The 72,089-nt window shown below is 39.4% G+C and overlaps 1 protein-coding gene across 1 annotated transcript; it reads right to left on the reverse strand.

The window, feature by feature from the left end:
* Window positions 1-37,257: 37,257 nt before the first annotated feature.
* Window positions 37,258-39,209, reverse strand: TWIST1 (twist family bHLH transcription factor 1). Its single transcript, XM_061413660.1, has 2 exons — window positions 38,465-39,209; window positions 37,258-37,937 (listed from the first exon to the last, which is right to left on the reverse strand). Exon 1 carries the CDS (start codon window positions 39,110-39,112, stop codon window positions 38,507-38,509), a length of 606 nt encoding a protein of 201 aa, XP_061269644.1. The 5' UTR covers window positions 39,113-39,209; the 3' UTR covers window positions 37,258-37,937; window positions 38,465-38,506.
* Between the last annotated feature and the right edge of the window lie 32,880 nt (window positions 39,210-72,089).

Genomic DNA, 72,089 nt, shown 5'->3' on the forward strand with positions numbered 1-72,089 from the left:
CTGAAAGCAGGAGGAGAAAGTGACGATAGAGGATGAGACAATTGGATGGCATCACTGACTGGATGAACACGAGTAAGCTCCGGGAGTTGGTGATGGACAGGGAAGCCTGGTGTGCTGCAGTCCATGGGGTTGCAAAGAGTTGGACACAACTGAGTGACTGGACTGAACCACAACAAGACAATCAAGAGGGGAAAATTAATGATATAATCAACCCCCATACCCTCCAGTGTGCTATGCACAAAATGGAGAATAATTATAGCGTGAGTTTCTCCCACAGGAGTGAGAATTCTGAGGCCCGTTTCAGGCTCCTCGGCCAGGGGTAATGCACCGGGAAGAGTGCTCGGCTTTGAAGATCCCCGGGCTTAATTTCAGGAGCACCACATGCCTGTGGACAATAGAGACTTCCTCACGGAAACTCACCAGCAAGACCCAAAGAATAAAGTAGAAGTTTGACAGCACCTAGGAAAGGCCTACCTGTTGGTCTTGGAGAGTCTCCAGTAAAGGATGGGGCGGGCGGCTCGGAACGCAGACGCTGAAGGAAGCCATATTTGGTAGCTGAATCCACACGCATGCGTGGAAGCCGGAGGCCGCGCTGGCAGCGTCAGGTGCGCCCTCCCTCTCTCTTATTAGCGCCAAGCCCTGGTCCTGCTCAATAGCCTATAGACCCTGGTGCTGGTACACCCGAGGCCAAACAATTAACAAGGCAGGGAGAGAGACTAACCCAGCAGCAAACAGGTTTCACAAGGTCTTCCTGAGCTCACAGCTGCCTCTCCACAGGGCCCCGCTCACCACAAGGCAAACACCCAGCTACTTCCATCCACAAGTGGTCAGACAACAGTCCTGCCCTCCAGGAAGCCTGTATTAGCATCTAGTCTAGTCTCCATTCACCAGGAGCAGACACCAGACCCAGGAAAACCACAACCCCACAGCCTGAGAACCCAGTTTGCACACCAGCAGGCTAGTTCCTACCCTGGGACCAGCTGGGTCCCATCCCTGCCCACTAGTAGGCTGACACAAGCCCCAGGACATCTCAGACTGAGTCAGGAACTGCACTCCCCACCCAGCCCTCCAACCCACCAGCAATTTGACACCAGCTCTGGGATCCCTGGGCCATGTAGCCAGGCTCTAGGACCCAGCCTGGCCTGTCAGTTGTTCAGTTCTAACCTCAGAACCTGGATTCACCCACCAGTGTGGGAGCAAAAGCCCTAGAGTCTTCTGGGACCCTGACTATGCCCCCCAGTGGGCCAGCACTAGGCTCAGGGTTCCCTGGGGTCTGCATCAGCCACCTCACGACCAGGCCCTGCTAATCAGCACCAGCAGCATCTGCACAAGGCAAGGCCTGGGAACCAACTGGGCTGGGGGCCAACTAAACCTATCAGATCACCCACTTACTCAGCCTGCCACAACAGAAGGACCCACACAGTCCTCTTAAGGGGAACCCCAAGAGCATATAACTTGGGTGATGTGAGGGGAGTGCACTGCAGGGACGAACAGGACTTTTCCTACAGAGGGCCACTTATATAAGGCGGAGTAACATAACTAACCTACCACATAGGTAAAAATACACATAGCAATTTAGACAAAAAGAGGAGGAAGAGGAACATGCTTCAGATGAAGGAACAAGATAAAACCCCAGAAGAACTAAGTGAAGGGAAGATAGGCAATCTGCCCAAGAAAGCAGTTGTAAAGATGATGAAAGAACTCAGGAGAGAAGGATGGATGTACAGAGTAAGTAGTTAGAAGCTTTGAAATAAAGAGTTAGAAAATGCAAAGAACAACCAAATAGAAAAGCAGAATACCTGAAATGAAAAACATTAGAAGAAATCAACAGTACACTAAATGATACAGAGGAAAGGATCAGTAAGCTGGAAGATAGAGGAGTGGAAATCACTGCTGCTGAAAAAAAAGAAATGAAGATAAATGAGGACAGTTTAAAAGACTTCTGAGATAACATCAACCACAGTCCTATTCCTATTCCTATTATAGGAGTTCCACAAGAGATTAGAAAAAAACAAGGGCAGAAAACGTATTTGAAAACACAATAGCTGAAAACTTCCCTAATCTGAGAAAGAAAACAGTCACCCAAGTCTAGGAAGCATAAAGAGTCCCACACAGAGTGAACCAAAAAGGAACACACCAAGATATACTGTAATTGAAATGACAACAATTAAAGATAAAGAGAGAAATTAAAAGCAGCAAAGAAAAAGCCACAAATAACATTCAAGTTAGCTCCCACAAGGTTATCAGCTGATTTTTCAGCAGAAACTCTGCAGGCCAGAAGGGAATGACCAGATACTTAAATGTGATGAAAAGGAAAGCCTACAACCAAGAATCTTCTACCTAGCAAGGCTCTTGTGATATCTTATAGTTTTCAAAATAATATATAAATTTAGCTCAATAGCTATACTTCTTTTAATTTTATTTTTTGTTTGGGGGTTTGTTTTTGCTTAAATTTGATGCCAAGGTTTTTGTTTTACTTTGATGTTTTTTAATGGTTGCTCAATAGTTTACAATATGCATCTTTAACATATTTCAGTCTATCATCAAGTAACATTATACCACATCAAGTAAAAAAGTAAAAGCTTTGCAGCTTTGTACTTCTATTATGCCCTCCCATTGTAAATAGCATGTTGTTGATTGAATTTTGTGTCTTTCTTTAAAGAGTATTGAACTTCATTTTGTTTGGGACTTAAATTATTTGCAGGTCAGCTTGATTATTTCAAAGCTTAGTTTTAGGTTATATTAGGGTAGGTCTCGGAGGAGGCAATGGCATCCCACTCCAGTAATCTTGCCTGGAAAATCCCACGGACGGACGAGCCTGGAAGGCTGCAGTCCATGGGGTCCCTAGGAGTCGGACACGACTGAGCGACTTCACCTTCACTTTTCGCTTTCATGCATTGGAGAGGGAAATGGCAACCCACTCCAGTGTTCTTACCTGGAGAATCCCAGGGACAGGGGAGCCTGGTGGGCTGCCGTCTCTGGGGTCGCACAGAGTCGCACACGACTGAAGCGACTTAGCAGCAGCAGGGCAGGTCTAGAGTACCCTTTGGGGCTTCCCTGGTAGCTCAGCTGGTAAAGAATCTACCTGCTTTGCAGGAGATCCCAGTTCAATTCCTGGGTTGGGAAGATCACCTGGAGAAGGGATAGGCTACCAACTCCAGTATTCTCAGGCTTCCCTGGTTCCTCAGACAGTAAAGAATCTGCCTACAATGTCGGAAACCTGGGTTTGATCCCTAGATTGGGAAGATCCCCTGGAGGAGGGCATGAAAATCCACTCCATTATTCTTGCCTGGAGAATCCCCATGGATAGAGGTGCCTGGCAGGCTATGGCGTCACAAAGAGTTAGACACAACTGAGGGACTAAGCACAGCACAGTCCAGAATATCTTTTACTCTGCATCTAGCTTAGCTTTACTATTAAGTCAGTGTATTTTAATATCTTCTGATGTCTCAGGTGTTCAACAAGGTCTCTGGCTAGTTGGAACTCAAATATCCCCCATTCCCACGTGAGTTCTAGGGATGTTCAGCTTAGAGCTCCCTGTAGTTTTGAGCATGACCTCATGAAGTTTCATCCTATACGTGCATGGTTTAGTAATCAGTCACAGACTCCAGACACCTCGATGCAGACTGTTATGCTTCTTTTGGATTTAGCCACAGCCTCTCTGCTATTTTTGTATTTTCAGTTGCCTTGGTGCCCCAGAACTCTGATTCTCATTCCTCCACTAAGCAAGACTTCCCCTGGGTTCCTCCTTCCTTCCAGGAAATTTTTTCAGGTAGAAAGACAGTACCGTCTAAGGTTCGTTTTGTTTCCCTTCTCTTAAAGATCACCTTCCTATAGTGTCTGCCGTCCAACACCTGAGGTTTCATATATTTTGTCCCGTTTTCTAGTTATTTATAGCAGTAAGGCACAACTGGGGCTGATTACTTTTTCATGGTAAAAACTGAAGTCCCTGAATTTCCCATTTTCTGTCATCCACAGTGTAAGGGAGTGGTGTAAATTCCAGTATTTTACTACTGCCTAGCTATGTGACTTTGACCACTTCATTTAAATTCACTGAACTTCCTTTTCCTTATCTGAAAAAATGGACAGGAAAATACCAAAACTTCTAGTTCCTTATGCTTGTTAAGTTAAATATGCTAACAAACATATCTGGAAGAGGCATCTAAATGTCAATTTCCATTCTTCTTCCAACAAAACTGACTACTGAACAAGACCATTTCATTACGCATCAGAAATATAAAAAGAAAAATGTTGTCATACCTGTAATGTAAAATGTTCCTTTATGCTACTGTGTCTTCAAAACACATGCCACATACTAATTAAAACCTGGATCCTGAACTCATACTTCTTTCTGTTCCCTGGAGAGGTAGACACTTTATGAACAGACCAAGGCAGGTGCTCAGTTCTCCCAGGTATGAACTTCAGCTCTTATTATTAATAGCTGTACCCATCGTCACCACTGTCACCTCACTCTTCATACTTTAAGTTACTAGCCATTCTATCTGGTTATCTTCCCTGACTACAGAACCCCCGGGGCACTTTCCTCGTTTGACCATTCTTCCTACCTAGTAATTCACCTGTTACATTATTTCCATCTAAAGTGAAACCTAAGCAGACAGCTCCATATGCTTATACTTACGCAGAATCAGTTTTGTGGAGGCACACTTGGCTTCTTTATTATAATAATCATAGTATGAGTGAAAGTAATAGAAGATGTGAAATAAAAGCACTGTATTTGCACTTTCTCAAAACAGATCATCCTTGGCATTAAGTTAAAGAATGCACAAAACCTCTTAAGGGGAAACAGAGCCACATCTTTAACAATCAATTTAAAATACTTACAATATTCTACACAGAGTTTCTGAGGATCTATTATGTGCTAGTGGTTATTAGGTTCTAGAGGAACCAAGATATACAAGATACAATCCCTCAAGATTAGGAAAGGTCAAAACAATAATACATGGAAAGTGTCATAACTTGTATAGATAATTAAGAGGGAAAAAGATAAAATCAGAAAACAGAACATACACTGTTACCCTCTTACATTATTTCATAAAGGCACAGGTAGATTTATTTCATACTTTGCATGATATCCTTTCCCAATCAAATTTTAAAATATAGGCAAAAATTCAAGGCTCCCTCTGACATTACAATTTTTATTATATATATTTTTTATCCACAAAAAAGATACTGGTAGAGGGACTGAGTTACCTTTGATTATTAGGTACACAATAGATTTGAACCCATCATTATTTTAGGATGCTTTTAAACAGGTTAAGTTGTTCTTGCCATCTAGTCTTGTTATCACAAGTCACACAATATGAGATATGAAGCAATTAAATGGCAGCAATATTGAGGCAACTTTGAGCAGTGCTGCTCAAAGGATAAAATAGCACCCTGCAAATCATCACCAAAGTTAAATACCAGAAGTAAGAGTCATCTCTAAAGAGGCTTTAAAACCCTCATTAAGACAGTATCCCATTTTAATTCTTCTTTTAAAAAGGCTTCTTCAGTCATATAATTATATCAAGCAATACTTAAAACAATATATTATTCAATTTTGTAACATTTATACATGTAATATCTAGGGTTGTAATATCACAAAAAGGGAAAACAAGAATAGAGTGCTATAGGAGTAATGTTTCCATATCTCAGCAAAATTTAGTACAAGTTTGATTTTGAGGAGATAAGATGTACAAAGTAAGCCTTAAGCAACCATTCAGAAAATAATAAAATGTAATGAAAAAGTTTAATTAAATTGGTACATTAGAAAATAATGCAAAAGAAAGCAGTGAAGGAAGAATAGTAGAACAAAAGAGACAAGAGACATAGAAACAAAAAGTCAATCAGCAGATATAAATCCCACTATATGAATAATAGCATTACATCTGACTGGGTTAAGCAACTCAACCAAAAGACAGAAATTGTCAGACTTAGATTGTTAAAAATTCCCAACTCAAGCACATACTGTCTATAGGATACACAAATTAAGTTCAAAGATACAAATAAATTGAAAGTGAAAGGATATATTATGCAAACAGTAACCATGGGAGAACTGAAGTGGCTATATGTGAGGCAAAATAAACTTTAAGACAAAAGATGTTATTAGAGATAAAAGAAATTTTATAATCACAAGAGGGTAAAATCACTAGGAAAGTGAAACAATTATAAACAAATACGCATCTAGTAAGATTGTACCAAAATACATAAAATAAGACTTGGCAGAAATGAAGGGAGAAACAGAAAACTCAACAATAACAGAGACTTCAACTTTCCCCCATTTTTAATAATGGATAGAACTAGGCAGAACAAGAACAAAAAAGACTTGAACAAAAACTAGAACCAAATTACCATTGAATCTACATACCCTTGGATTCTGCATCATGGATTAAACCGACTATGGATCCAAAACACATTTTTTTAACTCCATAAAGTTCCAGAATGCAAACTTTGGATTTTCCATGCACTGGAAACAAATTACATAGTATTTACACTGCAATTACAACTATTTACATAACATTCACATTGTATTAGGTAACATAAGTAATCTAGAGATGATTTAAAATATATGGGAGGGTTTCCTTTTCTCCACATCCTCTCCAGCATTTATGGTTTGTAGATTTTTTGATGATGGCGACCCAAATATCATATATTAATGCATATATGTGAAATCTAGAAAAATGGTACAGATGAATCTATTTCAAATAGGAACAGAGGTACAGAAGTAGAGAACGGAGATGTGGACACAAAGTAAGGGGAGAAGGGGAGGGTGGGGTAGACTGGGAGATATGATGGACATAGATACACTGCCGTGGGTAAAAGAGATAGCTAGTGGGAAGGTGCTGTATAACACAGGGGAACTCAGCTGGGTGCTGGGTGCTGACCTAGAGGGGTGGGATGAGGCGGTGGGAGGGAGGTCCAAGAAGGCAATCTGTGAGGCTATTTTTTTTATCCTGACATGAAAAATCAGATAATCAGGAGAAAACTGTAGACCAATATTTCTTATGAATATGTATATAAAGTCCTCAACAAGATACTGGCCATCTAGCAACATAAAATACATATATATATATATATATATACATACACACACATTATAACAACATGGGGTTTATCCCAGAAATGCAAAATTAGTTTAGTATCTGAAAATCAATTCATGTAATATACCATGTCAACAGAATCGAAAACAAAAACCACATTATCATCTCAATAGTCTCTGAAAAAATATTTGACAAAATCCAACACCCTTTCATGATAATATCACTCAGAGACTCTTCTGAACCTGATAAAAAGGCATCTACAAAAAAGTCCACAGCTAATGGTAAAAAGACAGGTTGCTTTCCCTCTAAGATCAGGGATAGGACAATGATGTTAACACTCACCACTTCTATTCAAAATTATACTGAAGGCTCCAGGAAAACTAGGTACTATAAATAAATAAAAGGCATCCAGATCTTATCTATAGAAAATTCTAAGGAGTTTAAAACAACAAACATACAGACAAAAAAAAAACTAATACATGACTTCAACAAGGTTTCAGGGTAAATATACAAAAATCAATAGTGTTTCTATTACACTCTCAGCGAACAATCTGAAAGTGGAATGGAGAAAAATTCAATTTACAGAAGCATCAAAAATAATAAAATGGGACCTCCCTGGTGGTCCAGTGGTTAAAAAAAAAAAAAAATCCACCTGCCAGTGCAGGGGACATACATTCCATCCCGGCCCAGGAAGATTCCACTTGCCTCAAAGCAACTAAGCCATGCACCACAACTACTGAGCCCACGGTCTAGAGCCTGGGATTCACAGCTACTGAAGTCTGCATGCCATGGAGCACATGCTCTGCAACAAGAGGAGCCATTGCAATGGGAAGCCGACACACCACAATTAGGGTGTTGGCATTGCTCACCACAGCTAGAGGAAAGCCTGCCTGCAGCATCAAAGACTCAGTGCAGCCAGAAATACATAAGTAAATAAATATTATAAAACATGTTTTTTAATAATAAAATAACTAGGGATGGGCTACAAGGGCTTCTCTTGTAGCTCAATCAGTAAAGAGTCTGCAATGCAGGACACTTGGGTTCGACCCCTGGGTCAGGAAGATCCCCTGGAGAAGGAAATGGCTAACCCACTCCAGTATTCTTGCCTGGAGAATCCCATGGACAGAGGAGCCTGGCAGGCTACAGTCCATGAGGTTGCAAAGAGTTGGACACGATTGAGAGATTTTCACTTCACTTCAAAATAATTAGGAATAAATTAAATAAAAGAAGTCAAAACTTATTCTGAAAACTAGGAAACATTGTTGAAAGAAATTTAAAATATTTACATAAATGTGCGGTTGTCCATGTTCATGTATTGGATGCTGTGCTATGCTATGCTAAGTCATGTCAGTTGTGTCTGACTCTGTGCGACCCCATAGACGGCAGCCCACCAGGCTCCCCAATCCCTGGGATTCTCCAGGCAAGAACACTGGAGTGGGGTGCCATTGCCTTCTCCGTGTATTGGATGACTTAATAGTTAACATGACAATAGTCCCTGAATTGATATATAGATTCTATGCCCTCCCTATTAGAAATTGACAAGTTGATTCTAAAATTTACCTGGAAATTCAAGGGATTCAGACTAGATAAAACTATCTTGGGAAAAAAAAATCAAAGTAGGAGGATTCACATATCTCAATTTCAAAATTTACTACAAAGTAACATTAATCAAGGCAGTGTGGTACTGTCATAAGGATAGACATAGATCAAATGAATAGAACTGAGAGTCCAGAAATAAATCCATGTGTCTAAGGTCAACTGATTTTTAGCAAGGATGCTAAGACCATTTAGAGAGGAAATAATGGTTGTTTTGACAAACAGTACTAGGACAACCTGATAGCCACAAGGAAAACAATGAGATTGGGCCCTTAAAACATGACACATATAAAATTTAACTCAAAAGAGGTCAAAAATTAACTAAAAGCTAAAAATATCAAACCCTTAGAAGAAAACACAGGAATAAATCTTCATGATCTGGAATTTAGCAATGAATTCTTATATATGATGCTAAAAACTTGAGCAACAAAAGGAAAAAGAGATAAATTAGACTTCATCAAAATTCAAAATTATTGAGCCTCAAGGGCACTAGCAAGAAAGGAAAAGATAACCAACAGAATGGGAGAAAGTATCTGCAAAACATATATGTGACTTGTGTCTACAATATACAAAGAACCCATACAACTCAATAACAGAAAGACAAATCACCTAATTTTAAAACAGGCAAAAAATAAAATGGGCAAAGGATCTGAATATAAAGTTCTCCAAAGATGATATACTTCAATGGCCAGTAAGCACATAAAAAGATGTTTGACATCATTTGCCATCAGGGAAATGCAAATCAAAACCATGAGATTCCTCTTTATGCCCACTAGAATGGTTGGAATCATAAAGTCATATAATAACAAGTATTGGCAAGAATGTGGGAAAATGAACCTCATGAACTGCAGATGGGAATGTAAAATGGTGAGACCGTTTTGGAAAACAAGAACAGTTCTTCAAATAAGTAAACATAGAGTTATTTATTATATAACTCATCAATCTACTCCTAGTAACACCCCCAAAAGAAATGAACACACACACACATATTTACAAACCAAGACTTGTATGTGAATCTCTATAGTAGCATCACTTAAAATAGCTACAAAGTGGAAAGAACCCAAACATCTGTCAGCAATAAGTGGATAAATACAATGTGGCATATCCATACAAAGGGATGTTATTTGACCATAAAAATGACTGAAATACTATTATGTGCTACATTGATGAACATTGGTAACGTTGATAGACACTGAAAATGTTACTTTAAATGAAAGAAGCCAATCCCAGAAAAATACCTATGACATCATTCCACTTACACGAAATGTCCAGCCAGATTGTTAGTTGCTTGCTGCTAAGTCGCTTCAGTCGTGTCCGACTCTGTGCAACCACATAGACGGCAGCCCACCAGGCTCCCCCGTCCCTGGGATTCTCCAGGCAAGCACATTGGAGTGGGTTGCCATTTCCTTCTCCAATGCATGAAAGTGAAAAATGAAAGTGAAGTCGCTTAGTCGTGTCCGACTCTTAGCGACCCCATGAACTGCATGGCAGTGGGGTGCATAGGGTGATGGTATTTAAATGATAGTTTATTTTTGAAATGATGAAAATATTCTAAAATTGGCTATGATAGTCCTTGCATATATATGTATGAATATATTAAAACTCTTTGATGTGTGTACTTTAGATGTTGAACTGTATGGTGTATGAACTATAGCTCAAAAAAGCTGTAAAAATTCTACTTTTCAACATACTGGTTGTAGAATTGAACAACATTTAGAAAATGTGAAAGAACCTATGGCCAAATATTTTTCCCTTTGAAGCCTTGAGTGAATAATACCTCTGTTCTGATTTATTTACATGTAATTCATCAACATGGTTTCTAAGGAGGCATTCGATGTCGGGGGGTACTGAAGAACTTTTCAGTAGGTGAACCTTGGTTGGATGCTTTTCTTTTTTCTCTCTGAACCATGATGTTGTGCTTGACGACATTAGTTTTAACTTAGTTCTGGAAAGGTTCACTTCCAGTTTCAAACTCAGATCTCAGGAATTGTGAGGGAGTCCTACATTTTGTAAAAATGCGGAACATGCTATTTCCTCTGATTGGAATGATGAAGCAAGATTACATGTGACACTGATGAGTAAGATAGCAAGTTCAAATGCCTGGAGTTTTTAGCCCTATGTAAAGTAATACACCGGAGAAGGTGATGGCACTCCACTCCAGTACTCTTGCCTGGAAAATCCCATGAACAGAGGAGCCTGGTGGGCTGCAGTCCATGGGGTCGCTAAGAGTCGGACACGACTGAGCGAATTCACTTTCACTTTTCACTTTCCTGCATTGGAGAAGGAAATGGCAACCCACTCCAGTGTTCTTGCCTGGAGAATCCCAGGGACGGGGGAGCCTGGTGGGCTGCCGTCTATGGGGTCGCACAGAGTTGGACACGACTGAGGCGACTTAGCAGCAGCAGCAAAGTAATACACAGTGCCCAAAACATGCTTTGCACTAGTTCTTTTTCCTGTGGTTGGGGCAGTGATGGAAGGTGAGAAGGGCTGCCACATGGGTATGTCCTAGAAGAGGCAAGAGGGATAGTTACCGTGTGTGCTTCTGCTGGATTACCCTCACTCAGGGACTCTCTGCTGGCCCCCTTATATGCCTTATGTCTGGGGGAGAGTAATAAAATGCATTCTGGAGAAAAGTGATTTTGGTACTCCATGGGAAAGAGAAAAAATGTGATATGTTATAAATCTCAGGTTTAATTGCAGAAACAAAGTGAAGCAGAGACACTGACTCCAGGGTATTTAGGAGCTACCAGAGGCCACAGATCCACAAGACTGACAGCACTTGGTCATGTAAGATGGAATAACTCCTCGATGCTCCACCATCCAGCCTGTGCTGCATGCTCCTCCAGACATTTCTTGGAGTAACAAGCATGGTATGACCCTGAAGACATCAACTGATGCACTGCTGCTGCTGCTGCTGCTGCTGCTGCTGCATCGCTTCAGTCGTGTCTGACTCGGTGAGACCCCATAGATGGCAGCCCATTAGGCTCCTCTGTCCCTGGGATTCTCCAGGCAAGAACACTGGAGTGGGTTGCCAGTTCCTGCTCCAATGCATGAAAGTGAAAAGTGAAAGTGAAGTCGTTCAGTCGTGCCCGACTCTTAGCAACCCCATGGACTGCAGACTACCAGGCTCCTCCGTCCATGGGATTTTCCAGGTAAGAGTACTGGAGTGGGATGCCATTGCCTTCTCCGCAACTGATGCACTACTTGCCCTCAACCTGAAAAGTTCACTAGGTTTTTCTTGTTTCTGATTGTGTTTGAATGCATATAAGAGGCAGGAGTATTGTCAAAAGAAGTAGTATGGCTGTGTAAAGGAGAAGAGGGTGGGAGAGGATGAGATGATTGGATGACATCACCAACTCAGTGAACATGAACTTGGGCAAACTCTGGGAAATGGTGAGAGATATGGAAGCCTGGCATGCTTCAGTCCATGGGGTTGCAGAGTTGGACACAACTTTGTCACTGAACAACAATGACAACAATATGGCTTGTATATATTTCATATCCTTTGATTTTTCTATAGCCCTGTGTCTATACTCAATGGCAATAATTTCAAAACTCTTTGCAAAAACTTGCCTCAGTGTTTCATTTTTAAATCAAATCAGGAGCTGACTTGTTAGTGGCTGTGTGGTCAGTAACCAAGAAAATAGGGGGTTTATTCTGTTACCCTTAAAACCTTAAGTAGTCAGCAGGTGTTTTTTGTTTTGTTTTGTTTTTATTTTTGTTGTTGTTTTAAATATTGGAAAATAACCAACCACATAAAAGACTTGTAGTATAATGCTTGGTCCTAGATCTCAGATTGGTGACCTAGCCTAGCTCCTCCACGGACCCACAGACCCATAGATCCTCTGACCCATTGTATTTTACAGTACAGTCCTTCTCATTGCAGAGTTAGTCATCCTTTCCTCCCCTGCTCCTGAGTGACAGAAAGTAAATCAGATTTATTGAGGGAAGGTGAGGAGGTTAGGAAGAGAACCACTCATCCCAGTGACCTAGTGCTATTCAATATTTAGGAGTGGAGGTCCAGCCTGTCTTCCTCACTGCATGTGTGTGTTAGTTGCTCCATCATGTCCAACTCTTTCGACCCCATGGACTATAGCCCGCTAGGCTCTTCTGTCCATGGGATTTCCCAAATAAGAATACTGGAGTGCATTGCCAATTCCCTTCTCCAGATGATCTTCCCAACCCAGGGATCGAACCTGGGTCTCCTGTATTGCAGATTCTTTACCATCTGAGCCACAAGGGAAGCCTCTCACCCTCACTACACACATACAATCTTATATGTACTTTTGTGTCTGTGAGCATGGCTGAGAAAGGATTTGAAGTGTGGCAAAAGCTAATAAAAAATTCAGATTTGGGGTAGCAAGTTTGCACTGCTAACCTTGCTGCAGCCATGCTGGCAGTACAAATCTCAGTGATTCTCAGCTTCAAATATGCACAGAACTGGAAGGAGAAAAGTTCAGAGACATGGATTTTCTTCCTTTCCTCAAAAGCTAAGAGTATTTTTGTGTTTTCTGTGATGATAATAATAACCACAATAATAACAAGATGGAATAGTGATTAGGCAGTATGATATCACAGACACTGGTTCAAGTCCTTTACATGGATTTTCCTATTCAACTTGCACACTTCTTGAGACACATATCATTATTACACACATAACAAACATGAAAACTGAATGTGGAGCTTGAGTACCTTGCAAAATGTCATCTTGTGGAGCAGCCTCAAGGGAGATTTGAATCAAAGGAACAGACTTGGAGGTCTCACCAACAAGTGACAGAGAACAGGGGATCAGAGGCAAGTGAACAAGACATATGGCTGCGTATTAGTTCAAATCAGCAATCACTTACTGAACGCCTCCTAATACACAGTAATTGTATACATGCACCCTGAACTTGTTCTACCCCATATTAAACTCCAGTCCCTAGAATTGCAGACTGGAATTGCAGATAGATAGAAATGATATTAAAATGACTAGCAGGTTGTAATAAAGTTACAAAAAGACAAGTCTCCCTGCTGACGTATTGGCATAGTAGAATTGCTGCCCCAAATTAGATCCATCATATGATTTAAACAGTTCCTCTATAGACTGGGAAGGGGACATGAAGAAACATTAATATTTAAAATATTAAATAAAAACAATTCTAGAGACTTGAGAATAGACACAGCTTTAACAACATGGTCACCAAGCTCAAAGCTGCCAAATTGCCTTTGGGGATAGAGACATTAACTACAACCCTGGATGGATCACAAAACAGACTGTTTTCTTCTTCTTCTACCTCCTCTGTAATAAACTGTCCAAGATGCATCATGTGAAAAGACTTTATTTGGATTTTGAGGCCATTTGCTGACACTGAGAATCTGACATGGACTGACTCATGGGCCATGTGAATTTTTCTTCATTGTTGTGATTAATAAGGTTAGCTGAAGTCTAGTTATGAGAAAATCAGTTGAGAAAAGATCGATGATTTCTTTCTCTTCAGAAGATACCACCCAGCTTTTAATTACACATGCTGTATTTACATCAACAGGCCAATATTTTGTTGGGCTCTAATGAAAAGGAAAGTAGAATTTTGACAAATTTTTCATCCTTTTCAAAAAAGCAAAATATTTTAAAGTATGATTGGCTGTAATTAGCCATGAGTCCCCAGCTCTGTTAGAATGACTATTTTGACTAGAGACAAAGTTGGGTGGAGGTGAGGTCATGGGGCTTTGAATCTGTCCAACTTAAATTCAAATCCTGGTTTGGTCAGTTAGTGGCTGTGAAATCCTGGGTAAGTTACTCAACTTCTCTGAACTTTATAACCTTATTTGTAAAATAGAGTTATATATATATCACGCTGTGAATTACTCTAAGGATTAATGTAAACATGCCTGGTATATGGTCTAACTCTATTATCTGGCTCAGTTATCAACAACGTTATCAACAACGGATCAGTTATCTGATGAACTGCGTACAGGGATGTCTGCTAATCAAGGTGATCTTTGACCTGACTGAGACTGGTAGCTACCAGAGTTTTTGAAATCCTTTATAAAGAACTGCTTTAGCTAAACTCTGGACTTCTGGGAGACCCAGATATTTTGTGTTGCTCATGCAATATACAAAATACGAGATGTAATAGAGAGTAACTTGGACCCCTAAATTCCTAGCCCCAATTATCTCACAACAACCTTGCTACATATTTATGGAATATTTACTTAGCTTGCACTCTATAGCTAACACTAGGATTACACAGTGGATCAAAACATACAATGCTTTATCCACATAAAATGTACATATGGGGATTTAGTGGGGATGAGAGGGTCAGAGCCACCAAGCTGGAGAGGCAAGAAACAAAAGCTATAAGGAAATAGAAGGCAAAGCTATAGAGGAGGCTATGGATTGGTTATTTGTGTGGATTTATGTAAGAAAGAGCAGATGTTTGATGTAGCTCTCCCCATATACAATGAAAAAGATGTTTTTTAGATTATTTCAATTTTTATCATGTCTTTACTGGTTACTTCTGATTTTACTTCAGTGTTTGCTTCGTTTATATAATCCCAAAGTCCTGCCAATATATCTCCTAGGAATCCCCACCTGCAATTGTCAGCATTGCAAATTGAATACATTTTAAGTTTTCTGCAATGTGGGTTGGAGTTAATGGAAGATATTTCTTCTTCAAGGTATCTGAGGCAGAATTTTTCAATAGCCTTCAAAAAAAGGGGGGCTCTGTGATGGGCTGATTTGTATCCTCGCAAAATTTACATGTTGAAGTCCTAACCCCTAGTACCTTAGTATGTGATGCCGTTTGTATACTGAATTTTTACAAGTTAAATGAAGTCATTAGGGTGAACCTTAATCCAATATAACCAGTGTCCTTATAAGAAGAAAAGACTAGAAATAACCTAAGTGTCCACTGATGGATGAATGAATAAAGTAAATGTGATCTATATAAGTACAGAGTGCCAGGTTGGTATGTAGGTAGATATATACTAGAAAATTATTCAGCCGTAAAGAAGAATGGAATCTTGCTATTTGCAACAACATGGATAAACTCCAAAGCCATTATACTAAGTGAAGTAAATCAGAGAGAGAAAGAAAATATGCATTCCATTTGTGCATGGAATTATTTAAAAGAAACCCATCCCCAAAACCAAGTCCATAAATACAAATACCAGACTGGTGGTTGCCAGAGATGGGGAGATGGCATGTGGGAGAAATCAGTGAAGGGGATCAAAAGGTATAAAGTTCCAGTTATAAAATAAATGTCATTAGGATATAATATACAGGATGGTGACTATTGTTTATAAAACTGTATGCCATATTTGAAAGTTGCTACAAATTTATCTTGAAAAGTCATCATCACAAGAAAAATTACTTGTAACTATGTAAGCTGAAGGATGTTCACTATACGTGGCATGGTGATCATTTGCTGTGTATACAGATATACAAACATTGTGTGTGCGCTTGAAACAAATATAATGTTAATGCCAACTATACCTCAAATATAAATGAGTAAATAAATCAGAAGAGGAGATGAGGACATAGAAACACCCAGAAGAGAGCCTATGTGAAGACACAGGGAGAGGATGGCCATTGACACGGCAAGGGGCGATTCCGCAAAAGAAACCAACTCTACCCCAACCGGATCTTGTACTTCTATCCTCCGGGATTGTGAGAAGATACCTTTTTGTTGTTAATCCCACTCTGTGGTCCTTGTTTTGGAAGCCTTAGGTAAGTAATATAAGCTTTACAATAATATGAAAGCCAGTGAGTCCATTTGCCTTCTCAGTCATTTACTTTTCAGGCCATTTGACTTTAGCTCATAATAAGGATATAGAATTATAAATGTTGCTTAAAATTTATGAAAAGTCTCAGTCATCCACCCTCTAGGACAAATCATGTGGTTTCCTACTCCAATTCCTCCCCCTTTCCCCCCATTTGGTAGAAAGGTAAGGTATCCTCTACATTTCTTCTTTATAAAAGAGGAAAATCATTCAGGAAAAAAAATGGCATTTATGATTTTTGAGGTCTTACTGGAATGCAATATAAAAATTACATTCTGTTTTTGGGAGGAAGAGATAAATCGGAACTGTAAAAACTATCCTAGTGGAAACTGGGGGGAAAAATCTATGTGCAGTAATTATTTCTTAATTCTCATTTCTCTCTTCTGTACTATTCACAAAAACAAACAAAAAGACGCAGGGAGGGTACCTGGTTACTAAACAATATCTGTCAGCAGGAAATGACTAGGGATGGTATTGGCTAGTTCTTTTTCATTGATACCTCGGAGTTTAACAGAAAGTTCAGAATGCTGGACCAGTAGACCAGAAAATTCCTTACAAGCCCATTTCCAACGTCCTCTGCCTCTTGGTAAATCCACAAAGTTCAATGGTATCCCCAAGTTTCCTCAATTCATCTGTCAGTTAGCCATTCCCTGCTAGTGACCCCGTATTCTTTGGCAGATGAAAGATCTGCAAGTCCTTTTTGCCAAAAAGATTAATCCTGTCAAAATGCTTGCAAAGAAGTAATGAGAATGAAACGCTGCTCATACACAGCCTGTGCCACACACATCCATGCAGTTCTCAGAACGGCATGTGTGTAAAGTGCTTTATATATCTAAGTTTTTCTTAACCATAAACTCATATCAGCCTCAAGACAACTGTTTCATTAAGTTACTGTCCACGTCTTGCCGATTTCTGAGAGGGTGTGAGAGAGGGGGAGACCAACGGTAGAGATGTCAACTGACTCAACAAGAGTACTCAAAATTCAGGTATCCTGTTCCCCGTATACTGCATTCAACTACATTAAAGTACAGAAGAGCTATGCTTATGCACACACATTTGACCTTCTTGGACAATGTGAATGTATTGGAAATTTTTAAAAAACCGGATAGTTTGAAACTACTGATCAATAGAGTGGAAAGAATTACTGTGGATATAGATGTAAGCGTTGCCTTGGGGTCTGTGGTATCTGGGACACAGGTGTGCTTTGTTATGTCAGGGGGATTCAGGGCAATTAATGCTTTCTTTCTCCCGTTGCCTATTTAGCACATAGCAAGTCTGGCCTGTGCCAGAATCCTCATGTGATCCTTGATTGCATTACAAAATATGATCAAAAGACTCCACCTCAATGGGCATGATTGTGCTGCTTGCTAAACTCAATGGCAATTTATTTAAATATGATACTCTGCAGGAGAACTCCTTCAAAGAAAAGGCACAACAGGCAGTTTATCATTTCCATGCGAGGCATTTCAAGTTATTGCCTCTTGAAAGCATTGGGGAAACAAGGATAATGCTGGTGGAAGAGTTAAAATGTGATATGATCATAAGCCCTACTCTCTATGAACAATGCTAGTTATGTCCTAGAGTTAATAGCTTGGTGGTCCCTTCTTAACACAAATCAGCCTTCCAAACAGAGGAAAGAGATGGGTGTGGGTGGTAAGGAAATTAGGAGCATAGATTCTAGACAATAATGCATCTGAGATAATCGAGTGATGCAAGCACATTGCTATCCAGTGTGTGGCAGAGTGCCTCTAATTCACTAAAAAGCTAAGTCAGGCAAATATAAATTAAAGCATGTGCAGGACTGGATTGTAAAAAATAAGAGCAATTAGCATTGCAGTATGTGCACATCTGCAATAATCCTGTTTGATGCATCTTCTATTAATTAACTTTATTGGAAGAAAAAAATCAGGTCAACAGAAGGAAATGCACAGCTTTTGGCCACTACAAAGCATTTCCAAACATTGACTGAGTTTGCCATGTAAATGTGTCAAATGTCCTCCTTTAAATCTAGAATAGAAAAGCAAAATGCCTCTCATTTGTAAAGCTGTGATTTTTTTTTTAAGCCTACAAAGTTTAATTTTCAGATATGTTCATGTACTCATTTTTCTCCCCGGTGATGTGCTTCCTGTGTTTATGAGGCAAATTATGTTTAAAAAGTTTAAATAGTTTGAATAACTTAATTTATTTACATATGAACTGCAACCCAATGAAGTCTAAGATCTGGAATGTGTAATATGAAAAATTATAATTATGCTCTTGAATCTGGAAATGCTTTATTGCATAATCTTAATTCAACAATGCTTTAAAGATTTCTATATTCAAATACAGAAAATAAGATTTTAGATCTAAACAAATATATAAAGATTTAATCAACATATTTTTAGGATGCAACAGTTCTTTCCCAAGTATAAAAATCATTTAATTCCTGGTTTTATAGGCTATTAAATATTTCTCAATAAATATTTGCAATTTTACCAGCATTCTCTGAAATTAGTAGGAAAGAAAACCAAATTACATTTTCAGTAAATTGAATTGTACATTAAGAAATGGATATTTCTTAAACATATTACTGATTATATCTCACTCTTATAGTCAATCTGCTTTTAAAACAGGTTGCTCTCTAAAATAAAAATTCTATTTGGGAGGGAATTTTTATATCAAAAACCCAAAATTCTCTTCTTTAGTAAAACTGGAAGTATTCTATGATTTCTAATTTATGTAAATTCATCTTTGTTTTTCTGATTCCAAATGGGCTTGCTTACAATAACTGATAACATTTGGTTTTTACTACCTTTCTTTTTCATTCAAAGAAAGCAAATAACACAGCTATATATGAACAAATATAGTAATTAATTATCATTGTTTAATTCTTTTGACAAAACTCCAGTTTAAAGAAATACTTTTAAAAGTGTACTATTACTATTATATGACTATGTACTTGAATAATGCCATCAAGGGTATATCTATAATTCAAGAACTTCCTGTCTTTCTATATTTATAGATTTTAAAAATTTGCAGCATTGTATTTAATCCAGTAAGACATTTTGCTCTAAATTAAGATTAATTGTAATAATAAATTTTGCATTTAATCATTTCTTTTAAAATAAACCACTTTATTGAAACCACCCTTATTAAAAATTCAAAATGCTTTCTTCATTAAAAAATAAGTTTTATAATGGAAACAAGCATTTGAGGAAAAGTGTTATGCAATTTAATTAAATGTAATACAATAGAATAACAAAGCAGATGAAATGTTTCATCAATAGAAATTTGCTCTCTTGACTGATTTATGAATTTCAGTTTTTAGATGATTATTATGAGATAATGTTAGAAAAAACTATAAAAATATATCCACTACAATCACTGAACTTTTGCCTTCTGTGTTATGTACATAAAGGAGACATTTTTTTCCCTGAGACTAGTCGGTATGAATATCCTGAATCTCTGGCCTCTGAAGTGAGATCAGAAAGACAGATGGGTTTCAAAGTATTACTGCCCCATACACCATAAGCAAGTGAATATTGCTTCTAGAAACTGAGAATGTCATTTTTGTCAAGTTCATATGGTTGAATGAATCTGTACCACAGACTGGAATCTATACTGTCATTTTACAATTTGTGACTTTTGTCTATGTATTAAGGTTAGATAAGAACTGATGTTTACAAAGACTCTTATTTCGTATTTAAGGAAATGGGATTAGTGTCTCAGAATTGTACTAACCATGTGCGCCCTCTACAATATCATCTTGCCAATATTTTCTTTGTAAATTGTTACACATATATGGACTGGGTACTACCTGCCACTCTTCAGAGGGAGGTCCTGGAGCCCCTTGGACACAGAGCCAGATCAGAGCTTCTGCATTAACTCTCCATTCCCTGGCTCCTTCTGGGTTCCAGCACACTCATAATGTTTCTTTAACATTGGGTTTTTTTGTGGTTTAATATTTCTAAAAGCAGTAAATTATTTCCAGTGTACGTAAAAAAAAGACAAATTTCTCTGTGGTTCATGACCACAAAACAAAACAAGAAACAGAAATACTTCAGAGCATGAATCCTAAGAAAAGTTTCAAGTTTTAAACTCTTACTTTGATGCCATATGTGAAAAAGGAAATTTTGATAAAGAACTATGAATTAGTATGTTACAGAAGCCTTGAAACCAATATACATTCCTGTATCTATCATTTTCATTACCAATAATAAGAATGGTAATTGTTAGGTAAACACACACACTCATTGTCCTTCACAGGCATATAGTGTAGCTATGAGCTGTGGAATATGATTAATATTGACTAGTAAAGATATCTTATGATTTAAGATAGACTCAATCTTCTCAATTTAAAGGATTTATAACAAATACTTTTTGAAACAAGAAAGTAGCAAAGTAAAACTAGTGGCAAATATCTTTTTAAAGCAATGATTTGTTACTCATTTATCACTGCTTTTATATTTGCTTCCAGAGCTCATTATTATTTTTCTTTTTAATTATAGTTGTTTGAACTTCAGAAAGAGTTTTAGGATTTTAAAATAATGTTTCACTTCACAATTTTTAAGTTATAGTTTTAGAAAATATATTTTACTTGATCTTATAGCATTTAAAATTTGGCATCTGACAGAAAATCTCTTGACAACCTAATTGACAATGGTAATTTAAAATTGTATTTTATGAAGCCTCATTAGAGACATTATAATAGATCATAGAATGACAGAATGATAATGCTTGTGATCATGCTCCCAAATTTTAGAGAATCATACACTCAGGAAAATTCACTTAATTGGCAAAACAGCACAGCTAATAACTGGTGGAGCTTAGATTTAGACTTGTTCTTTTTTCCCTTTATATTCGAAACTAATTTAACAAGTGGAACTTTTATTTGGGGCAAAATTAATAATGCAAGAAGCTCTCATAATCTCAAAACAAAGATACATACGCCAATGAAAAAGACAGCACTATATCATCACCCTATATAAGAAAGAGGAGAGGAAAAAATCATGCTTAGATTATATGATAAAGCAGGAAAATTTTAAGCATCTTGCATTGTTTCATATTACTAAACCTTCACCTTCTTTCTCAGATTTGGAGCAGCAGCAGCATAGAGAGAGCACTAAGCAATAGAGACTGTGTGGAAGAGAGAGATCAATAATGACAAAATGCAGTTCATAGACTCTCAAACTCAGGCCAAGTAAGATAATCAAGTTTGTTACTTTTTTTTCCATCATTGCTCCTGATTGTTTATGCATATTTCTTCTGGTGCAGATCAAAACTAAGCTGAGAACCTAGATGGTATGTACAGATAAAGAAAATGGGCATACCACTTAGAGATTTTTACCCCTGATTTGGTAAAATCAATGTCATATATGGAACAGCTTTTATCAAACTTTTTAAATTACATATTTAGATCTGAGAATTTCTCAGCTTAGAAAGATAGGAAGACACAGACCCACGATTTTTGTAATATATATAACTAACTACCAGTAAGCTGGACTAATGACAGGTTATAGAATATTGGATACTAGAATTGCTCTAGAACTTCACTCTGGCTTTTTTGTGACAATCCTTTACTATGAAAAATAGATTTCATTTTAGAAACTCAAATTGAGTATTAAAAAAAACATAATTTTTTGTTTAATAAATATATAATTTATTAAATGTTTTGTTTCAAATGTATAATTATTCTCAGATGAAAAGTACAGTCTCATTTATTATGAAGTCCTCTCTTAAAATATATACTTATTCCTTCCATTAGCTCTCCTTACTGGAATAAAACAGAAGTTTCTTTACTTGCAAAAGCGGAGCTGGATTTCCTGCCCAAACCTGACAGTGAGTTTTTAAATTAAAATTAAATTATAATATGGTGTCCCAAGAGGATATTAAAACATTAATGTTAAGTAGAATGTCACAGTTAGAATTGTCAAACACTGAGTTAACAGTAAATCATACAGCGATGCCAAAGAGTAATAACCCAGACTTCAGGACTCTTCAGACTAATAACTATGATGTTGAGACAAATGACTATGTTTGGAGATAATGAGGCCAAAGGAAAATTCAGGAAAGAAAAGAAAATTAGTTATAAATAAGATATAAATGAAAAATGCTTTTAAGTTTTAAAATGTACACATGGCTTAGTTTAAAAATATATATCTATGTATATTCATTCTTATATATATATATATATTTGTTTATAATACATAAAACATTATACCTATACTTCATGGCTGAGATCAACATATGCTCTGTTACTTAAAAGGAACAGAACTTAAAGATCACACTTCCATCTTCTATGTGTGAGGGATATTTTTCTTTTCTTTCATTTTTTTTACTCACTAATTTGACTATAAATTGAGTGACCTTTCTGGGGAAGACAGGCCTACACACTTCTTTGTCTTCAACATTTCCAAAGCTGCTATTCTATTCTCCTCTCTTGCATTGGAGTCTTTTCTAATAAGCAGAAGGGTGCCATTTCTTAGAGATGTTTATTCTGAAAGGAGAAGGAGCAGATAGGTGGGATGTCGAAGAAACACAGCCATGCTATTGGTCTGGTAGATGTTACTACCGTTTCCAGCAGTAACAAAGACTCCACTGTGTGCCCTCGCGTAGGTCACATAACCTGCTGTGTCACAATTGCTCCACCTGCAAATTAGATAATCGCCTTTGCCACCCATCTTCCTCTCAGGGCTGTTTTGAGAACGTCATAACTGGTCATTTGTTTGATCTATCCAAGAAACACTCAGTGCCCTTGGACCTCTGAATATGCATACCTAAGTGCAAGCTCAGATACGAAACTACATCCAACGGGAATGTTTCCTTACTGAAAGAGACAAAGGGCAGGCAATTGAAGAATGCCAGACCCAAATGACATCTCGAAGGCCTTTGAGATTCTCAGATGAAAGGCGTTATATAAAAATAAAGTATTGTTATTACCTAGGCAGAGAAAAATGCTTGCATTTTTCTATTAGCATTCAAGAGCCAAAATATAGTGGTGCCCTTTGCTCCCCTTTGATATTTCCTTTGCATTTAGTTTGATGACAGTATAGATAAATCCTCTATTTGGTGCCATTGGACCTGGGTTACATTTCAGTATGTGGAAAATGACGAAATGAAAGAGAGAAGCCTTTGAAAGAAAGTGAAAATAAATGTAATAGCCAAAAGCCAAATAATAGTCAAAGTATATTTAAAGTCTATTAAAGAGCAGCAGTCAGGGTATCAAATGCACACTCTCTCATCCTCTGTGGTCAGCCTACTATGAGGACCACCTGCCTTAAATTACACAAATTCACCACATCCCTGGAGTGAAGTGGGGAAGGCAGGAGAAAAATGGGGGTGGAGAAGCAGCTTTCTTCATTCATACTCATCGTAGCAAATGTGAATATTTTTAGAATGCCTCTTTTCAATTCACAGCCAATTATACTTCAGTCTCTAAACTGTCCCTCTTGGGTTTGGAATATGTGTGCATATATTGCATATATGCAATCAGTAGGTAACCTGGAGTTTCAGTTTTTCAGGAGATACTGATTGACATGTATTGTTTAGTTATCAGTGATTATGCAGTTTTAAGAGGCAACAGGGCACAGGAATATGGGGAAATGGAACCCAGTTGGCAGGAGCAGGAGAAGATACCCTTCTCGGTAGACTGCCCCAGTTTGGTTAAGAAGCACATGTGGAGAGTCGGAGTTGGGAATCTTTCAGAGAAATCAAGTGGAATCAGTTTCACAGACATGAAAACACACTGATAACAAGCCAACCAGATTCCTTATTAAATTTGACAATGACTGCTTTGGGGGTGCTAAGACTGCTACATATAGTTGTAAGGGATGTTCACTGAACAAAGGCATTAGGTCCATGGGGTAAGGGAATCTGAAATCAGCGCAGCTCTGACTGATTTTCCAGGCAAGCCAGATGCCCTGTACTCATTCACACAAATCATATAGGCAAATGGCATCTGTGGGCTCCATACAAAAAGACACTCTAAAACACCTGAGTGAAATGTCTATCAGTGTTTCAACAAATGTCTTATTTTGTGCTTACTTGGGTTTTCATTCTAAACATAAACCTGAGAGACAAGTATGTGAATTCCTCTGCTATAACAATATGGGACTGTCATATTGTCGTTTTTTTCTTTTAGATTTGAATTTTGCCTCTCTACCTCAGTTTCCCTCTTAGTATTGATATAATGGTGATGTCAGTTCGAATCAACAAAAATGTCATGCGACAGGTGCTAAACAAGGTCCTGGGATTACAGTAGCGAGCTGGATAGGCATTTGCATGAAGCTTAAAGTCTAACAAGCAACTATTAATCTACAGGTGGTGGTGGCTTAGTCACTAAGTCATGTCTGACTTTTGCGACTCCATGGACTGTAGCCTGCCAGGCTCCTTTGTCCATGGGATTCTCCAGGCAAGAAAGCCATTTCCTTCTCCAGGGGATCTTCCCGACCTAGAGATTGAATCTGGGTCTCCTGAATCGCAGGCAGATTCTTTACTGACTTAGGTAGGAGGGAAGCTCTAAAAGCTATAGGATTTTGCTACAAACTGATAAATGTGCATTCAAAAGAAATAAAAATAGCAAAGGCAATAAAAGGTGTTCTTGGACTCACTTCTACCCTCTGTTGTTAGGTTTCCATTCTTAGAATGCTAACCTCTCCACTCATATTCTTCCACAGTTAGGGAGTTCTAATTTTCTGTACTATTCTAAAATAGGAGAGAAAATTGGGGTGAAATAACTACTGTAAGGGCCACTGTGCACATGCAGCAAATATCCCACAGATGAGACCAACCTTCTGTGATTAGAGGTGACTTCGCTATGATGGGCATGATGCAGTCACTTCCACATAGCCTTCAGACCTTAGAGAGACCCTCCAGAAATGTTTGTTGACTGAATAATCATGCCTCTGTTTAATTCAAGGCAGTGTCATAGTGGCCACCCACATGGTCTGTCATTTGGGGAAAAGTGTTTTGGGAAGAGTGAACATTTTGAAATTGCTTCTGCAAATCTACATGATATGTAACTCTACCTGTACAATTAGACAACTGAGTAGATATTTCACAGGAGTAAATGAGAGTCACTTGTGGTTATACATTTGAATAAGTTCACACATTCTTTACCCTGGTTGTTATTTTTCAGAATTGTGCTGCCTATAGTCTGATTTCAAGTTGTTATTTGCATCAGTAACTCTGGAAAACAAAAACCCACTAGGAAAGCATGTCAGACAAGAATAGATCACAAAATCAAAATGCCTCTGGGATCCTTTGTAAAGAGTAGGAAAACTCACTTATGATCACTCTCCTTTGGTTCTGTCTCATTCCATAATCCCTCCATGGGGTAAACTCTACTCCTGGTTTGTCTACCCCACCAATAGTTTCTGCACATGCTAGTTAAATTATCTTTTTTTTCCATCAGTTTTGAATTCATAAGAGTATTCTTAGTGGTAATTATCCTTATAAACAGCAAAAATAATGGTCTCAGGGCATTTTTCCACAAACAAGGCTTTGTATCAGTAATTGTAAAAATCAAAATAAAATAAAAAGTCCTCTTAAAGGTGCACATGTTCATAATATTACTATTGGAATTTTTAGGATAAAGACATACTCATTTTCACTCTTAGGAAATGAAAAGATAAAACAGCAAAATAGGATTCTGGCCTTTACAGTTTAGAAGGTGTTATGTCTATGCAGGGCAGTGTACAGCCTCACTTATTAAGAGGCATTTTAGTCTTATCTATTTTGTTTATGCAAAACTTTGTAGTAAAAGAGAACGTTAATGAGCCTTGGGGAACAGTTGCTCAGTTGGAAGAAAATGGGTAGTTCTAGTATTCAGGCCAATTCTGGAGTTTACTAACCTGTGAAAATCCTAAAATCATGCCTCCAAGTAAAGAAAAAAAAGCACTGAACTAGGCCCAATTAGTCTTGGGCAAATATCCTAAACACTGTGGACCTCAGAGTCCTTTGCTGTAAATTAAATGGCTGAATTCAATGAATCTAAACCTTGAGAGAAATGGAGACTTCATAGCTATGAGAGAGAGCCTACTGGTAACCAATCAAGGGAGATACATAAATCAGCATCCAGCTAAAATTGACAATGAGAACCTCTTGACTCAGGAAGCAGATAAGCAATGTCCAGCAACTCTTGAAGGCATTGTGAAGTGAGTCACAGGGAAAATTGGAAATAATGACAAACATCAAACCAACTACCACTATCAGGATTTATCAAAGGACTTAGCCCACCAGGAGATTAACCTGCAATTCAGCAGTAAAAGTCTGATGTCATTTCCTAGAACTCAGAAGTCCTATGCAAGCTGTGAGTGGAAAAGAAGCTGCTGCTCATTAAGTGGAAAAAGAGATCATTCCAAGTCACACATGAATGTTGCTCATCACAGCTAACTACAGAAATAACACCACCTGTGCCGCCTTCTCGTGTAAAGGGCCATCTCTCAACACGGCAGAATTATAGGTTGAAAAGAGTATTTGGATGAAACATTTCAGAAGACAATTTGTGTTACTTATTAAAAATGGCCACATCAGTGTACACTTCTCCCCCTCCACCACTGAAATAACGTTTGCTATGGTTACATCACAGACAGTCTTCTACAGAAAATAAATGCCAAACACACAGTTCAATGCTAATTTCTCCTTACACAGAATACAGATGACCCCTTTGACCACCAACCTGTCTTTCATGCTAGTTTTAGAAACTCTGTCAGGAAAAAATAAAAATTTCTGTGGCTTGTGGAACTTTAGGCAGGGGGTATAAGGTCTTGACCAGCAAATATGAAAGTATATTGTTTGGTTTCCTCTCAATATCGATACTTAGTATCACATTTTAGGTCTTGTAAGTGCTCCCATATGTTTCAGAAATAATTAAATTTTTATTGACATTTTGGCCTGCCTCCTAAAGATGAATATCCTTCAGCTGTTAAACATTTGATAGGTTTGAAGTTGGGAAAGTTTTTTTATTTAATATTTTTATGCTCTTGGATATATACATACAAAAAAAGACAAGAGGTGACCTAAGTCTTTTGATGTAGGGATGGGAACTCTAGGAAAAAGGCAACAACTTTCAAAACCTCTCAAGCTGCCCTTGGAGAGGAGGCGTGTCATGTGATGAAGCTTATCAAATCAGGATCCGTTCTACATAAACCAATCAACTCTGATCTAGTTCCGTGTTTTGTAACGTTATGAAGAACGAAGACTGCTTATACATTGGGAAATAAGGTTTTCAAAAAGGCCCTCAAGTGAATCCATTCTCTTTCACCCAGGAAATCAACTTGATGTTTCAGTGGGAAAACAAACCGCTGACCTTCAAGCTACTAAGATCGAAAGGATACGGAAGGCTAGAGGATGAAGGTTCATCCAAAAAAAAAAAAAAAAGACTGAAATGGTCAGACACGGTTCCCCAAATAGATTCCCAGCCTTGTGGGATTCTAAGCAAATAACCAGAATATCACTCGGGGCCAAACCTTCATCTGTAAGCAGACATTTGCCAGCGGTGCCCTGGCCTCGACCCCTCCTCACCGCTGGTTTTCAAGCCTCCCTGGCTAATGGCTAATGGCTCCTTTTGCTAATTCCCTCCTTAATTTGCCTTCACCTTGGGAAAGAAGAAAGAAAACAAAGTTTTTCCTCTCCATTTCCCAGTCGGTTACAATTCGAAAGGCGAAGGAATAGCTGGAAAACCTCCCTCATGGAAAAAGCGTCCGCTGGAGGCTACGGTGGGTCGGTCCCACCTTTGGCTTCAAGTTGACAGATGTGTTTCGCGCGTTCTCAGTGCTACGGGCCTCGTGGTCCCCTACACTCGCGCTAGCGTTCGCCGGGTCTGAGGTGCCCCCTGCCCACCCCCTCCCACCCCCGCAGCGGTGCACATTTCAACTTTTCAGCTTCCCAGTGGAACTCACAGTAATTGAGTCGGGAGGGTTATTTTTCCTGGCCTCGCCTCGCGGCCCAGAGACTGCAGGGAGCTTTCGAGAAGACATCGCCTCCTACCCCGCGACGCCCCGGCAGCTTCTGAGCGCCGCCCGGGCCTCCGCCCCGCGGGAACCAGGAGAGCGAATCTCAGCCGCGGCCAGAAGGCTGAGGCCGGAGGGTGAAACCACCAGGGGTCCCAACGGAGGGCTTATTCCCGCCCCGCTTCACGTGTGGGGTCAAATCGCATTAACACCAAACCACCAACGGGGCAGTAGCAGGTGGTTAATTGCAAAAAACAGAGTTAACTGCAAGAGACTAACTTTACAGGAGGGGTGACTTGGTTTCCCTCCGTAGGTTTGTCATCGTAAAAAAGAAGATCCCTCCCTCCTCCTTAGTAGGAAGGCGGGGAAAGGTTATCTGCGGGTCCGGGAGAAGGCTGGTGCACACAGTCGGTTTAGGGTGACCGGCAGCCGGCAGCCGGGCGCGGTAGGCGCGCGGGCTTCCATCCGCGCGGCTATTGGAAGCAGATTTCGCTCACCCCTGTCTGGAAGGTAAGAGCTTTGGCATCTGGAAGCGTCAGAAAGGAGCCTTTTGCCATAAATCATCCTGAAAAGCATTCAAATCAGACAAGCGTCTAGAGACCCCTTAGACACTCCGCCCCCAAAATCCTAGATCAAAGTGCAATTCCTGGAACCATAAACACCTATCATAAGCAAAATCCTGCTTATCTGGAGGATGCTAAAACTGAGGGGAAAAGACGGGGTAAGAGGGCATTTGTCGCTGTAAATCCCCTGCACAAAATTCACAAAGTCTATCTTTTAACATCGTCAACTGCTTTCTTGGAGGCAGCCAACCACAGCGCTTCTAAACTCGCCCAATGCGCGTTTCTGGAGTCCTCCGAACAGCTGGCGGGAGCATTTAGCACCCGGGACTGGACATTCGTTTTCGCTTGTGTTTTCAACCAGCAGAAGCAGGTGCGAGAGAGTCCGGGGTTTGGGAGGTGGGAGGCAGAGAAAGAAAATCCACTTGGTGCTAGTTCAGAGGACTGCAACCTCTCCTTACATAACACTAGGGCTGCAAACCTAGTAGTCCGAAACGTAACAAAACGAGCAGAAATCACGCGCCCAGACAATTTCTGCTCTCGCTGAACTCCCAGGATAGCTGCATTACATTTGTACAGTAACACTTAGCAAGTTTCCGAGATCTCTAAAGGGGGATCGTCAGAGGGACGAGAACACTAAGAGGGGACCGGGGAGGGAGATGTCTTCGATTCTGAGACAGCAATTTTCCCGCCTCGGAAATGAAAAGACCCTAACTTCCCCACGACTTCCTTGGTCAATCCAGAGTCAACCGAGTGTAATGAAATCTCTAGTCTGGATGGAGCATGGATGGCCCGGCAGGCGTGTAGGGCGGGGGGTGGGGGTGGGGGCTGCGGGGAGGACCGTGCAGGAGAGAGCTCCCCCCATGTACATTCCCTGCTGGGGGATGCGCTGGGCGCGCCGATACCGCGAGATGGGGCATCGTGAACCTCGCTGGCTGCGAGCGGACTCCGGGGCTGAGATTATTCGACACGTGTCTTTTACCCCTCACAATCCATTTCCTACGCGTGATTTACGAACGGACCACTTTGATCAGGCTCGGTTTCATCTGTCCACTACTTACAGATGACAGACGCGGCTGCTAAAAATGCCTTCTCGCTGTCTAAAAGTTTGCCGCCCCCGCCCCCCTTTCCCAAATACTGTGGCTTTTTCTCTGGCGATTCCCCACCCCCCGCCCCTTCTCTCCCCTGCCTTACCCCCAGCCCCATTTGCTCTGTTAGTTGCAGTCCCTCCGGGTGTTTTAAGTCAACAACAACAAAAAGCTCCGGGCAAGGTCAGCTGGGAGCCAAAACAGGCATATTTGGGGCACACTATCTCCTTGGTACCACAAGTATGGGGGTCCTAAGAAGGCTTCCAGTCAGGGACCTGGAGAACTCGCTCTCCAAGTGCTGGGGGCGGAGGAGCCCGCCTTCGGAAGGGGGTGGGCAAAAACCCCCTCAGTCCAGTCCCGGGACCGGTTCTGCCAAGAGAAGGGACCAGAAACCGGGATGCAGAGGGCATTGTCAGCCCACGGTTGTCTCCGGGCCTAGACTCAGAAGAACAACCACTTTGGCTTAATTGGGGAGGAAAGGAGGCGGTGGGAGAAGGGGGAGAGGGGATCACGTTACGGAGCCTCCTGGTCCCTAATAGGTAAAGGAAAAGCGGAGTCTCAGAAGCGGTTATTAATAGTAGATTGTGTGTGTGGTAGTAGTATTTCATTAAAACCATATCCTGGGACAGAGAGTTGCTTCTTTCGTGTTTCTTTGCTTTGTTATTACTCTGACAGAAGTTCCCAAAACAGGATTTTCCAAATCAAAGAATCCCTGGAGTCTTCTCCCCTTCCCAGCCCCCTTACTCCGACTGCTCCCGGTATTATTATCCCTGTAAGGATCCTTATACTCTTGATTTAGCTGGAGGACATTTAATAGCTGACTGGATTAAATATTGCAGACTCCAGCCTGGGCCATTTGAAAATCCGGGTCGTGGACTATGCCTAACTTCAGAGAAGGAAAACTGATCTATGAGATGTGTTTTAAATTTCACTCGGTCGGGGCCTGGAGAAAAGGAAGAGGAAGAAGGATTCTCTGCCCCAGTTATGAGTTAGAAGTTTTAAAAGGTGTGTGTTGATAGGGGGTAGCAAGAGGAGTCAGGGAGGAATGAGGCCAAAGGCAACCTTAACAAGAGGCTAACTGAAATGTCCTTCTTCCATGCGGTGAAACAGGGGCTTCATAAGAACATTTTAAAGAATGCTGATCTGGAAGGTAGGTTTCTGCCCTGGGAATGGAGCCCCAGAATTTAGGGGTGCATCAGCAGACCTCTGGGAAGGATTCATTGTCATTGCTAAAGTTGCAGCACTGAGAAGTTTTGTGTTCGTTCACTGCATGTTGGTGTTCAACAATGCTAACAGTTCTTTGGTGTAAAGTTTCAGGAACAAAAGAGGAAAAGAAATGTGGACTGTTTTGTCCAGTACTATGTTTAGAAATGGAGGTCTGGAAGCCTCAGAGGAGAGCTTTACATAGCAGAGTCAGCAAGTCAGGGTCCAACCCAACATTCATCAAGGCTGGGCAAATGCAGAGGGGGAGGATCTGAGATTTTAGTCCAACGCCCTTCCGGGTCATCACCAGATATGTTCTGTACCCAAAGGTGACAAAGCAAGGTTAGGTTCCTCCAGGGATGGCTAGATGAGTATTTAGATTTCATGCTATGGAGAAAAGAGATATGTCTGTTCATCTGGTCTTGTGCATAAAAAAAAAAAAAAAAAAAAAACAGAAAATGATTAATCCTTAAAGCTAATGTGATCACTTAGAATATATTTCAATTCTGATCACACCTTTGGAAATCCAGAAAGGACTCAGAAAAAAATCTGACAGTAAATTTTAATTTAATATTGTGGAAAAAATACTCCAACTTTGAAGTTCTGTTTAAAGAAGAAAGCTGAACTGGTGGCTAAAGAATAACTGTAATCCAGGTGCAATGTCAGTTTAACAAAGACTTGGGAATAGTGTTGCATTTAAAGGAAGAGTCACAGCACAGTTCATTTAATATACAACCTTAGAGTTATTGTAGACAAATATTTAAAACCTTAATATGGACAGAGACCCAAGCCTGTGCCACATGGTAGGTAACATTCACAATACCCCCATGAACCTCTCTCTTAAATACAGAGAAAGGAATTAGACTGTTCCACAACTGGGCAACTGCTAATTCATTTTAATTTTGTTTATAAAGCGAACTTCCTTCTTACATGTGGGGGTGGGGGTGGGAGAGTCCTATCTGTACAAGTCATTAAAAAAAGAAAAAAACAAACCTTTCAACCAAACCAATGATTTAACTTGGTAAAGTCCCTACCCCATGGGCGGCTGGGATCCCCAGCGCTCTGGATCCTCCCCAGGAGGGAGGGATAACCCGCATGTCTTTCAGCTCATTCAAGCATCTTGAAGGTTTCGGGTCTGTCAGGCCTGGCATTCCTTCGCTCTTCTTATCACTCTCTACCCCTTCAAAAAGGCAATTGATTAGTTTCAGCTTTTCCAAACCGAGATTCGATATGTTTCTCAGGATCAAACGTCTTTGAGAGGCTAAGAGACTAACGTGGGGGGTGGGGAATGTGAAGAAAGAAAACACGGGCAGGGAAGAAATGCGCCCTCCACCCAAACCACCCACACCCAAGCCACCTAGACGGAGGGGTGGAGGGGATGAGGAAGGCATGGGGTAGGGTGGCGCTGGCCAGAGGATTGGACTGTGACCCCTTCTGGAAGACGTACTTAAGATGTGTCTTCCCTTTCCGGAAGCAAATATTTAAAGGAGAGAATAGATATCTAGCGGAGGAGGTTGATGATTTATGCCTGGGTTTTCCTTCCAAGCATTTGCTTCCCTTATATTTACAGGCGTGGCCCCATTTGCAAGTTGCACATCTGTTCTCTTCACGTGACATTTCATAAAAGCCCTAACATCTGGGCAAGATAAACTTCCTTCAGGTACCTGCTTAACTTTTCACTTGTCACGCTCGCCTCACCCCAGGCGCGTCCCTTTCCCCTCTCCGCCTGCCTCAGTGGTGGGGTCTGTGGCGCGTTTTGTTCTAGCTAGTTTCGCTGGGACACCCTGCCCCCCAGCCACAGGTGACCCAACTTCGCCCCCTTCCTAGCGCCAACCTTTGCCAAGGCCAGTTTCTTCGGCAGAAACCGGTTCCTTACGTCTCCCGCCTCTGGTCCCACTGTCCAGGTAAGTGACGGCACCATCTTGAACCCAAGGAGAAAAGTCATATTTTCTCGGATTCCGGCATTAGACCAAAAACAAAACAAAAAGCAAAGAAACGTGCTTAAGCAGCAGCAAACTCGCGCCTAAATTCGACCGTCTCATACACATCCATATACCTCAGCGCAGTGAGGGATAAGGAGCAGCTAATTTTGATGACTGCCTTTTCATTGAGCATTTGCTGTCTCTGGTAGAGAGCACGCTTTACAGAAACTTCATTTCATTTGCTCACAAGCTCCCCTCCCCCCGCTCCCCCCTCCAAAGGCTGCCTTCTGGATGAATGCTTTTAGAATTGCTTTCTTCTTTTCCTAATCTGGAATTTTGTTCCTCTGGCTTCAGCCTAAATGGCCCGCATAAGCACGAAGACACATCCACAAACGGGGAGGGGGGGGGGGCGGAAATAGAAGGAAAAGAAAATAGTCCACGTAAACAAGAAAGGCTGCAGGGGGATCGAGGCCCTAGCTGCAGCAAACCCCAAACGATCTCATTGCAGGGCGCCCACGAAATCCCTATAATTGAGTGTTTTCTTTGAGGCTTTCTGACCATGTGCTTTTTACCATGGTTACTGTGACTCTGATACGAGAAGCTGGATATTTATTATGACCCGTCCCATCCTTTCCCAAAGGCTTATCTCCGCGGCCCTCATAAAGGAGAATAGAAAAGGAGAACTTTCCTGCCAGTGAGTTTAACCTGCCCCACCTTCCAGTGACCTGCCACATGCTCCTTCTTACTTTATAGACATCTGGGAATTCCATACATGCCTTAAACTCCAATTACACACCTTCTTCAAAGGACACGTGCTTTGATTTGCTAAGAAAATATTAGGAGGGCTCACGTTCTGGGGCCTTGGGACAAAAGCAAATGGAAAATGTATCCCATGGCCTGTTTACTGGGTCCATCTTTTGCTGTTCAGTAAGCAAGGATTATTAATAATCCCGTTTGCGTTTTCGAGGGCTTCGGTTGCTAGGTGTCTGCGAATCAGTGGGGTGATTGGCTTTCAGAAATTATGAGGAAACCTATTTCTCTTTCCGCTTTGCCGGTACACTTTCCTTCCACTTTTGCCGGTGCTGGGGGCGGGGCACGCTTTACGGCAAACCAGGAGAAAAATCTGGAAAAGTGGCCCCCGGGGAACCCCTCTCCCGACCCCTGTTTGTGGCTGATGCGGGCCTGTCTCTGGAAATACGAAGTTGGGCCTTTGCCTGAATCTCTTGCTGCTGCTCCCCTTGCTACCGCTGACACTTGGAGCCGCCTCCTCCGCGCGCAGCGGCCCGACGCGGGGCCAGGGGCTGTCCACGCGGTCCCCGGAGGCGTCGGACACTGTCACCCTCCCCACGTTGCGGCCCGCCCGCCACCCACGCCGGGGAGTCCGGGCCCGCCCCCGCCCGCGCTAGCCGCAGGTGAGACTCCCGCTCCCCACGGAGTTCTGTTTGGGTTTCCGTGGCGTTTGTTCCCCGCAGGTTTGTTTGTTTTTCTTCAAATTACAGATGCAGGGAAAACCGCCTGACATCATGAGAGTGGGACAAACGCTCACTTTGAAGGATTCCTGGGCAGGACTTCAAGTGAAATCATATGCCTGAGAAGAACTTGATACCGGTCTAGAGAAAATAACCAGTTCTGAGTTTGCCAAACCGTGGAATGTGCAAAATGCTCGACTTTTTTGCAAGAGGCCAAATGTCCCTTAAAAAGCTCCATTATGAATATGAGCCTGAGGACCGAAGGAGCAAGAAGCTTGTGTCCTTGCTGAGTGTGGGGGAAAAGTACACAGGTTGTGAGAGTTTCTGCTCTTTAACATTTATTAAAATGTTCCACTTTGGGGAGGGTACCTGCAACTGTGCATGAATTATCATTTGTGCATGTGTTTGTTAGCAAGTGTGTGTAATGTGTGTGTAATAAAGAGGGGAAATGTGTGTAAGGGGAACACAAATGTACTGCTTTCTTATGATTGAACCCTATCAATCTAACGAAATTAAAACCATGATTAAAAGATCATGTGCACAGCAGAGGAAACGTTCTTAGTCAGTTATTTAGAATTCATCCAAGGCAATCTAATACAATACTTTCCCTTGACTGAATACATTCTGGCTAAAGGGTAAAGACTCCTGGGTCCAGATACCACATTAAATTCTCACTTCTGAAACAGGTAATTCATCCTAAATGCCCTTTAAATAAGAATAGGTAATATAAATGAAATGAGATGAAAATAGGAAACATGGATAGAAACACAGGTGCTTCATTTCTGTTCTGAAGCAGAATTGGCATTGTGGTGTGTAAGGGGTGGGGAAAGTTGGGTATACAGAAATAGTCTGGCAAGCTGAAAACTGGATTCTTAATAGTTAATATTTTCCACTGTGAATCCTTCTCACTCAAAGCAAAACTATTCACCACATTTCTTTCATTCATCTGAAAATTTCAAGAAAAATATTAGCTTCAGTTTAGTATTTAGTATTACTCAACATAAATGTGACATTTGCTTTTCTCCCAAGTCGAGAACTCTCTCTCTCACACACACACACAAGAAAAAAAGAAAAAAGGCAAATGGAAGGCTACCTTTTTTGAAACTTTCAGTTTCTACATCATCAGAGATAAGATCGGAATTACCTTCTCGGTGGATGGTCAGCTCCATTCTGATGTACGTCAAGAAATCTGAAATATCAAATAGTCAGACCAAGCTAGTAACAAGATTCCTCCATGAACAATTTAGAAAATGGAGGTGGTTCGATGACACAAAAGAGAAAATCACCTTCTAGATGCCCTCCCTCATTTTCTAGGGCATCCTCTGTTCTACACACACATACACACACACATACACTCCACAAATAATCAGTTTCTGCCCTGTTATTTTGTAAAGAACTATAAAAATCTAAAAAAGCATTTCCTGAAGCTTTCACTAATCTTTTGGTGTAAGTAAATTCTACAGGCTCCTTATTGCAAAACATGGTCTAAAATACTTACAATAATAAATTTACAATATTGTTATGTCAGCATTCTATGATGATGTGTGAAAAAGAGGGGAAACCTTCAGGTAATATAATAACCTCAACCAGAGCTGAGCAAACACTGTTTCGAGTCATACATTTATTTGCCATAGTCATTATTTGAATTAGGCAGCAAAATTCTTTTCCAGTTTGAATACATCCCTAATTATACTTGAAGGCAATAAGCTGGATATAACTTAAGAACTTAGTGATACAAACTCACTATTTCTAATGGTATTCATTATAAAAGCTAGTATTTTTCTGGCCCAGAAATAACTAGAATGAAATAAAAAGTCAAGTACCATTTGTCCATGTTAACTCTTTTACTTAACTGATTCAGATTTTGTATACATGTAAGTAACCGGGGAAAAATTCTGTGGATAAATTTTACAAAATATATTTGCTAGTGAACTGACTAGAAAATGAACAGTTATAGCATTTAAAATTGTAACTGTTCCAATAATTAATGAAGATACTGAAAAGTCAGGTTCTTTAATTGTTTTCTGTGTAGCTGTATGGAGCAGCTTATAAGGAGCTTGCTTTCCAAATGGATATCAATATGGGAAAATATTAACTTTGACTTTTTGTTTTAGCAAACGACATTAAATGTCATTCTTTTTTGTGAGAGGAAGTTAAGCAAATTATAAGTGGAATTCTCTTTTATGTGGAATTAAACTTTATTTTCTATACATTTGTAGTCATTTACATGTGTATATACACATCTATCTATAGATAGGTAATTTTGATAACCCTTTATGTATACTTTCACTGAAATAAACCTATTACTTAAAAATCCTCATAAAGTGTGAAGAGTATGACAAAAACACACAGTAACAAGAGAAAATAGTGCTGACTTATACTGCTTATTTACTTAACTGTTTTACAACTGCATTCTCAAAATATAAGCAAGAGAGGTGAATAACTATTAAGTTTTTGCTGTCTCGGGACCTGATAAGAGATGAAGGAGAGATGCTAAGTTCACTGAACACCAAATGGCAATAATGATAAAGCTGTCTTTCTACATAACATGCCCCTACCTGTCAATAACTAAGTTTTTTTCACTGCTTTGTTTATATTAATGCCCTCTCACCCTCCTTGGTGTCTCCAGAGTTAAACAAGCAGGTATTTACTGCCAACTTAATCCTTTAAAAATATAGACCAAACTTTAAGGTTCTTACAATTTTCAATCATATTTATTTATTGCAGAAAAATAATGTACAAAGATATTTACAAAACAATCATAAAAATATGAATGCATTTAGACACCGGATCTATTTGCATTTTACCATGGGTCATCAATAAATAAATAGAATGTTGTTTTTTGTTATTTTAAGTTTTTTTTTTTCCCTCAGAGGAAGAATGAAAAAAGGAATTAACTGACTGTGATTTTGTGAGTCAGTTTGATCCCAATATTTTTATTTCTAAAGGTGTTCTTAAAATCCCTCTGACCGTTACCATTTTAAAATGGAGAAAGTCCATAATGATGCCTTTCCTTTCAGTGGCTGATTGGCACGACCTCTTGAGAATGCATGCATGAAAAAATAAAAATAAAAACATTCTTCGTCAAAAAAACAAAAACACAAAAAAGAGGAACACAAACAACTGTTCAAACTTCTATCAGAATGTAGAGGTGTGAGGATGGTGCCGCTGCCCGTCTGGGAATCACTGTCCACGGGCCTGTCTCGCTTTCTCTTTTAAAAGTGCGCCCCACGCCCTGTTTCTTTGAATTTGGGTTCTGCTCTTCTAATTTCCAAGAAAATGTTTGGCATATATATTTATTTTTAGTTATCCAGCTCCAGAGTCTCTAGACTGTCCATTTTCTCCTTCTCTGGAAACAATGACATCTGCAAAAACCCAGAGGGGGAAAGTTGGTTATTGTTTAGGTCTCTGTGGCTGTTTTGTAAAACTAGTGAGCACTGTTCTTATCACCACCACGGAGAAATTGCGCTGAACAACCTGGAAGGATTTCAGCCCAAGGGCAAGAGGAAGTGGGTGGGCGGAAAGAAGGAGGAGGTGGAATTTGGAAACATTTGTTTTAAGGAGAACGAAAACTTAAAGGCAAAAGAAAGAGAGGCGCTGGCAAGGCTGTCCTTACCCGTGACCCTCGAATCTTTTTCAGTCTTCCCTCCTGTCACGCACACTCACGCACACGCACACCCCTCACCAGGGCGCATCCTCCTCTCCCTAGCGGGGACTGAGCTCCCTTCCAGGAACGCGCGGGGGGATGAGGTGGCGGTGCCAGGTTGGGTGTGAAAGCGGAGAGGGGAGTGGGAGACGGGGAGGAAGGCCAGGTGGACCGGGAGCCGCACCCCAGCCTTCAATCTGTCTGCCACCTGAGCGGCAAAGGGGCGCAGAGGCGCCGGGTCCTTACCTAGGTCTCCGGCCCTGCCGAGGGGGTGGGGAGCTCCGCCTGCTAGTGAGACGCGGACATGGACCAGGCCCCCTCCATCCTCCAGACCGAGAAGGCGTAGCTGAGCCGCTCGTGGGCCACATAGCTGCAGCTTGCCATCTTGGAGTCCAGCTCGTCGCTCTGTAGGACCTGGTAGAGGAAGTCGATGTACCTGGCCGCCAACTTGAGGGTCTGGATCTTGCTCAGCTTGTCAGAGGGCAGCGTGGGGATGATCTTCCGTAGGGCGGCGAACGCCTCGTTCAGTGACTGCGTGCGCTGGCGCTCCCGCACATTGGCCATGACCCGCTGCGTCTGCAGCTCCTCGTAGGACTGCGGACTCCCGCCGCCGCTGCTGCTGCCGCCGCCGCCCGCGCCGCCGCCGCCGCCGCAGCCCGCAGACTTCTTGCCACGCTTGCCTTGGGCCGGGCTGCCAGGCTCCTCGCCGCCTCCGACGCCCCCGCCCGCGGCCCCGCCGGGCCCCGCGCCGCCCCCCGCGCTGCGCCGGCTGCTGCGCCGCTTGCGCCCCCCGCGCTTGCCGCTCGGGGGCTGCTGCCGGTCCGGCTCCTCCTCGCTGTTGCTCAGGCTGTCGTCGGCCGGCGAGACTGGCGAGCTGGACACGTCCTGCATCATCTCTTGGGCGGCGACGTGCGGCCTCGCGGGCCCGGGGCAGAAGGGCGGCCCGGGGAAGAGGAGGAGAGCGGGGCGCCTCAGCCCGCCAGCTTCCCCCGCGCGCGGCGCCGGCCCGGGCGGTGCGGCCCGCGGAGGAGGGAGCGGGAGGAGGGACAGGGAGGATCTCCGCGGGGAGGGCGCGCGGGGGAGGCGGGGAGGGAGGCGGGAGGGGGAGGGGACGGTGTGGATGGCCCCGAGGTCCAAAAAGAAGGCGCCCAACGGCCGCACGCACACCCCGCTCGGCCTCCTGGAAACGATGCCGGTGTCGGCGAGCCCGCGAGGTGTCTGGGAGCTGGGCGCAAGCTGCAGACTTGGAGGCTCTTATACCTCCCGTGCAAGCGGAAAGTTTGGGGGCAGCAGTGTCATTGGCCTGACGTGGGGAGGAGGGACTTTTCGAAGTTTTATAGGAAAGTTTCCGCTTTCCAGCCCCCCTTTCTCCGTCCCCACCCCCCTTCCTCGGGGTCTAACAATTCGTTCTCCCAAACCATTCAAAAACGACCTGGCCCAGGCGGCCGGCCCCTCTGCCCGCCTCCTTGCTGCCCTCCCCCTTTCTTCCCCGCCGCCCTCCGCCCGCGGGCGCGGGGCGATTTCCTTCCGCGCCGGAGCGCGCGGGCCGCACCCCCGCACCCGAGCGCAGCCCGGGGAAGCGACCGGAGGGGACCGTACCCTCCGCCTTGTCGGTCCCTCCTGGAGCGGCTGTGACAGCAGCGGCGACACCGGCTTCTACACAGTGGGTGGAAGTCTCAGCTCGCCCCAGTACCCTTTAGGTCCGTGGCGCGGTTTGGGATTGCTGGGGCTGGGGTACTGGCAAGAATACCTGCGACGGCGGAGCCCACCCGATGGTCAGGTAGACGAGGCCGTGGAGTCCCAAGGGCCAAACCGCCGTGGCTGGTCCTAAGGTCGTGGGCGTTTCTGAAGACGTGGCCGCGCCAGGGACTGTAGATCTGCTCCTCGGCCTGTTCTCTCATCCTTCCTCGAGAAGCAGCTGGGCCTTTCTTTTCCCTCCACAGTGACCCAATCTGACGTTTCCCAACACCCGAAGGACTACACCTCCGAAGGTGCTAGAAAAATGCTGAAGTTCATTCCCCCGAAGAAGGCAGTCGTGTTCTTGGAGAAGGCAGCAGGGCAGCGCAGTGTCTTCGCCGCGGCCCTGATTGCCTGTGCTGCTAGCCCAAGGTGGAGTGCCTGTGGCCACTTCAGCCTCATCCCCTTCCCAGATAAGGCCCTTCGTTATGACTGTAAATGTCGGCTCTGAGAGAGTGAGATGGGGACTCAACATTGCCTGGACACGCGAGGCTGAGGGCTGCGAGGGCCCCCTTCCCCACCCTCACTCTCCACTCCTAGGAGATTCAGTAAGCAATTCTGTTTCGCGTGCCACAAACGCGCCGCAATTATTTGGACACTTTTACATTTTAAGCGTTTCTATTTAATAAGTCACAATGAAGAGGCCCAGAAGAAGGTGTTAATGTAGATTCTGGCAAGTCGGAAGCAACAAAAGTTGGTGAGCTGGAAAGGAAAGGATGCTGCTGTGAAAGAGAAGCCCATTTTTGCAATGCTAGGCTTTTTTTTTTTTTTTTTTTTAACGAGTCGGGAGAGAATAACTGTTCTATGTTCATTCTTTAAGTTGCAAAGCAAACCAGAAGTCAAAAGCAGTAGTTGGTTTTCGGGGCACATTTGGGGGTGCAGAAGTTCCGTGCCCTGTGTTCTGGTACCCTGCGCAGGCCGAGGTCTGCTGGACTCTAAGCAGCGAATTAACTCAGAAGCTTCCTTTTCTGGGCCAGACGGAGGGTCTCGGCCCACAGTGTCCGGAGGAGCAGGCGAGATCCCAGGCGAGGCGCGGGCAGGCCACGTGGCTGTGGCCCGCTGAGGCTCGCGGCTGCAGTCAGGTCCCAGAAACCCTGGGGTCTGGAGGGCTGGGGGCCGGTTGAAGGGTTCAGCCAAACCCTAGAAAGGGAAGTGAGGACAAGAAGGATCCATTCCGCGGAGGGTGAAGGAGGCTAAACTTTCGTGGGAGGGGCGACCTGTAGGGCTCGTCTATCACTATTTTTTACAAATATTCATAGACAATGACCAAAGCGTGCCAACATGCCTGCTTCTCGGGTCGCTGACATATTTTAAAATGAATTCCTGTCTGAAAATCAGATTCTACTTGACCTCCACTTAATAGTTTACAGCCGAATCTTCCTAAAACAAAGCACATTCAGATAAGTCACTCCTGTGAGTGCATCTTCTGCCTACAGGATATGATTTCTTGGAGCAGTTAGAGAATAGGCAGAAATTGTTTTCTTAACTTTTGATCTCTGAGTATTCCGCAGTTCTTATTTGAACGTTACCTGTGTCTGTGGGTGGTTGTTGTTGTTTTAAGATCAGTCTCAAATGTTATTTTCTACCCCTTTCAGCTGAATACTCGAAAATAAAGAGATCAAATAATTGGACTCTTTCCTTTGTGGCTATGGGTAAGCAAGACAGGAAAGTGTGGGCAAGGTAAAGGAAGCCTTACCTGCCCAGGGGGAGTTGGCGGGGTGGGGTGGGTACTGGGATGAAAATAGGGGCAGAGAAGCCGAAGGAGAAACCAGGTCCACAACAGCGCAGCATTAGCTGGCCCGACTTGCAAAATCATCAATCTCTAAGACTAGTTCCGTTTAAAATGAGCCCAGCCCTTCTCTGGGCACTCAACTTCAGGAGATAAAGAGCTCCTAGCCACTGCCTACAGGGATCCCCAGGAGTGAGGCCATGCTATGGATGCCAGAATGCTTAAAATAGGGTTTAACATGAATGAACTAAACCAGAACTATCCCAGGCATGGAGTCTTCTTGACCGAGTCACATTGAATGACTTTAGTTCTGGGGGAGGGGGGGCGGGGAACAACATTCTCTCCTACTCTTCAAAGGAATGAAAAATGAGGATAAAAGTTCTTGAGTGTTTAAAAGTTAGTTTTTAAACAGAAGGTTGTAGTTTGACTAATGAGTTACCTCTCAAAATGTCTGAGGCTTGATGCTCCTAACTTTGCAAACCAGAATCTTTCCTGGCCCATTGTCCCATCTGTATTCTACTTAACATTTATGTAACAAATTTCTTATCGACACTTGCTGGGGCAAGAATAAAGGCAAACTCTCTTTTTATGTCCTTAAGAGTTGAATATAATTCTGGATATTTTGTATATGTAACAATAATGATGACTTCCACAATATTTGGTTTACCATATGAAAACTTATGTGGTTCTAAAATCCCAATTTCAGGCTCTTTAAAAAGGGTCTTAGGAATTTCCCTTTGGGGCTGAACTCAGTCTGACTTAAAGATGTCAGTGGAAGACTACCTTCTTTGGGAATTCTGAATGCATTGGAATTAAATCATTTAATCTACTTCTAAAATAAATGCCCTAAAAAATTAACTGAAAACAAAAAAGTTTTTCTTTTGCAATTGGATAATTCAAAACGAGCTTTGTTTTCAAACTGCAAACTTGGCATGTTCACAGTCCTTCCTGAGGAATGTGTACTGTGTTAAAATGTGAAAAAAAGAATACTGTTAGAAGTAATAGAGTTACGAATCTCATACTCAGCATATGCAAAAAGTATGTATCTATATTCTTAAAGTTTGAATCTGCACTGGCATTCTCCTAGCAACATTTATAAATACTTTCAGAGAAGGAAAAGAAACATACATACACTATAACAGCAAGCTGGTACAGTTTGGAGTTGGGACTTGCACAAAAGGTGAGCACTTGAGTATGGTCCTACTCTTTCCCCTTAGGTTTTGGATGACCTACCACCTGTTTGTTGGCTTAAGAGTTCTGTGAAATAATTTCTCTGGATTGCATGAATGAAGCACAGAAACATTCACACAGAAGGGGGCGCAGATTGGAAAAGGCTGCATTTGAGTACATCTCAGATGGGAATGTACACGTTGTTAGATTTCATCTTGTTTTGAATACTTCACAGGGATTGGGATTGCCTACTTCACTATTTAAGTGAGAGAATTTTAAGTGGAATATAAGGGTCTGTGTCCGCACAAGTGACCTGAATAATTGTGTGAAAGCAAATTCTTTTTCAGTGACACTGGTAGTTTTCAGGATGTTTTACCTTCCCCCAAAGAGGTCATTCTCTTTCTCCTTTAACGATAGTTTAATTCATGAATTTAACTGATTCTACCTCTGTCTTTCTCGATCTTCTTTAAGAATAGGATAAAAATTATGAAATTTGAAGCTTCCAATTCAGAAATAAAATGGAAAAGTATAAAGCACAAGAAATTAATTGAGTTGCCAACAGCACCTCAAATGAGCAAATAAAATTTTCAATAAATATTAATCTTTAAAATATCTGACATTCTGCACTGAAAATTAGGATGAGATTAGGAGACATAATACACAGACTTGTAGGGAGAGAAGAATCGGTGTGGAAAAGTATAGAATCTTGAGGAGTCTCCCCTCTTCCCTTTTATCACCTTATGGGGTTTGCATGCTAGAAAGTTTATGTCCCGGCTTTGCTGCCACTTAAACTGGTTGAAATACGCTCTCACTTATTTCCGAGTTGCTGGAATGACTGAAGAAATAATGTAAGAAATAACAGTTATCCATAGCGGCTTTTATCATGGCCACAATTTTCCTACATAGTAATCATTTTTATCTCTTCTTTTTAATCATCTGATGATCAAATAATTTAAATAGAAGTTGAATGATTTACATTCTGTGTTTTTCCTGCTAAAGTTCCCTTTCTGATTACTCACAACTTTCATCTCTCTCTTCATTTCAAGGGATTTCCTTTTTTCACAAGTGGCTTTTCCTGAAGCCTTAAATCCTATTTCCATTGTTTGGATTAATTCTTCCTGCAAAAACATGTTGTTTTTGCCAGTGACCACAAGAGGACACAATTTCCCAGAGAACTTGTTGAAAAAGAAAGTTACAGAAGAGGAAAGCTATCAAAATACTAAACATGTTACACATCAAAGAATGTCATTTGTGGAATGCCTATTTGATTTATGTTACTTTTATTAATTTTTAAAAGCATAAAAATGAGTTGGCATTCAGCTTTCAGATTTTGGAGGAAGATTTTATCTTTTTTCTTTATTGGAGAGCATACAAGAAAAGCATACATTTAAGAAAATACACTATAACCCTATCATTCTAAGGGAAAATACTACAGCAAAATTTTTTATGAAACAATTTTGTTCAAAGGTAAAATTTTTATATTAGCAAATTTTGTACAAAATTCTCAGTGACCTGAAATTCTACTTTATAAAGTTTTACAGCGATGTTTGACAGTGCAAAACAATTTTTTAAATATATTGCTATTCCAAAATGCCTTTGAAAGTTTGAGTTTTCCGCCTGGGCACTTGGGATGTCTTTACAAGAAAAATTAATGGAAATTGTTTATGGTTTGTCAGTTATATTTTAATATACATGTAGCTTAAGACTGAAAATTATTTTTCCAATGTATGGCAAAACAGTGTATCTTAAATGTATTGACTTATAACACTTGCACAGAATTATGCTATATAATGTTTGATTTAATTTAAAACCACCTTACTCTTTCTTACTACTTTTTAATCAAGAAAAGTTTTCAGAGTATTTGATCACTTGCTAAAGTTAAGGTAAATTAAAATAAATTATGTTCTGACATTTTTCTGGTTGAATTTTGTATCTGGTGAAGTGCCATGACAACCAGGTGAATAAATCCCTGCTTTTGCTCAGTGCTTTTGCTTTTCATTTGTGTCTTTTGGTAGATAATTCCCAATCACATTCTCTGAGACCCCAGTGGAGGGGCTGAGGAATGGACCAAAAGACCTGGGAAAAGGAGAAGGAAACACAAGAGAGAAGGAACGGAGTGAAAATAAGGAGATCAAGAGAAACAGAGCAGAGTGAGAGAGGTGAAAGAGGCACTGGACCGTGTGGATAAGAAAGATAGCGAAAACGAGAGAACGAGGAGCAGCGCATGGGGGCTCACAAGACAAGAGAAGGAAAGAAACTAGTGCCCTTCCTGGGAAATAGAAGAGCCCTGGGATTCTTTGCCTTGGTTTCTGCTCAACGAGACTGTTGCAGGTGGTCACCTGTTCCTTTGTATAGGCATTTTGTTTTAAAAATCTCTGTCGTTTTCAACCCAGTAAGGACAAAAAGTAAAAAATAGGGTGGAGGTCATGAAACTTTTAATTAAAGTTGATGTTCATCTAATAGGTGAATGCCCATCTGTTTAGAATGACAATAAAGATAGTAGCAACTTGTGACCATGGATCTCCAGATGGTGGCAGGAAGGTGTTTGGGGGAATACTGGAGCTGTTACTCCTTGAAAACTGCTGTGAACCTTGACAGGATTTCAGAAATCTTGCATGCTTGCTAAGGGTCCTAGCACTTCAGTTATTTTTCCATTTGACCTTCCACAAAGAATATCAGACTGGGTGTTTTTCCCTGTGGTTATCCAGGATCAATGCCTTTGCCCTCCCCACCTCAGATAGCTTAGGGAAAGACAGAGCTCTAAGTGATGAAGTCTTATTTTCACTCACCACTACTCAAGACTTTGAGAAATTGTAAGGTTCTAGTTCTGCCTAATAATCCATTTGGGACACTTGAATTCTGGTTTCAACTGACCCTAATTAATTGCAACACATTTATTGATTCTTTCATAATTTAACCAAAATGCATCAGAGGCTCTATTTTAGGTGTTCTGAATAAGAAAATTTTAGTCCTTGACATCAAACATGTTCACAGTCTAATGAGAAATAAAATGGGGGTAAATATCAGACATCACCAAATGGAGCCTATTTAAGACCTGAGAGCTTCATGATAATCTGATGCTTAAATAGTCTTTCTGTCCTTTCCTACATACTTTAGTGATGTCTAAGAAGTCTCTTGGGTTACTTATTTCCATACTTAATATTATCAATTCTCCTTGTTTCTGTTATTCTTCTTAGCAGAATTGGGTATTCATAAATAATACAGTAAGCATATATTACACTTTTCCTGAAATGCACTTTATTTTAGCTTTAGTCTTGAAGGATGACTAGGGGCGAACCAAGGGAGTAGAACGGGTAGGAGGAAAGACACAGTGGCGTGGGCAGGCATGGCCCTTTCAGGGACGTGGGGAGAGTTGTGCATGGTTGGAGGTAACATGGAACACCAGACTGGTTCCAAATAGGAAAAGGAGTACGTCAAGGCTGTACATTGTCACCCTGCTTATTGAACTTATATGCAGAGTACATCATGAGAAATGCTGGGCTGGAAGAAACACAAGCTGGAATCAAGATTGCCGGGAGAAATATCAATAACCTCAGATATGCAGATGACACCACCCTTATGGCAGAAAGTGAAGAGGAACTCAAAAGCCTCTTGATGAAAGTGAAAGTGGAGAGTGAAAAAGTTGGCTTAAAGCTCAACATTCAGAAAACGAAGATCATGGCATCTGGTCCCATCACTTTATGGGAAATAGGTGGGGAAACAGTGGAAACAGTGTTAGACTTTATTTTTATGGGCTCCAAAATCAGTGCAGATGGTGACTGCAGCCATGAAATTAAAAGACGCTTACTCCTTGGAAGGAAAGTTATAACCAACCTAGATAGCATATTCAAAAGCAGAGATATTACTTTACCAACAAAGGTCTGTCTAGTCAAGGCTATGGTTTTTCCTGTGGTCATGTATGGATGTGAGAGTTGGACTGTGAAGAAGGCTGAGTGCCAAAGAATTGATGCTTTTGAAGTGTGGTGTTGGAGAAGACTCCTGAGAGTCCCTTGGACTGCAAGGAGATCAACCAGTCCATTCTGAAGGAGATCAGCCCTGGGATTTCTTTGGAAGGAATGATGCTAAAGCTGAAACTCCAGTACTTTGGCCACCTCATGCAAAGAGTTGACTCATTGGAAAAGACTCTGATGCTGGGAGGGACTGGGGGCAGGAGGAGAAGGGAATGACACAGGATGAGATGGCTCTATGGCATCACTGACTCGATGGATGTGAGTCTGGTTGAACTCCGGGAGTTGGTGATGGACAGGGAGGCCTGGCGTGCTGTGATTCATGGGGTCGCAAAGAGTCGGACACAACTGAGCGACTGAACTGAACTGAACTGAGGATACCTGTGGAAGCAGTCAGAAATGATACAAAGTTGAGATCATAGAAACATTGTGTGCCATGCTAAGGAATTTGGGTTTTATTCTAAATGCAACCAGGAAAACTGAAGAATGTTAAGCAGCAAGAGGATATGATCAAATGTATATTTTAAATATCAGTCTGTAGACAATGCAGGGAATGAAATAAACAGTCATGGTATTAGATTTAGAAAGTCCCTGCATCAACCCACAATGTACTTAATGTAAATACATTATTTTATTATGAGAACTTACACCATTGTAGTACCTGGGGTGATGTGGACGGGATATTGAGAGAAAATGACTGGATTTAGGGAGATTTGGAGGCATTGGTTTCCTCATCTGTAAAATGAAGTCATTGGATAGATAATTTGAAAAAGTTAAAAAATATGTAAAGGATATTAGAAATTAGTCTGACTAGTCAGTATCATAGATGAGAAACTTTTCTCTGTGACTGCTTATAACTCTAAGATTCAACAGTATCTGGAACCTGAAAGCATTTTCCTAAGTGATGAGAAGGAATTTCCTTCTAGTTCTGGAAACCACTTGTGGCCAACTGTGGGCCTAAATTTTTGTGCCAGAAATGAGTAAAATAGGCAGTGAAGTGGTTTGTAGGGGGCCAGAAGGAGCGCCCTCCAAAAACTACCTTCTGTTTCCCATAGTCATGCTTTAAATCTATCACTGGTAACTCATTAAATTGGGGCCTGGCATTGTCCTCTCTAGGCTCCTCTTTTAATTGGCAAAGTCCCCAGAGTGAGGTAACTCATTAGATCACTAACACTTTCGAGTGAATTATATTGTATGATGTTTTTCTCAAGAAGGGTGAGGTTCAGGGTAGCAGAAGGACATTGGACATTCTGGACAGGACAGAATGAAACGAGAGAAAATTGTGAAAAAAGGAAAGTTGTGGTGCTAAAGCTCTTGCGATTTTTCCAAGTGTGGGCCTTGGCCGGACACCATGGACTTGCCCTAGCATTCCATGCCTGTTATTCAGTGTGACTGAAGCTATCCACCTCTGTCTCTTGGATTCTACTCCATCTAACTAACTAGAGTACAGTGAGATGGTGGGAAACCAGAGCCTAAAGGCCTTGACTCATCACCTCCTTTTCTGTCAAGGACTTGTGTCTATTAAAGATCTCAGGGCCTTGAACTCTTCCACTTCACTGTCAAATATCTATTAAGAGCAAACAGTAATCCATGATCTATTTGTTTTAATTACAGATAATCAGTTCATTTAAATATGGTTATATTCAAGAGTAGAAACATTTCCAGGGAATAGGAAATGTATGTAATGACTGAGAAAACAAAAATATCTAGTAATGGTTAGCAGCAGCCTTAATGACAATGTTAATTTCACAGACTAGTGTTTGGGTCTGAGGAGAAACAATTGTCAATAACACACTAAAAAAGGACTTCCCTGGTGGTCCAGTGGCTGGGAGTCTGCCTTCCAATAATATAGGGGACAGGTTCCATCCCTGGTAGGGGAAATAAGATCCTACATGCCCTGGGGCACCTAGAGAGAACTCCTTGCATCAAAACAAAAGATCCCACAATTCAGACCCACTTCAGTCAAAAATTAAATAAATAAATATTAAAAACAATGTTTTAAAATGCACTGAAGAGAAAGACAACGATGTTTACACTGAAGCATATCAGCAAGCTTGGACCATCTGAGGAGAAAATGAATTTGATTTAATTTATTTTTTAAGTGAATAACTTTTCAAAATAGACTATAGTCTGATATAATTATTAGGAAAAATAAACTGTACTTCTAGACTTATATAACATTTATAGTCATTATATTGATTCTTATATGAAAATTTATTTTCATAATATTGAGATATTTTACATAAATTCATTAAAATATTTTACAGTATTTTGTTCAAAATTTAAATGGGAGAGTGAGAATTTCATCACAAACTTCAGTAAAACTTCTCTGGTGGCTCAGATGGTAAAAGCATCTTGCAGTGCGGTAGACCTAGGTTTGATCCCTGGATGGGGAAGATCCCCTGGAGACGGAAATGGCAACCCACTCCAGTATTCTTGCCTGGAAAATTCCATGGATGGAGGAGCCTCTTATGGGGTTGCAAAGACTTGGACACTGACTGAGTGACTTCACTTTCTTTTCACTTCAGTAGAACAGAATGACTACTGGATTTATCATGTGAATACATCAATGACAGAAGCTGAATCACAATGACAAAAGCTAAATCATTCCGTTTAGCTTTTGTTATTTCTGTGAGTTAATAGGTATGGCAGAGGATCATGTCAATAAAAATAAATGGAGTAATTTCATAGAATGAAAGTAGAATAAAAATAGAGATCTAGGTAATTTTCCTAGATTAAATTAGTTGATTTTACTTAAATTTATTATAAAATTCTTAATACAGCTGCAGAAGCAGAGAAATGGTTTCTTAAAAAAATAACTTCAAGAAAAATCATAGACTACTAGGGCTAAATGAAGTTTTAGAAGTCCAGAGTACTTCTTCCTTTTCTGAAAAGGTAGAGTGGCCAAAGAGACCAGGAGAGTGAATGATGGCCCAGATTCTGGAGCCAGTCAGCCTAGGCACCAATACGACTCAACTTCTCCATACCTATGTGCCTTAGATGTATTACTTATTCCTCTGTATTTCTTGTGCAAGGGAGATGCATATCACTAGGTTACTGTGATGACAAAGCCATAAGTCCTAACCATTTTAAGTGGTGCCTTGCACTTGATATGTATTTGATATGATTATTAACACCATACACAAAAAATCAACTCAAAATGCATCAACGATCTACATGTGAGACTAGAAACTATAAAACTTAGAGGAAAACATAGGCAGAACATTCTTTGACATAAATCACAGCAAGATTCTCTATGATCCACCTCCTAGAGTAATGGAAATAAGAACAAAACAAATGGGACCTAATTAAACTTAAAAGCTTTTGCACAATGAAGGAAAGTGTAAGGTGAAAAGACCATCCTATAAATGGAAGAAAATAATAGCAAATGTAGAATTAATCTCCAAATTATACACACAGCTCATTCAGCTCAATACCAGAAAAACAAACAACACAATCAAAAAGTAGGAAGAATATCTAAATAGATAATTTGTCCAAAGAAGAAATACAGATGGCTAACAAACACATAAAAAGATGGTCAACATTGCCCATTATTAGAGAAATGCAAATCAAAACTACAATGAGGTATCATCACACACGAGTCAGAAGACTCATTCTGAAGTCTGTTTTATTAGTTTTTAGTATTTTCTTCCCAAGTGGTCTAATCGCCATAAGAAGCCAACCTTTCCTCATATTCCTCATGGCCTCCTTAGTGTACAAGATAGGTACTTCATAAATGTTTATTGATATTCTTTTAAAAATATATAAAAAGTACAAGTACTATCGTAGGTCAAATCTTACTCAACTTACCTCAGTTCAGTTGCTCAGTCGTGTCAGACTCTTTAAAGCCCCACAGACTGCAGCATGCTAGGTTTCCCTGTCCATCACCAACTCCTGAATCTTGCTCAAACTCATGTCCATCAAGTTGGTGATGCCATTGAACCAACTCAACCTCGGTCGTCCTCTTCTCCTCCTGCCTTCAATCTTTCCAGCATCAGGGTCTTTTCCAATGAGTTAATTCTTCCCATTAGGTGGCCAAAGTACTGGAGCTTCAGCTTCAGTATCAGTCCTTCCAGTGAATATTAAGGACTGATTTCCTTTAGGATGGACTGCTTTGATCTCTTTGCTGTCCAACGGACTCTCAAGAGCCTTCTCCAACACCACAGTTCAAAGCATCAATTCTTCAGTGCTCAGCTTTCTTTAGAGTCCAACTCTCACATCCATACATGACCACTGGAAAAACCATAGCTTTGACTATATGGTCCTTTGTCAGTAAAGTAATGTCTCTGATTTTTAATATGCTGTCTAGGTTGATCATAGCTGTTCTTCCAAGGAGCAAGTGTCTTTTAATTGCATGACTGCAGTCACCATCTGTAGTGATTTTGGATCCCAAGAAAATAAAGTCTGTCACTGTTTCTTTTGTTTCCCCATCTATTTGCTATGAAATGCTGGGACAAGATGCCATGATTTTAGTTTCTTGAATGTTGAGTTTTAAGCCAGTGTTTTCACTCTCCTCTTTCATTTTCATCAAGAGGCTTTTTAGTTCCTCTTCACTTTCTGCCATTAGGGTGGTGACATCTGCATATCTGAGGTTATTGATATTTTTCCCAGCAGTCTTGATTCCAGCTTGTGCTTCATCCAGTCTGGCATTTTGCATGATGTACTCTGCATATAGGTTAAATAAACAAGGTGACAATATACAGTCTTGACATACTCCATTCCCAATTTGGAATCAGTACATTGTTCCATGTCTGGTTCTAACTGTTGCTTTTTGACCTGCATACAGATTTCTCAGGAGGCAAGTAAGGTGGTCTGGTATTCCCATCTCTTGAAGAATTTTCCACAGTTTGCTGTGACCCACACAGTTAAAGGCTTTAGTGTAGTCAACAAAGCAGAAGTAGATGTTTTTCTGGAATTTTCTTGCTTTTTCTCTGATCCAACAAGAAATGGATGCTGACAATTTGATCTCTGGTTCCTCTGCCTTTTCTAAATCCAGCTTAAACATCTGGAAGTTCTCGGTTCACATACTGTTGAAGCTTCGCTTGGAGAATTTTGATCATTACTTTCCTAGTGTGTGAGATGAGTGCAACTGTGCAGTAGTTTGAACATCCTTTGGCATTGCCTTTCTTTGGGATTGGAATGAAAATTGACCTTTTTCAGTCCTGTGGAAGTTTATCAATCCTCAGTGTTATACTAACTGTACATTTTCATGAATATACTTGAATGACAGTGAAATGGAGTAATATATATTACTTAAAAATCAAGAGATTAAAAACACTTTAAAAATATTAATTTGGAGACTGTTTCCTCCTACAAATATTCAATCAAATATCACTACTAACTTGATTCTAAAATTATTCAATAAACATATCTGGTCCTGCTCACCCAAATGCTGTGGCTAATAGTTAGGACAACATTTTATTTTGTAAAGGAGCACCAGTCAGACATGTACAAATATTGGTTTGGAGGGGGAAAAAAAACTATAATAAAGCAAAAATTATCTGTAAATTCTCCATTTTGTTTTCTTGAAGAAACTGAAGCAGTTGACCCTGAGCTGAAAGAGAAGGAATGAATGCCTTACAGCTATATAATTTCAAAGAGCCAGAGGTATGTGTACATGGGAGGAAGTACTAAGGAAAGTATCCAATCTGAGGCTGTAACCGTTAGAATAGGAAGGGTTGTTAGTTCTCTGACTACTGAATTGTCAACCCTGTCCTTTTCTTGATTTTGTAGGATGGCACAACCATTTCAGGAGTGATCCATTCTGGTTATGATATGAAAATGTGACTCCACCATACGTGTCAGAACTCAAAACTATTCACTTGACAACATCTCTATGTAGCAAAATTAGTGCTGACCCAGTAATTTGGCAAGGCCAATGGCATATAGACTTCTCTTTGGGGGAAGAGAGACTAGTAAAGAGGCTATCATAAAAATCTAGTGAGAGATGACTGTGACCTAACCTGGGGTGGTAGCTGTGGAGGTTAAAGTGGGAAAATAGAAGTGGTCACATTATAGGTATATTTAGAAGGTAGAGCTAGCAGGATTCACTAAAGATATGAGGTGTGTGAGAGAGAAATCAAGAATGATTCTAAGGCTTTTTATTTGAGCAAAAGGAAGGGAGAGTACGCAATCACTGAGATGGAGAAGGCTGTGGTGGAGCACATTTCCAGGGAGATATAGAGTTCAATTTCAGACATGTTGAATTTGAAACGTCTGTTAGAAATTCAAGTGGAACTACTGGGCAGGCATTTGGACAATGTGAGTCTGCAGCTTTTGAGAGAGGTTTGTGATGGAGACAAATGTATCAGCATACAGGTAGCCTTTTAAAGTATGTAACTGAAGGAGATCACTATGAAACTAAGTGTGTGTGAGGAAGAAGTGAAGACTGAAAGCAAAGTGGGGGCATGGGGGAGATGGTGATCACTGTGCCGGAGAAAAAAAATAAATCATAGAAGGGGTATAGAGATTGATGGGAAGGGTATAATATTTTTGAAATTAGACATAATTTATTCTCCTAAGAAGGTGCTATGACAAATTGAGAAGAAGTAATAATCAATAATAAAAGACATAGGGATTTCTCTGGCGGTACAGTGGCTAAGACTCTGCACTCCCAATGCAGGGGGCCTGGGTTCGATCCCTGGTCAGGGAACTAGATCCCAGATGCCTCCACTAAGAGTTTGCATGCCACAACTAAGACCCAGCACAGTCAAATACATAAATAGATATTTAAAAAATAATAAAAGATGTAAAGAAAATAATTCTCTAGAGTAGGAAAACAAATTAACGGAATTCATAGACTGGAATGGCAAACCATATTCCAGGCAAAGTGAATGAAAATGGGTTCATACCCCCAAATGTTCTTCAGTTCAGTTTAGTCGCTCAGTCGTGCCCGACTCTTTGTGACCCCATGAATCGCAGCACGTCAGGCCTCCCTGTCCATCACCAACTCCCGGAGTTTAGTCAAATTTTAAATATTGAAGATACAGAAACCATCCTGTAGGCATCCAGGTAGAGAACATAGATTACTTATATAGGAGTAAAAATTGGACTACTTAGGTCTTCTCCATAAGAACACACGCCAAAAGTATATTGTAGTCCAAGAAGTTCATACTTTGTCAAAGTCACATTTACACACAAAACATGTGTGGAAGCACTCAGAAAATAGCATTTTGTCTTCTTAACAACAACCAAAAGTCAAGTATACTCTTAGCTTACTGAGAATGACACAGAACTGTGGTGAACAGTGGTATAAGGAAACCCAGCAATTTGAACATTATAAATTATTATAAAAAAGACAACAAGAGTAAGTGCAAAACTAAACAAAAAACTCTTAAAGGAGAACTTCTTATAAACATATTATGTACTTATAAATACACACTTAATTCCAGAAAAATATTTGAGGTAAATGGCATATTTCAAAAAACCAGCAAGATGAAATATGTTAAAAACAAGATAAATGAATCAAAGGAAAAAAAAAAAAAGAAAACAAGGTATATAAAGGAAAACTTAGTTAAGTTAGCAGAATGTATATTTCATATCTTGTTTTTTTTTGAGCATTTATAGCTTATATTTAAGAGGCCTGGGACTCGAGGAAGCTAGCTATCTTTCTGTTCTATGGTATTTTTAATGGTGGATTAGACAGTTGGCTCTAAGACTAGTATACAATGTGACCGGGTATCACAAACAATTGTAGGTCTACAGGGTCCATGAGGAAACACACACACACAGAGTCCAGAAGTCCAACTATTCCTGGTATTGTGACTTGAAAGGTGTTTTTTCCACTTAAATTCACTGGAGAAGAAAGTATTGGGTATTATAAAGGACAATATCCTTGACAACATCTGTATATTAAACTCAACAAATTTCATAGAGCTGTTCTTTTTTTTTAAATATAAATTTATTTATTTTAATTGGAGTTTAATTACTTCACAATATTGTATTGGTTTCTTTTTAAAAAAATATCATTTCAAATCGATTTTATGATGTTACGGTGGCAAAAGTGATTTACTAACAAGTAATTTTTGCAAAGGCTAATGATATCTTTCTGATTGCATGGTTTAAACCTTTTACTAATTTGGGGGACCTTAAATACTACATATACTTCTGGCTATCTTCAGTAAATATTGTCTTTTTTAGCCAATATATTGAAAGTTATTGAGAAATGGTTTTGAACTTGTACTCCCTGAAATTTGGTACTAAAATGTGGTAATACAGCTTCTCAGTGAAGTAATATTTTCTCAAGAAAACCATTGATCCAAACAAATATCAAGTGAAAGATTTTCACTTAATCTGAAAGCTTTTTTACCCCTAGTAGGAGGCAAGGGAATAGCAATTAAAAATGAAAACTTTTGCACTTTGGTACTATTAGCCCTATATTGTCAAAGAGAAAGTCATAGCAGCAGATGAACTAAAAATATGCTAAATTTCTTATAATTAAAATTTTTGAATTTAGATTAGATACATTTGAACTGTTTTTTGAAAACTATTATTGCATTCAAATTTAGATTGTTTATATTGTCATAGAATGAAAATAACTTTGAGTTCTGTTTTATAATATATACAGCTGATTTTTATTTTATCACATTTCATGTTCTCTTTCATTTTGTATAGTTAGACTGGTTTATCCCCTGAAGGGCTTCCCAGGTGACTCAGTGGTAAAGAATCTGGCTGCCCATGCAGGAGACACAGTGAGTTTGATCCCTGGGTTGGGCAGGTCCCCTGGAAAAGGAAATGGCAAACCACTCCAGTATTCTTGCCTGGGAAATCCCATAGACAGAGGAGCCAGGTGGGCTCCCATGGGGTTGCAAATAGTTGGGACACGACTGAGTGACTAAGCACAATCCTTCTGAAATATTAGAATTGTACCTTGTGAGATGAGGCTAGAGTATGCAAAATTGAGGTATGTTTTAAACTGGAATGGGGAAAAGGCATAGTTGGCAGCACTTCCTCCCTCCTGTCAAACTAATATGTTCAGAACAATTTCAGTTTGGCCTCTGCCTATCTACTCTGGCTTTAGGTTTAAATACCTTCTGTGCAATCTAAGGTCATTCTGTCCCTTTGTGGTAGTCCACAATATTAATAAGACCTTATTATGTATCAGGAACTGTCCCAATGCAGCTGGGAGGAGAAGATATATTAAATGGGATATGGCACTGTAATCAAGTGATCAAAAATACAGTGGATTAAGGCAGTTTGTTTTATAAAGATTTTGGATAGATGTTACAGGTGTGGCTCAGTACCTAAGTCAAATTGGAGATTTAACTTCTTACTTTACTATCCTCAAAATGTGACCTTTCATTTCATGGACCACAGAGTTACTCCAGGTCTTGTTTCCATTGTGCATTCCAGTCAATGGAAAAGGAGAAAAGCAAGGGGAAGACATATTCCTCTTTTAATGGCCACATCTCGAAATTATTTGTAACTTCTACTAATATTTCATTCCTAGATCTTAGTCACATAGCCATAACTAACTGCAAGTGGAACTGTGAAGTGTAGTCATGGCTTCCTGGGTACTACTGTTAAAGGAAGGATGGGAGAGTGGATATTGTTAGATAACTAGGTGCTTTATCAAGCAGTGACCCAAACAGTCATAATCTTTAGCTTCAACCTGGCTCTGAGCTTAGAATTTCTTCCTTTAGATCTAGATGTAGTCATAGTCTGCATGCTAGGTAAAGGGCTATTTCACACATTATGCCAACACTGTTTTTTTCCAGCGGCCTCAACTTAAGACCAGTTATGTACAGAATAACATGGAACTTACAATATATTAACTATATTTCTTCTAATTCATCCCAATAGCTACTATTTCTAATGCCTCCACATATCTGATCCAGAATGGGATGTACAGTTTGGTAAAGTGCATGTCCCTCATTTCTACTATGAACTCTTCATAGGCAGGATATCTTAAACTAGAAAATTGTGTTGAGAACAGAGCCAAGTCCATGGTAAGCATCCAATTTGATAGATTTTTGTTGAATTGGTAATGAAAGTTAGCATGAGAACTGGATGCTGATTGGAGAAAGAAAACTCAATCTGATCCAGCTCAATTTAAATGTAAACTGAGCTTACATTATTGCTACTTTTCCCTCTCTCCTCATTATGACATTTATATGCTTGTTCTGTTTAGGGCTACACATAAGAGTAATCATGAACATTTGACTTGGGAAAGGGAGTCAGGAAATTGTTCACCATCTTGATCATTTTGTCAACCCCTCTTTCCCTAAGGAGATATTTAAGTAGCCCAAAAACGTCACTAAACTGTAATAAAATATATCTTCTTGTTTTCTTTCTCTGTAATTTCTGTAGAAAACATATAATTTGCATGCATTTTACAAAAGGATCTTAAAAAGAAACTTTTACTTTTATATGATACTGTATAAAATATAGTCAATTAATCCAACAGACAGTGACAGCATTAATGGAAAAAAAAAGACTGAGGAGAGAAAGAGAGGGGAAAGGAAGCAGGAGAGATCTGTAATAATTATTATGCTGATGACTTTGTTATATAAAGCCACTTATCCTGTGACATGAATGGTAAATGAGCAACTAGTACAACTGTAATACAGTACAATACATTGAAAGTCAATTCCTAATGATGCACAAGCATTAAAAGGCAGCTACAACTAAATCATAGAAAATCAGAGTATGAAGGAAAAACATTAGATTTATGAAAGACTGAAGTACTCTAAAGAACATCCACAAAATCAGAGACATAATAATAGCATTATACTTTAAGCTGATGAAGAAAATGTTATAAATCATATCTCTGACTTGGAAATTCTCCCAATGGTTGGAATATTATTTCAAGAGGACCTTTATTTCTGAATTAAATGCCATAAATCTGAGAATTGTATTCACTTTTGGCACTTGATCCATTTGGTACTAAATTTATGGTAAGCCTCCATGAAAACTTTCCAGCCGCCTTCAGATTCATGGCTAAGGTTAGTCTGAGTAGCACTCTTTTCTCGTAAAAGATATTTCCTTGAAGTTTGTCTACATTTTTCCTTTTGAAGCTAAGACTCATAGCATGTCTCATCTCAGTGCTGCTTTTGACATTGTTTTGGGTTCTTTGGCTGTGACATTATAACTGTATTATTTCCTGTACTAGCATTGCTCCAACCAGCTGGGTCCAAAAGCTGTGGTGTGTTTTTTTTTTTTTTTTTTTTTGAGATAATAAAATAAACGTCTTTAGAAACAAATTTTTCTCTGTTTTAATGTTAACATTTCACATTTAGAAGTTCATCTCAATTTAATTTTAATTTTGTTAAAGAGCAGGAAAATAAAGTGAGTAAAAAGAAAGAAAAAAACCCCCTGAAAGTACAATTAACCAGTAGCCCAAGTATAGTTATATCCCATTTGATTAGTAGGATGGACTTGGCCAAAACACAGGATAGATATATCTAATAGTTGTATATTTTTCTCACCTTCCCACTTTAATTTTGCTGATTCAGGCATCATAAATATGATAAGTATCATATAGGGTCTTTAGCTGACAGAATAAATTATGATTAATTATAAAACAGAGACTCTAATGAAATGCACTGCCTGATAGAAATACCAAAGATTACATGGTTTCTTGAGGTGGTATCCTTTTTATTATAGCATCTGGCAGTAGGAAGCTATAATGTATGTCTCTCTCTCTCTCACACACACATACACACACACACACATACACTGAGACATGTATTTCTGAATCATTTAGAAAATAGCCCAGTTTAGATGCAAGGAATTATTTCTTTCACATGCTATGAACATAAAGAAATAATATAGAAAATGACAGTATCAGAACATATCCAGATGGCATGAAATAGAAATCATCCCAGTAGCAACAAGTATATTGTTTTAAAGATGGTATAAATCAAAACCATAGGAACTAACAGAAACTCTTACAGGAGTCCTTCGGCTTATGCTTTAAAAAGTGCCTTACTGAGATGAACACCTAAACGATGTTGGGTTGGGCCATCTTTGCAAGGAACATATGCAAGTCTCCATAATTGACAAATGCATGGAGCTACATTATGGCAACATTTGTCACCCTTTAACTCTACAGAAGGAGGCAACTGGGTCCATATCTGGCTACATTGTTAAATTTAAGCTTGGACAAGATATTTTAATTAATCTGAACCTGTTTCCTAATTTGTAAAGTGTATATATAAATATTCATTGTAGCATTTTGTAAGGGCTGGATGACATAGCTAATGGGAACAGCTGGTGCCTAGGAGTTGTTCAGTTAACTAACTCCTGCCTTGGTTGGCCTTGTGGTTCCTCACTTAGCACTGGCTGCAGTGGAGTGGGAGTGGGCTCAATAATTTAGTTGAGCAGGATACAGGAAAGAAGGTGTTCATGAAAGCTGAGGCAAAAACAACAACAACAACAAAAAAAAACAGCCAAACAAATCAAATTGGATTTATCACTCATTTTCAATTTTCTCTGTGTGTTCCTTTTGACTAGTGGTAAAGATAATAGAGATGGGAAAGAGTAAATAAACAGGGTCATTTTGGGTGGTGTTTTCTCTTTAAAATTCACCCAAATTTTCAGTCTTGATGACTGATTAATTTTTGACAGTTAAATGAGAGGAAGAATTGTGTCAATAAATGCTAAGTAACATGCATGAATCAATGGACCGGGTTTTATTTTGTACGAGTTGGCTCTCTAGAGGCTAATAGGGTCATATTCTAGGTGTTAATTAGCTTAAGTAGCTCCCACCAAAACTGTTTTGGTTTCTATGGAGACTTTTTCTCCGGTTTACTGGTATATAACTGTTTCCTCACCTTTTCATTTCCTGAAATAGCACCAAATACAGTATCTAAATTTTGACTAATATAAATCAAAGCACATGCTTTCCTTTCACTAAAGTCCTCTATTTCAACACATGTGCAGGATTTTCCTTTTTAATGCATTATACATATGTTATTGCTAATGGGGATAAAATGTCACATGTTAAAAACAATAAAAGTTATTAAAAGCAGTGCAGGTTTTAAATATTTTGAAATTATGTTAGAAGTGTAGTTTTTTTCTTTAGTTATATGATAGAGTTTTCAAACCATTAGTATAAAAAGTATGTGAAAATGAATATGTGTATGAACATGCAAATATGATAATATAAAGCTTTTATGGATCACATTTATCAGGTTATAATGTACCCTTTTAAAAACAAATATTAAATGTTACACAATCTCCATGTACATTTTACACACATGAGCACATGCACATTCATGCACACAAATAATCACACATTGCATTCCCGTGGGCTACACTGAAGCAAAGCTGTGATGTGCATGCGTGCATGCTCAGTCGCTTCAGCTGTGTCTGACTCTTTGCAACCCTATGGACTGTAGCCTGCCAGGCTCCTCTGTCCATGGGATTCTCCAGGCAAGAATACTGAAGTGGGTTGCTATGCCCTCCTCCAGGGGATCTTTCCAACCCATGGATAGAACCAACATCTCCTGCCTCTCCTGCATTGCAGGCAGATTCTTTACTGCTGAGCCACCAGGGAAGCCTCCAAAGCTATGATACTAATTGTTTAAAAGTCAGCAATTTCATTAGATATTTGAAGTGTATTCCTGACTAATCAATAATGTTTTAAAATTAGCATAGATTATTATAGCTATTTTAATTGGATGTGTCTATGTGTGTGCATGTAATTACGATAGAACTCAACTGTGCTTAAGAAGGAATACCTCAACATTTTGACTGAATTTTCCATTTCAGTGTCAATGAAATTAAAGTTCATACTTTAACTTTGTATTTAATTAATTTCAACTTCTCTTTTGAGGAGCCTTTGGGAATATTTGTTTTATTGAAAAAATATTTATAAATGAAAATCAATCATTTCTCAAGACCCAGTGATTTTATTTACATAAAATAATACAAAAATGGGGAAGCAAATTGAAGTTGTTTGAGATCAAGATCTGGTTTCCTTGCAGGAAGAGAAGAGCAATAACTGGAAGGAATCATGAGAGGGACTGTAATATGCTGCTGATACTTTGCTCTCTAGTATCTAAAGAAAACTATTACAGAATTTTACTCCTAAGCATGTCAGGTACCTAGTTTAAATGTTTTAAGTTTAGAAAGGCAAGAATTCTCACGTAAGTAACAGCATTCTGTCGTTCAACTGAAAGTAGAATTCACAAATTGTATTGTTGTGTGGCTATTTTTAATTAAAAATAATTTTATTATTTTTATTTTTCATTTCTTTGTGGTTATAACATTCTATGGGATTAGAAAGATCCCATAATCTTTCTATGGGATTACCAGGTGGTGCTCGTGGTAAAGAATCCACCTGCCAAGACAGGAAACCCAAGAGATACGGGTTTGATCCCTGGGTTAGGGAAATCCCCTGGAGTAGGAAATGGAAACCCACTACAGTATTCTTGCCTGGAAAATCCCATGGACAGAGGAGCCTGGCAGGCTACTGTCCATGGGGCTGTGAAGAGTCAGACACACCTGAGCGCACACACACAGGCATACATGGCAACTTTCTAATACATAAAACAGTATTGTAAACCATAGTCATCATGCTGTGTATTTGATCCTCAGAACTTACCCATCTCATAAATGGAAGTTTGTATTCTTTGATCTACATTTCTTCATTTCCTCACCCCACAGCCTCTGGCAACCACCATTCCACTCTATTTCTATGAGTTTGGCTTTTTTAGGTTCCACATGTAAGTGAAAACATATGTTTGTCTTTCTTTGTCTGACTTATTTTACTTAGCATGTTGCCCTCAAAGTCCATCCATCTTGTTATAAAAGGCAGGACTTTCTTCTTTTTATGGCTGAATAATATTCCATTTTAGGTATATTCCACATCTCCTTCATCCATTCATCTGTGGATGGAAATCTGTTTGTTTCCATCTTGCCTACTGTGAATAATGCTGCAATGAACATGGGGGATGCAGATCTCTGTTCCAAATAATGATTTCATTTCCTTCAGATATATACCCAGAAGTGGGATTACTGGATCAAACTGTAATTTTATTTTGATTTTTTTGGAGGAACCTTCATACTGTTTTCCATAGTGGCTGCACCGATGTACATTCTTGCCAACAGTGCGTAGGGTTCTCTTCTTCACATCCTTGCCAACGCTTGCCATTGTAACAGGTGGGATATGGTAACTCATTGTGGTTTTGATTTGCAACTACCTGATGATTAATGACATTAAGCATCTTTCCATGTACATGTTGGCTATCCATTTGTCTTCTTGGGTGAAAAAAATGTTTATTCAGCTCTTTTGCCCATTTTAAAATCGGATTATTTGTATTTTTGCTATTTACTTGAATGAGTTCCTTATGTATTTTGGATATTAACCCTTTGTTGGTTAGACAGTTCACAAATATTTTCTCCCATTCCATAGGCTGCCTTTTCATTTTCTTAGTTTCTTTTGCCATGAAGAAGTTTTTTAGTTTTATGTATTCATACTTGTCTTAAAATAATTTTATTGTTTTTTTCTGTCTAAAAAATAATAATAGAAACTGCAAAAGTACAAACAAGTACAAAAATGATCAGTTCTTTTACAGTATATATAAAAAGAGCATTTATACTTATATATGGAGAAGGCAATGGCAGCCCACTCCAGTACTCTGGAAAATCCCATGGACGGAGGAGCCTGGTAGGCTGCAGTCCATGGGGTCGCTAGGAGTCAGACACGACTGAGCGACTTCACTTTCACTTTTTACTTTCATGCATTGGAGAAGGAAATGGCAACCCACTCCAGTGTTCTTGCCTGGAGAATCCCAGGGATGGCAGAGCCTGGTTGGCTGCTGTCTATGGGGTTGCACAGGGTCGGATACGACTGAAGCAACTTAGCTGCAGCAGCATACTTATATATATAAAAGCATGCATACACACACATATATTTACACATATTTCCATATAAAAATCGTGTCTCAAGTATTACTTTCTTTATAAAGTACTTTAAAAAAATTCATTCCAGAATTTCAATCATCTTTCCAGAGCACAAACTATTTTGTATATCATCCTTTCAATGACTGCAATAATTTAAATACTCACATTTTTAGACATCTAGGCTAGTTTCTGTATTCTGATACTAAAAACAATGTTGAGATGCATATTTTGTAGTCTAGTCTTTGTACATAGTGAGTGAAAGTTGCTCAGTCATGTCCGACTCTTTGTGACCCCCATGGACTACACAGTCCATGGAATTCTCCAGGCCAGAATACTGGAGTGGGTAGCCTTCCCTTCTCCAGGGGATCTTCCCAACCCAGGGATCGAACCCATGTCTCCTGCATTGCAGGTGGATTTTTTACCAGCTGAGCCACAAGGGAAGCCCATTTGAACATAGTTTCTGATTCCTTCCTAATGAAATTTCTGTAAGCAAGTCATAAGAATCCACGAAATAGCCTAATATTGTAAAATATGGCTTAGATCTTCTTAACTAGTGCCAAGGTTCAGAGAGCATTCTTGAATCGTTCTTAACTCCTTTCTTGATATGGTAAATTGCCTGAACTTCAGATACTCTTGGATCACTCCAAGAGGAAGTGGCTCTGCTTCCAGGGAAAATTCTGTTTTTCTCATTGAGTCAATGACCCTCATCTAATCAATGAATGGTCTGTAGGTTTCCTGAATGGCAATTCCAGACACTTCGTTTTCTACAATTGGCTGGCAGCTGGTCTTAGTAATTATATTCAGGCCTGATAGTCTTATGTGGGGGCCAATGCTCAGTCAAAATCTGGAGTAATTCCTGGGCTTGTTTTCAATATATGCAAAGATACTGATACTCATTTACATACATGTTTTAGTGATAAGTGATGGAAACATTAAACAATCATTAATGTTATAACACATGAAGTATTCAAGAAAGATGCTAATTAATTAAAAAAAAAGTTAAACAACAGAAGTACAGAGGAAAAGAAAAACTTTTTAGAGATTTGAGCTAAGAGTAAAAAAAATTTTACATGTGTACCATCCATTCTAAAATACATAAGAAGGTATTCTGATAAAAGTAATTTTCACATATGCATGTTTTTATGCATGTGAGTCATACAATGGGAGGAGGAGTTATAGGTACGGAAGAAGAAATTGTGAGGTGTTCAGGGTAAGGTCCATGAGGTATGCTATATATTTTCATGTGGATGTAATTTTGGAAGATTTTTGTTGTGTTTTCTTGTGTTATGCTTTGAGTTCTGGTCATTTTTCAGCCTGTTTCATGTTAACTTTAGAAGTACAGTCTGAAAAAAAAAGAAGTACAGTCTATTGAATTTAATGAAATATAGTACACTAAAGTTTAATTTGTGGTTGTGTCATCTTGAAAGAAAGCGGCACCCAATATATATATTTTAAATGAGCTCATCTGCTTTAATTTTAATGGGCTTCAGTGAGATTAGACAAATGAATAGTGATGAAAGAAATGGTATGGCATGTTCAATAAGGTCTACAATTAACAAAACCACTACTTGTCAAATGCTTGTAAACTATAGTCACCACATTTTTTTAGGTCAAAAATATGACCCCATGGTGAGATTATTTGAAACTGGGTATGTTTCCCAAGTTGGAAAAATTTTAGTAAAGTTCAGGAGGCCCCCCAAATAAGGCTTTTGAAGTTGAATCAAAGCTTTTAAAAGAAACAAGATATTTAATAATTATTGTGTTAACTTTGTATGCAAGGAGGAACATTTTTCATATAAAATAGATATTAAAGAGTTACTATTTTTAAATGTTGAGAAAATATTGTGTAAGTTAAGGCCAACTTTATCTTTTCAGAAACTGATGTTTAAATTACAAATAAATCTAGGTCAAAGAATACAAAAATTTTCAGAGTTTTTTTTAATACATCTACTAGTGTCAAAGTGAAAAGGAACCTATGTGAATAAAAAGGAGAAGTCCAGGCACCACATTTTCAAAGACTTTAAATGGCAGAAATAACACAGGAGGTCCAGGGATGCACTTTGGAACCTGATGTTCCCCTTCACTGCTCCAAAGAGGGATCTTTTTTCTTCCAAATTCCTTTCTGTGGCAGGTGGTAGCCATTTAACATCCTGGGCGTGCAAGGACTCCTATGTCCCTCAGAAAACCTAACACAAAGCATGGCCATGCCATCTCATTCTGGTTGGCTACTCTGAGCAAGTCTCAGGATTTCAGATTTCACGTCAGCCAACATCAGGCACGTATAAATGCTTAATACTTGAGACAGTCCTACTTCTCAATTATTTTCACCAGTACAGCAGGTTTCGAGATGAATTTGCTCAAAAATAAATTACCAGAGGATTTACCGACTAAGCTATTGCTTTTTCACATAAAAGCTTTTTATACAAATTTTAGAAATTATTTTAGGAATGTAAGTTTTACAGTGACCTTCCTGGCAGACTAGAGATTATGATTACATATATCATGAACCAGCAGCCTATCCTTAAATTGTTATGTTTTTAAAACAAAACTAAACAAAAACACTTTATTTTTAGGGCAACAATTTAAATTGGGCACAAAATTGCCACACTACTTAAAAGACTCTGATTCACATGGAGAGGTTGTTGTTCTGTGACTCAGTTGTGTCCCACCCTTTGCGACCCCAAAGACTGCAACACACCAGGCTTCCCTGTCCTTCACTATCTCCTGGAGTTTGCTCAAACTCATGTCCTTTGAGTCTGGGATGCCATCCAACCATCTCCTCTGTCACCCTCTTCTCCTCCTGCCCTCAATCTTTCCCAGAATCAGGGTCTTTTCCAATGAGTTGGACAACTGTTTAATACTGCTTTTATACGTGTTCTCATGGGTCCTTCTAAAAGGCTAAATTGTCATTTTGCTCTGCATACACATTCAACATTGAAAGGACATAAACAACAATTACAATATTGGCTAAATATCTGTTGTATATGAGGCATTTTACTAAGCACTTTACAGGATCTGTTACATGACACTTTCAATGACTCTGTGTTACTTATTTCCACTTTACAGATCAAAGTAAGAAATTCTAACTGAATTATCTAATTTAGTAAGTAGCACAATTAAAATGTGAAGCTCCTCACTACTATAAATCCATACTTGAGAATGTTATTTGGCCAAGAATGTCAACATGGACCAAGGACATAGAATCAACTATGTACTCAGTTCTTGATGATGTCCTTTAGGAATACAGTACTGATTTTTATTCCAGGACCCACAGAGTACCATGCACAGACTTGGCTTCACTTTATGAAACACTTGAAGAAAAATTGTAGAGCATGATGTGAATGAAGTGAATGTGAATGTCTCCTTAAATTATTGATAATTTGCATTTATAAGGTGCTTTATATATGAAAATAATGTCAATTTTTTTCACTTTTTTTATTTGAAATACATACTTATAGATTCACAGGCCATTACGAAGATGGCACAGAGGTTCTGTGTACCCTTCACTCACTTTCCTCCATTAGTTAGATCTTATGTAACTACAGTAGAATATCAAAACCAGGAAGCTGACACTGGTGTGAACTGCTATGGTTCTATGTCATTCTATCGCATGTGTATACTAATGTAACCACCACTGCAGTTAAGACACAGAACTAGTCCACCAGGAATCAGCTAATGTGAATAAATTCACACTGAATTGAAGAGTAATATTTACTATAATGTCTGGGATGCTGATAAAATAGAACTCTTGTCAATAAATATAGATCATTTTTTTTTTTTTTCAAATTTAAAGTCACTTGCTTGCTAAGTTGCTCAGTCGTGTCTGACTCTTTGTGACTCTATGGACTGTGGTCGGCCAGGCTCCTCTGTCCATGGGATTCTCCAGGCAAGAATACTGGAGTGGGTTGCTTTACCCTCCTTCAGGGGGTCTTCCCAATGCAGTTGGCAGGCGGGTTCTTTACCACTAGTGCCACCTGGGAAGCCCAAAGTCACTTAGCTACTCTTTTAAAAAATATATATTTTATTACAGTAGTAGATTACTTTGGGAGTTTTGGGGGTATATTTGGGATATACTGCTCCACTTGGAAAATGTGTAGACTAGGGCTAAATACTGACATTCAAATATTCTAGGAATAAGAAATATGGGAGGATTAAAAAAATTATTTCATTTTTTTCAACCTATTTTAAAGCATTACACAATGAGTCCTGCTCTTTATGTATTTTATGCTTTCACGTTAAACCATGGGTGGTGAAGTTGATGCCTTATTCATTGTGTTTTCATTGCCATAGAATTGGAAGGGATATAATAATATATAATATGGTATAATAATTATAGTGATGATGACGTGCATTTTAATAGTAGTTACCACCTACTGAGTGCTCACTCTGCACCATTTACTCTGCATACATATTTCAATCAACTCTCATAAGAGCCCTATGAGATGATTGTTATTAATCTTTACTTTAAACATGAAGAAACTGAGGTTCAACAAGGTTAAGTTGTATTAGCTTTTGCAGCATTATGCTAGGTACTTGTGATTCAAACCCAGCTCTGTCACATTCCAAAGCTTGTGTTTATAACCATTATGTTCATCAAAAGAGTTTATTTTCTCCATTTTTGGCAAGATTGCACTAAACCCACCTTAGGAAAGTTGTAGCTTTAAAATATCCATAGAAGATTAGTTCAGGACCTCTTCCAAAATTACCAGTAGTCCACCTTCCCCATTCCATTGAGACTAAATCCCTGTGCATAAGTATGTCCATAATATGTCCATGCCTACATTTCTGATCATCAGTAACAATGAAGAATAGTTTCTGATTTTTACCACATTGCATGCATGCTAGGTTTTTTTAGTCGTGTCCTACTCTTTGCGACCCTATGGACTGTAGCCCATTAAGTCTCCTCTGTCCATGGGATTCTCCAGGCAAAAATACTGGAGTGAGTTGCCATGCCCTCCTCCAGGGGATCTTTCCAATCTAGGGATTGAACCCATGTCTCTGATGTCTCCTGCATTGGCAGGCGGGTTCTTTACTACCACCGGGGAAGTGGCACCTAGCGCTACCTGGGAAGCCTTTTTGCCATATTATTTCTACTTAAATAGAATGATCATATTCACAAATAAACTCACACCTTGAGAGTTCAGCCTCTGAAATCCTTGACTGAATGTAAATCTTGGCATTACTCATTATTAGCTGATTAAGTTTGGGCAAGTTATTTAACTTCTTTATTCCAAAGTGTCTTCATCCCTAAGAGAGTAATAATAGTGTCGATGGCCTAAAATTATTATGAGAACTTTAATAGTAATCAACATGTGCTGTCATATAAGTAAGCAACATAGTAATGATAGACATTACTAGTTATTATAGACATTATTACTTCATCCAGATCTAAAAATCCAATTATTCTCTTGTTCTCCTTTAGACCATTTCCAGTTTCTCCAACATTTCACTGAACTATGGGATTAAATGTAACAAACACTTAACTAAACTCTAGGACTGAAGATAGTCAACCAGTTTCAGATCTGATCAGTAGTAAATATAGCTTGTGAAATTTTGAAGAAGTGACAGAATTATCTGCAGTAAAATAACTGTGTACTCATATTCCTTAATTCAGATACATTTGTGTGACATTATTGTCTTCTATTGTTCACCAACTGTTTGTTCTATTTCCATATTCTCATAGATGTTTTCCTCACTTTTGAAGACTGGAAATCATAAAAAGTTGTCCATAACAGCTGCTTTGAGGTCATCTACATTTGCTGGCTGCAGGTGGAAATCTCTTTCACAGAGCCCCAGATAGAGGGCTGTAAAATTTGGCCTTTGAGGGAGCCAGACTGCACCAGCCTTTTGTATAATTTATCATCCACAGAGTGTGTTAAGATGCTTTTGATCTTGAAGGCAATATCTTTCAAAGAAATGTGTTGCTTATATGTGACCATTGATGCTTTATAGGAATCTCAGTATCATGCTGATTTCAGTGAGTGAATGAATTTTTAAGATGGTAAACGGATGACAATTTAATTGAGAGACTCTAGATCTTGTTTAAATCCAGTCAGAGGATCAAATGAGAGAAAGTATGTGAAGAGTGCTTTGAGTACAATAATGCACTAAGTAATCATTTTATTATCATAATTGTAACATTTTATTGTGATAATTCACAGCATTATTTGTCAAACTCTTGACTTCACTGAATGTCAAATGTTTTCTGCCTTCTGTAAAACTGAGTGGAATTCTATGAAATATTAGCCACAAAGAATATTTTAAAATACATGTATAATGTTCTTTGCATTTACTTACATTTCTTTATGGAATGTGTTTTAGGCACAGAACTGAAATTTGGTATCATAGAGAAAGTTGTGGAAATTTATAGGCTTTGGTTTATGGAGACTTGAAGAAGTTTTTCCATCTTTCTGGTATTTTATCCCTGTCAGTTTGCATTGCTTCTTTCCTTTCCTTCTCCTCCTTCGCCAGGTTTGGTTTTGAGCACTGGATTCAAAGAAACCCCAAAGTCAAAACAAAATGGTCAGAACTGCTGACTCTTGTTTTGTAACCTTTTTTAGTCCAGCATTCACAGGAAGAGAGGGTACTGACCAGAAACTGGGCCTAACTTCTCCCAAAATGTTGCCAAAGTTCAGGAGCCTGTGACTGAACTTGGGCCAAGGCACAGATACATACCAACACTTTTCTAACACATTTAAACTGTAAGTTAATAAGTAATACCCAATAAGAAGTAGATTTAGTACTTAAAATTCAGTATTAATCTGCCAACTATTTTTTAACTTGCCTCTGTTGACTGGAATTTAATTATTAAAAGTTAAATCTGTGCTAAGATATGCCAATATGTATCACAAACAAAATAGAAAGCAATGCTACGTGATCGGGTTGGGATTCTATAGTCAGGGCTGAAAAGCAAGGTATCACCAACTGCACAGGGATGTCTACTCCATGGGTATAGACATAGTTGCTGGCAAGCTAACAGGAGAGGAGAAGTGCAGAGAATGTTCAAAGCAAAATCTGCCAGCTATTTTTGATAAAAATATATAAAAATAAAAATGGTGGTGGTTTCGTCACTAAGTCATGTTCGACTCTTTCGACCCCATAGATTAGGGCTTGCCAGGCTCCTCTATCCATGAGATTTCCCAGGCAAGGACACTGGAGTGGGTCAAACCTGTGACTTCTGCATTGCAAATGGTTTCTTTACCACTGGGCCACCAGAGAAGCAAAATAAAAATAATTTACATTTTGTATTAAGTACAATCTCTTGTAAAGTTGCAGGTACATTTGAGAAACTCACACATGAAGTGTACTTAAATGTCTTCATTAACTTTGAAATCTTCCTTGAAGATTTAAAATTATAAAAAAGTTACACTGAACTGTGCTTTATCAAGTTTCACTTCAGAATTTTGGTAGTTGTTATAAACATTCCACAATAGTGTTTTTATAATGGAAATACTGACAAATGCAATAATAAACACGAAAATCCTAGGGTCTTAATTGTATGTTCCTGCAGGAATTACACATACTAGCATAATATCTGGTTCATTTTCCAGGGCTAATTTTGTCAAAATCTGTTTTCATATTGGGCAACTGTAAAAGATGATAGGCCTGAATGACTGCCTGTAGATGGAAAAGGCTTTTGATTATTTTTACTTTCCCTGGAGAGCCTGATTATGTCTTTCAAATATGATTTCATTTAGATCTTTTCTTGGTTTACATGTCTGAATTCTAATAGTAACCTGATAGTGATGGGGAACTTAGTTTGAGACCAAAAGGCAGTTTTCAGTCAGTAAAGAGTGTGTAAATAAATCGCCTCCAAGCAACGTCTAAACTAGTATTTATATTTCAAATGCCAAAATAACTTTAAGATTTCAAAAACTGATTATTACAATTTTCCAGAAGTACTTGATATATTTAGCTTTTTTTTTTTTTTTACTGTTGGAAGGTATTGAAAAACCAATATTGACTGATATTTCTATCATTGTTGGTTTATAAGATAATAAAGAATAAGACAATTTTAACACAGGATGTGTTAAATACTAAAAAAACAAAAATACTTTCATTAAAAGCACACTGGATTTATGGATCTAACATGGGAAAGCTAAAACTATCACATTGCTTAGAAAAATTGAGTGGCGAGACATGGAGGTACCTGGATTAATGTTCGAAATGCAGACAATTCGGTCTTATCTCTATGGATGATTTGATACAAAGAATAAGTCAATCTATTTCTCTGTATTTCTGATCCTTATTTGGCTTCATATTATTCTATGACTACAATGATTAAGAAGAAGCCTTAAGACACTTTACATTTTAGAATAGCTTCTAGACATAGAAAAAACTTAAAGCATTTATAAGCTTAAAAGTTTTAATAATTGTTGAATAAGTCTAATAATAATTGGAAAAACCTTTTGTATTTAGAGTTTCTTTGGCTGTTATTTACTATTCAGAGGAAATATTCACTGTAGGATATCATGAGATTACTAAGAATATAACAGAATGGTTCAGAATATGAGGGAGAGTACTAAGGATGATAGATGGTTGTATTTATGCTACAGGACCTGAGGATTTTGAACTCTGTCTACAAATTTTCTTTTTTTAATTTCTTATTTTCAAAATCTGTTCTTTCAACAAAATATTAATGATTCCTAAAGTTGACTGTTTTTAGAAAAATTTGTTTATCACTTGCAGATTTTTTTTTTAAATGATGTTTAGTTGTCAGGAGAACTTTAGGTGGGAGAAGGAACAGAACTTCTGTAAACCCTTTCGATTTTGAACACATTCACCCTATATGTAAAATGTCAACACACTTTGTAAATTGAATAAATAAATAACTGGATAAATGAGGGCTTGATGGAGCCACTAGTACTACATAAGAAGTTGGGAAGCTGAGTACAGTTTGATGATGAGTTGAGATACATTTACTTTTGACATACTGAATTGAGCAATTTTAAATTTATCTTTAAAAATACAGGTATGCTAGTTCTAGTAGCCAAAAAGTTATCTAGAAAAAGAGAAAATGAGTAATTTTATTTTATAAAACTAATATAGGGGTCACTGTCCAAATTTCAGTTTATTTTATTAAAAGTGCTAGAGCGGAAAAAACAAAACAAAACAAAACAAAACACTCCCTGGTTTTGTTGTTTGGTTTAGTTGGTTACATTTTTTCCTTTACGTATTTATCCTAATATTCTTATGGTAGAGGTAGAAACAATATTCAAAAAAAGAAATCATCTTTGGGAAAGTGGTCATTTCAGAACTAATTCATTTCCCATAGATAGAAGAACTAGGAAAACTTTTAATTTCCAGGACAAGCAAATGCCTATAATGCTGATGGGAGGGTATGTGAACTGGCAGATCTGCTCGGAAGGCAATCTGGCCTTTAGCTACAAAGTTGAATGTTCACTTGGTACAGAAGTTT

The sequence above is a fragment of the Bos javanicus genome, chromosome 4, assembly GCF_032452875.1.
Source record: "Bos javanicus breed banteng chromosome 4, ARS-OSU_banteng_1.0, whole genome shotgun sequence".
NCBI classification, from domain to species: domain Eukaryota; kingdom Metazoa; phylum Chordata; class Mammalia; order Artiodactyla; family Bovidae; genus Bos; species Bos javanicus.

What these genes read in the sequence shown, in the direction of transcription:
- TWIST1 (XM_061413660.1), bottom strand. Translation starts at nt 39,112, where the DNA reads ATGATGCAGGACGTGTCCAGCTCGCCAGTCTCGCCGGCCGACGACAGC.